Source organism: Chelon labrosus (assembly GCF_963514085.1).
Source record: "Chelon labrosus genome assembly, chromosome: 5".
Taxonomy (NCBI): Eukaryota; Metazoa; Chordata; class Actinopteri; order Mugiliformes; family Mugilidae; genus Chelon; species Chelon labrosus.
The window spans coordinates 6,626,433-6,687,380 of NC_140341.1; the positions used below are offsets into that span (position 1 = coordinate 6,626,433).

General features: G+C 42.5%; 6 protein-coding genes across 7 annotated transcripts in view; 4 read left to right on the plus strand and 2 right to left on the minus strand.

Annotated features, from left to right (window-relative positions):
- Positions 1-2,148, plus strand: part of pla1a (phospholipase A1 member A) — a gene marked incomplete at its 5' end in the record, with an annotated part of 15,302 nt that extends 13,154 nt beyond the window's left edge. Inside the window, 2 exons of the mRNA XM_084544257.1 lie at positions 526-678; positions 1,996-2,148. Of these exons, the coding sequence (XP_084400383.1) occupies positions 526-678; positions 1,996-2,083 (241 nt within the window). The 3' untranslated portion in view covers positions 2,084-2,148. The remainder of the gene's footprint in view (positions 1-525; positions 679-1,995) is intronic.
- A 3,180-nt stretch (positions 2,149-5,328) lies between these two features.
- popdc2 (popeye domain cAMP effector 2) lies at positions 5,329-14,847 on the minus strand (the record flags this gene model as incomplete). Of its 2 annotated transcripts, XM_084544221.1 has the most annotated exons (4): positions 5,329-5,812; positions 9,460-9,871; positions 10,863-10,971; positions 14,354-14,847. In XM_084544221.1, 4 exons carry the CDS (start codon positions 14,845-14,847, stop codon positions 5,730-5,732), a joined length of 1,098 nt encoding a protein of 365 aa, XP_084400347.1. In that variant the 3' UTR covers positions 5,329-5,729. The 2 variants fall into 2 exon arrangements, with proteins under 2 accessions (XP_084400347.1, XP_084400346.1); XM_084544220.1 differs by lacking the exon at positions 5,329-5,812 and having other exon boundaries at positions 9,318-9,871.
- Positions 14,848-20,093: 5,246 nt separating this feature from the next.
- On the minus strand, positions 20,094-23,909 carry cox17 (cytochrome c oxidase copper chaperone COX17). Its single transcript, XM_084545343.1, has 4 exons — positions 23,847-23,909; positions 21,824-21,943; positions 21,633-21,740; positions 20,094-20,319 (listed from the first exon to the last, which is right to left on the minus strand). Exons 2-3 carry the CDS (start codon positions 21,934-21,936, stop codon positions 21,656-21,658), a joined length of 198 nt encoding a protein of 65 aa, XP_084401469.1. The 5' UTR covers positions 21,937-21,943; positions 23,847-23,909; the 3' UTR covers positions 20,094-20,319; positions 21,633-21,655.
- A 9,066-nt stretch (positions 23,910-32,975) lies between these two features.
- Positions 32,976-36,283, plus strand: LOC311487809 (potassium/sodium hyperpolarization-activated cyclic nucleotide-gated channel 2). Its single transcript, XM_084544190.1, has 2 exons — positions 32,976-33,242; positions 34,945-36,283. The coding sequence occupies exons 1-2, from the start codon at positions 33,014-33,016 to the stop codon at positions 35,115-35,117; spliced, it is 402 nt and encodes a 133-aa protein (XP_084400316.1). The 5' UTR covers positions 32,976-33,013; the 3' UTR covers positions 35,118-36,283.
- Positions 36,284-47,338: 11,055 nt separating this feature from the next.
- On the plus strand, positions 47,339-53,220 carry ska3 (spindle and kinetochore associated complex subunit 3). The gene is made up of 11 exons (XM_084544222.1): positions 47,339-47,519; positions 47,613-47,674; positions 48,390-48,561; positions 48,638-49,082; positions 49,242-49,306; positions 50,094-50,293; positions 50,443-50,643; positions 50,810-50,998; positions 51,475-51,554; positions 51,721-51,854; positions 52,095-53,220. Exons 1-11 carry the CDS (start codon positions 47,396-47,398, stop codon positions 52,250-52,252), a joined length of 1,830 nt encoding a protein of 609 aa, XP_084400348.1. The 5' UTR covers positions 47,339-47,395; the 3' UTR covers positions 52,253-53,220.
- A 771-nt stretch (positions 53,221-53,991) lies between these two features.
- LOC311488773 (uncharacterized protein) lies at positions 53,992-58,753 on the plus strand (the record flags this gene model as incomplete). Its single annotated transcript, XM_084545624.1, has 2 exons — positions 53,992-54,169; positions 56,080-58,753. 2 exons carry the CDS (start codon positions 53,992-53,994, stop codon positions 57,405-57,407), a joined length of 1,506 nt encoding a protein of 501 aa, XP_084401750.1. The 3' UTR covers positions 57,408-58,753.
- Between the last annotated feature and the right edge of the window lie 2,195 nt (positions 58,754-60,948).

Below are 60,948 nucleotides of genomic sequence, written 5' to 3' on the forward strand. Positions count from 1 at the left end.
GTGAAGACTAACCCCTGCTCTGCATTGCTGCAACGTGACTGGTTGATTAGATAATTGCATACATAAGCAGGCGTGCAGGAGTTCCTAATAAAGAGAATGCACAAGTTAAAATAAAAAAAATTTAAAAAACAGAGCAAGGATGAAGAAGAGGAGGAAAGACTCACCAACAAAATGATTTTGCTAGATTCCCATGACATGATTGTAAAGATGGAGGGGAAATAATAATAACAAAACCACCAGTTCTGCACATACATAAATACTTGCAGCATCCAAGCAGAAGTTTAAGTGGAGCAAAAGTCAGCATTTTGTTTTTCATACTCCCTATGACAGACTCTAACGCAGCCTATATGTAATTTTCTTTTTTGCATGTATGCATTTTTCCCAGAAAAGGTAAGTGGGCAGTTTCTATATTAAGAGGAGATGTGTATGTTTATAGCCAGGTGCAGAAGGAAGCGTCGAGTGAGAAGAATGGCCTGTGCTCAGGTCTAGGTTCAGCAACATTATGTTGCTAATTTTTTTTTGCAGTCAGACGGCTAAGACGGTGTACAGGACGGTGCTGGCTCACCCCGTGGCTCTGTGCAAGGTCAACACCATCAGGCTGAAGAACACGGGATCTATCTTCAGACAGGGAGAGATCCACGTCAAGTCTGTTTGTGTCTCCGAGTTCCCCTCACTCAGGTACGTCCTGTTCGAGCTCCCTGTGGAGTTTACCCCCTCTGTATACTGGAAGCTACACTGCGTGGCCAAAAAGTCGCCACCTGGACTTAACTCAGCAAATAGGTAGGAGCCTCCTATTGGATAATTTCTGCATGGGTGATCATCTTTCAGCTGGCAACAAGTTATTTAACCCCAACTGATGCAATGAGTAGCTTCTCATTTCTTAAACAACCATGTCTAAAGACACGTCCTGTGGTCGTGGAAAAGATGTTAGTCTGTTTGAGAAGGGTCAAATCATTGGCATGCATCAAGCAGAGAAAACATCTAAGGAGATTGTAGAAACTACTAAAACTGGGTTAAGATCTGTCCAACACATTATCGTTTGGTAAAATCAAATCAACGAAATCCAACAGTAGAACTCAGAGCTATGTTTAATAGTGAAAGTAAGAACATTTCCACACGTACAATGTGAAGGGAACTCAAGGGATTGGGACTGAACAGCTGTGCAGCCTTAAGAAAACCACTAATCAGTGAGGCTAACTGGAAATAAAGGCTTCAATTTGCTAGGGAGCATAAAGATTGGACTCTGGAGCAATGGAAGAAGGTCATGTGGTCTGATGAGTCCAGATTTACCCTGTTCCAGAGTGATGGGGGCATCAGGGTAAGAAGAGAGGCAGATGAAGTGATGCACCCATCATGCCTAGTGTCTACTGTACAAGCCTGTGGGGGCAGTGCTATGATCTGGGGTTGCTGCAGTTGCTCAGGTCTAGGTTCAGCAACATTATGTTGCCCAAAGAATGAGGTCAGCTGACTACCTGAATATACTGAATGACCAGGTTATTCCATCAATGGATCATACTCCAAGATGACAATGCCAGGATTCATGGGGCTCAGATTGTGAAAGAGTGGTTCAGGGAGCATTAGACATCATTTTCACACATGGATTGGCCACCACAGAGTCCAGACCTTAACCCCATTGAGAATCTTTGGGATGTGCTGGAGAAGGCTTTGTGCAGTGGTCAGACTCTCCCATCATCAATACAAGATCTTGGTGAACAATGAATGCAACACTGGATGGAAATAAATCTGGTGACATTGCAGAAGCTTATAGAAACAATGCCACAGGGAATGTGTGCTGTAATCAAAGTTAAAGGCAGTCCAATGAAATATTAGTGTGCGTGACTTTGTTTTTGGCCAGGCAGTGTACGTATCATCATCACAAGATGTTCCACATGAACCCCTTTGGTCCTGTTCCATTTTTTATGCCCTCTGCCAATATTCATTATTCATTTTCCTCTTAAAAAGTTTAAATTCACTTCTCGTGTGTTTGTCGTTCAGGCATGAAGAGCCGTTGTGTGTGAACAACTTCAGTGTCAGACGAGGAACTCTGTGGTCACATGACTTAGTGCACGTTTGCGGCTTCTGAAGAGAAAGGCGCAGAGGAAAAAATGTCTCCCTCGCATTTCCCCTGTCTCGTTTAATATTAGGGAACAATAACAGTTAAATGTCAGCGGGTTGAGACAGAGAATGACGTTTTATTCTGAGGAGGAAGCTAACATCCGTCCAGTCTAAGTTAGTCGATTAGATAACCCGACGTTTTTCCAATGTTGTGAGTGAAACTGTAAAAAAATAAAAGTGATTTTTGTCAAAAGTGAATTCTGTGATTTGATTTTGCCTCTTAGCTCAGAGAAGTGGTTATAAAGATATATTTGGTTCCCTAACCAAATGGTGACGTCCTTGACCTCTGGACTGCAGCACAAGAGAGTGTCAACCAAGGGCACAACCCTAGACGCCCAAAATACTTTCCCACAATTAACACCTTCGATCCAGGAAGGAGAGGATCAGCGGACCGTGCCCTTGACTTCTGATTCCATACCATCCCAAATTTGCTGTGACCGATCTGTGCCCAGACCTGGTCCTCTGGTCCAACTCTTTACGTTGTGTCTTCATCGTAGAGCTGGCAGTCCCTCTGGAGGATTGCATCAAGCAAGGAACAGGAAGGTGAAAGTGTGTGTGTTGGGCTTTGTAGCCAGTTCCACTACAAAGCTGACGAAGGAATCAGAGGCCAGACCCAGCGGAAGGCGATTAAGGAGCTTTCCATTGCTGCTGAAAGAAGCTTCTCTGGCTTTGTCCAAAGTGGTAGGGCTGCAGATTGACCATTGGCCAAAGGCAGAAACACCCAATGAGTGCCGGAGTACACAAATGATGATGGAAAGACCTAGCTTTGGCATCGTCCTTCTCTCGTCCAAACCCTCATGGAAATAGGAGCGTAGGGGGGAGGTAAAGCAAACAGCTTCTCCCCTGGATAACAAAGTGAACCCTCAAAAAACTTTTCCAACCCACTCAAGGTAAAATAATTACCGTGCAGAATCAATAGGGTTTGTCGCACCTAGTCCTGTCAAGCCAACAGTGTGAGATAAAGCATGTGCTCTTGATGCACTGATTCATACGATCAATATCCACCATAAAGACGAATTAATCCCAACAAAATAAAAAACAAACAGTGTCAAAGCCAGTGCACATCTGGGAGTATTTTATTTATCTGGCTTGTGCATAAATTGTTTTAGTTCTCTCCGGCTTCATCCCACCATCCAAAGACATGCTGGTTAGGTTCATTGATTCTAAATTGGCCGTAGGTGTGAGTGTGAATGGTTGTCTGTCTCTCTGTGTTTGCCCTGAGATAGACTGGAGACCTGTCCAGGGTCTCCAGTCTACCCCACCTCTTGCCCAATGACAGTTGGGATAGGCTCCAGCCCCCCCATGACCCTTCACAGGAAAAGCGGTTACAGAAGATGCTAAACGTTGAATGGCGTCAAATTGAACCCAAAGATAACAGGAGGGTTAATCAAGTTCAGCGACATCAGAAACTACATCCTTCATAATGATCATGCAGTTGAATTAACACCTTTCTGGCGTTGTTTTCTACATCAGCTGAATATTATAACAGTCATGAAGGTGGGATTTAGTGCAGGACTGTAGCTGTTTTCACTGGTGTACCTAATGTTTTGGCAAGTGAGCGTATAGAAAGAGGATATTTTCCAGATGAAGATCGTGTTGAGAAAATCAGACTCACAAGCTTCACCTTTGGCTGCAGACATGTGAGATACATACATAGTTATAGTGCATAGAGAGAAATGGAAAAAAAAATCCACCATGCATTTATTTTATTTAATTTTATTTTATTTTTGTTTATTTAACTGTTCTGGAAAGATTTGTAAAGTCATTCCTAAAGAATGAAAAAAAAAACTTAAATAATTTCCCTATCTTAAAAGGATAAATAATTAAGTGATGCCAGTGTGTTCGTTTAAAGCAGTTCCACGTCCTTTTATTAATTCAGTCCCAAAAAAAAGTGCCGCATCCTTAAACAAACACTCTCTCTCTCTATAACAGTGAGTACGAAAACCGTAACACATGAAAATCAAGTCTGAAATCAAACGATGGCTGTTCAAAACATCGACTAGAAGCGAGATGAAGAAGAGCTAAGTTCATCCATGAGTTTCAGTGACATAGAATGAGTTTTAAAAATCATAAAGATAACATTTCAGACGCTGGATGTGCTGGTAAGTAACAAGGTGAAGGCTGTCTCGCCCCTCAGTCCTCTAGCGGCGGTCGATTGGCGGGGTAGTGTAGCAGGGATTTAAATTGGGATTTGACGTGTCACCCTTAATTAAATGGACAGAGCTTTCTTTCTCTTTATTGTTTTTCAGTCGTTAAATTATGAAATGTCCCAATTTAGCTTTAGGAGGAGTTCATATTCTTAATTCTCAGGGCCCATATTCCTAAAGATTAGTTGCTACTAGTGGCCAGATTTTAAGAAAATTCTTAATTTAGAACTTCCCCTCAAAGTTCAGAGTAGATCCTGGTAAAGATAAAAGATATTCCTAAAGAATCTTAGCTCTTAAGAGAGCTGCTAAGGTGAGATCTGTTCAGAGCAGGGAGGAGGACTTATAAGAGGTTTAGGAGTTTCTTAAGCAGAAAGGAGGCATTTATCTGTTTCTTCTTGTCTTGTAGTGTGACATTGGGGCCAAATCTACCAAATCTCAAAACACTTTTATTCTCATTGACCAGTTGATCCAGAAGCAAACACTGTTCCTCTGTCCAGTTGGGTTTTCCTACTTCTTATCTTCTCCATTGCTGTTCGGTTTGTGGAAGATTTGAACGCCAACCAACACTGCTTCTTATCGGCCGGTTAGCAATCACAGAAACTGATGAAAGCTGAGCCATTTTACCCTCGTTATCACCAAATGGATGAAAAATGACCAGCGTGGTAAATGAATGGAAGAAAATAAATAGAACTATCAGCATGTGAATACTGTGCTAGTGGGCCTGAGTTTAATCACACATTTTTTAGAATAATTTTAAATTATAGCTTAATATTTATTTATTTTTATGTAAAATATTATTTCTAATTACGCAGTCTTCATAGAGATTAGAGTCTATGATTAAGTCTATTGATTTGATGGTCTAGTCTAGGCCCATTATCACCAAAAGTGTATTTTTATCTAGGTCTGTGAAGGTTCTCAGTCATCCAGGTCATGATACATCCAGAAAAGGTTTAAAAAAAAAAAAAAAAAGGCAACTGGACTTGTAGAGTTTTTTGAGAAGACGTTTCACCACTCATCCGAGTAGCTTCTTATAAAATTAGCTGCACCGGTTTCTGGTTGTTTACACAACGAGCAAGTTTCAGTAGGAGTTCCTATTTAAACCTCGAACTTCCCACTTTAGAACTGAAGAAGCTACTCGGATGAGCGGTGAAACGTCTTCTCAGAAAAGTCCAGTTGCCTTTTTTTTTTTTGGATATATTTTTATCTAGCTTTTAGGATCAACCAGTAACGGCTTTTGAACTGACGACTCATACCTGAGTTCTCTGAGAATGTTCTGGAACCACTCCTAAGCTAAGACTCCTAGCTAGGAGCTTTTAGGCTAAGTTAGTAGCTCTCTGAATCTTTAGGAATATGGGCCCGGGGGTCTGAAGAGGAGTGAGGAGGAGACAGCGCCGTGGCAAAGTGACACGTGACACTTTCATGCTGCTGTGGTGTAGATAACGCGGCGTTTCCAGGAGAGACTTGTTCTCACAGTTTGGGGGTGTCGGTGGGAGCCAGCGGAGCCCTGCCCCTCTTGAATCGAGGCGGGAGGTCCTCGTCACTGTCGCCTCCTGCGGGGTATGACAGCAAAGCTTCAGTTAGGAGCGTGATCGTACACAGGCGTCCTGATAACATGACAGACAAGACGACGGGACCATCTTGTTGGTCTCTACAGTGAAGCAACAGAATTGCAAAGGTTCCTGTTTTATTTTGGAATCCGTGTCTTTCGGTCAGTTTTACTTCCTGTCCTCGTGTTTGATTGTTTTCACCTGTGTCTCTGTGTAAATCTTCCGGTGTCTTTTTCACCAGGTAAGTGTTGATCAAATCCACCTTTGTTTCCTCATTTCCTGATACAAATATGTGACAAATCCAAATATCTGTTGGCGCAGCTTCAGTACTATTGAGCAAATCTGAGCAAACCATCGTCGAATTTATAACAAGGCACATTAGAAACAAAAGATCTGAAGCAAAGATTTTTCAAGCACACAGCAAACCAGCCAAACTTGATACACTGGTGCAGGACGGCACCGGAAAAATCTTATCAAGCAGCAGGAACTTTCCAGAATTAATGTTTTTCATTGATGTTCCTGTAGGTGGCGCTGTTTTCTTCGTCCAGTCCTTGTGGCAGGCTAGCTACTGTGCTACAGTGCATTAACAAAAACTATTACTTTCTGTGTAGTGGAAGTTTTCTGCATAACAATTCAACTGTGCAATAATCTGCTCATATACTGAACCTGGGATGTTTCTGGTGCATGAGTGTCCACAGCTGCAGGGCTGCGACGTGCTCTGCCGAATGCGTGTTTAGCATTGCCCCTCCGCAGTGACTAATGCGTTTGCTAGCACGGGGTCAGAAGCTACATGCTCAACATCAGCTGGCGAATGCTGGTGCAAATGGCAGCTCTGCAAAGTGGCACTTCATCTTTGAAGCTTGGTTTATACATCTGCAACGGCTCCAGGAGAGTGGCTTATGTTGTTGTTAAGCTAGATTTATGGTTCTGTGTTAAATCTACGCTGTAGGTAGGTAGGTAGGTACGCCACAGGGCGGGGTATGGCTCCGTACCCCGGGCTGTAGCCTGATGTAAAACTCCCCAGAAATGCAACTTGACATCCATGGACGTTGGGAACTATACGGCTCATGGTGAATAGCTACGTTTACTGAAATCACTGCAACACAGAAATTAGAGTAGATGTCAAAGTGCTTCTCCAGCCACTACAACGAGACGTGGATGAGGAAATTCTTTTTGGACAAATCAGCTGGTGCAGCCTACGTCGCCACAACGTCTGTACATTTATGGAGAGGTGCGTGCCAAGGTTGCGTAGTGTGCACAGCTACACCACACCCCACAGTGCACCTACAGCACAGAGGGAGTCACAAAAAAATAAATCCAGCTTAAATCTGAACGGCCGAGGTTAAAACCAGACAGCTGTTTCATATATTTCTAATTTTTGAACTATGTCCCGCTGCAAATCCTTGTGCAGTTCTGACATTTTGTTGGTCACCCACTGACTTGCACCCAGGAAATGCAGAGAATATCACGTGCATGAGATCGAGAGCTTTTATCCTAATGTCCAAGACTGAGATGAAGTTGGGGCTCAGTCTTGGGCACAATTTTGTCGTTGGCCCGTCTGGAATGAAGCTGCGTTACTACCGCGGGACGGATTTGACCTGCTACTTCACTGCTGCCCTGCAACCCAAAGCCGACACTGACCCCGCTGTCCCGCTATGAAATGTGACTCTCCACCTGTGATTGGCCGAGTGTTTTTTTTTTTTTTTTGGGATGGGCAGGCAGCAACGAGGGACGAGGTGGGGGGCAGTGATGAGCAGATGAGTTCACAGAAAGCCAAACGGTGGTCACACTGGATTAGTAGCATGGCACCGAGTTTTTTGGACATTCCCTAAATTTACGAGCTCTAATCCTCCTCAGATAAGAACACAGCTGCCGGCCAGGCTGGCGTCACCGCTGCTCTGCTATCAGTTAAAGTATAGAAACGCCACAGTTCACCACACACCGTAAAAACGCAGCCAAACACAGCCTATAAATATAAACCAACACTCTGTTCACTTACAGATAAACTGCTTTTTTAACTGAGAACAGATTTAACTCTACTGCTACCGCGCCGAACTCGACCGTAAGCTCAAGAGCTGCGGAGCCAAAGAGAACACTAATGCAGAGCAGCTGGCAGCGAGGGAATTCTAATTTAAAGTATGGTTGGAAATCAGGATAATAATCCAGATGAAGATGAAGAGGCACGCAGCGGAAGGATTTCAGTCGCTCACTGTCAATATCAGCGCCGCAAACAGTTTGCCAGTCTGAAGTCGGACTCGTTCTCCAAATGAGACGTGTTTTTATTTTAAAAAAGCAAGCAGCTACAGCGTGAGATCCTTGTAAGATAAATAACAGATCACATCTACAAAAGTTTGCAAAACCCTTGGTTCAATTAACTAAGATACGTAAAATAAGTTTAATTCAAAATTATAAAAAGACAAAATCCACAGTTATTAAACATTAGTTTGGATGAATTTAAGAACAAAATCCACCTAGCACGTATTAATAAATGTAAAAGCTTGCCTATTTGGATTGTAGAGGTTTTAATATTCGTTTAGAACCATCACTGGTAAAGTTCGATGATATGATTCAAGTTTCAGAACAAGCAAATAATATTGAGATAGTTTTCTCCTATTTCCAATTGCAAGAAAGAACTTTGACCGTCACGAATTTGACTGTTTCAAGTGTAGTCATGTGTACTTTCATCTAGTGACGGAGGACGTTCTAGATAGCCGAGTGAAAAGCAAACGGCACGCATTAAAAATCATACTTAATAATAACACAAATTATTCTGAAAGGATGACAAGGAATACTAAAATTAAGGCACAACAGAAAATCTACTAAAGGCTGTACATACACCGATCAGCCACAACATTAAAACCACTGTCAGGAGAAGTAAATAACACTGAACCATCTTCTGACAATTCATTGTTCTGCTGGGAAACTTTTGGACCTGGCATTCATTCATGTGGACGTTATTTAGACATGTAGCACCCACCTAGACCAGACCAGGCACCCCCACCCCATAGCCTTGACACTCCTTGATGGCAGCAGCCATCCCCAGCAGGATGCAGCCACAAAAACACTTAAAGAAAAAACAAAAAAAACATGAAGAACATCACATGGTGTTGATCTGGCCTCCAAATGATCAAGTATCTGTGCAATGATCCCCTCAACCCATAGGACCCAAAGGCCCCCAACTAACCAACCAGACACCACAGGACCCTCAGAAGGCCCATGTCCATTCTCTGATGAGTCACAGATGTTTCGGAGGCACAAGGGAGACCTACACAATATTAGGAAGGTGGTCATAATGTTATGCCTGATCGGTGTAAGTGAATGCATCTTGTAATATTCTACTCACACATTTGCCATATTGTCATAAATCTGTAAGTGAATGTTGGAAAAGTATTAATGTTTTCAGCCCTTCATTGCAACACAAGGCCAAGGTTAGTAAGAACTGTGCACCGCAATCCTTCCATGCATACACACCGCCCCCATGCGACTCTCCACCCAGGTGAGGTACTTACATGTAGCTTAAGTGGTGACCCAGTGTGTTAGCTCCAGAACCCTGCCCCTCTACCTCAAATAATCCCTCTCACTGCCATAATCCATTAAGGAGCCCGCCACATCAGTAAAGTCCTCCAGGACCAGGCTGGTGGAGTCCTCACCAGAGGGCAGCTCCGGGTCTGATGCCCAAGGGTGGTAACGCTCATGCTGCGGGGCCTGGGGTTCGTCCATCTTCCTTGGTCCCTGTTGAGATTGAGCTGGATCAGACGACTGGTAGGCCGATACCGGTTCAGTTTGTTGCTCCTTGGGCATGCCTCCGTCACTGCCGCTGCCGCCCTCGCTGCTCTGCGAGGAGGGGGCCAGCACGTGGTAGAGGCTCGGCAGGCGGATATCCAGCAGCACGCCGCTCTTCACGTAGAGCTTGTTGTTGAGGTTGTAGAGCTTCTCGGCGATGTCGTATCCCAGCATGACGGAGAAGATGCGTGCGATGTAGCGATCCTTCGATATCAGCATGTAGAGGCGGCGGCGGCGCCATGAGACGTAGCTGGAGTCTTCCTCTGCTGTCAGGGTCACCTGTGGAAGGTGGATGGAAAACTTTAATCAGTGCATTAAAGGTGATCTTTGGAATCTTTGGCCACTAGGAGCAGTGTGGAGCAAAGTATTTATGAGCTTATTTGAGAGAATCAGGTCAACAAAGCCTCAGGATAGGCATCCATTTAAGGAAGAGGCTTCTCAGATGTAAGAATGGATGCTTTTCTTTGTCATAAATTATATTTAATGGGTTTTAGGGGTGTTCGGCGTTTTTGGAGTCTTAGGTTCTTGACAGTCAAGCCGAGAATTGGCCATTTGCTGGTGTTGGGCTGTCAGTGAGTGTCTGTGAGCCTAGTTTTTGTGGAGTTTCCTGCGCTTTTGCCAATAGTCGGAGCTCTGATGGCAGCTTTTCAGCTGAGAGCACTTAGAGAACCAGTCCACAAGAAAAGAAACCAAAGTGACGGACATAAGCAAATGACGAAAGAAAAGGCCATCACTGTTTGTTGCTCTTATTTCTCTAATGTACCTAGCTAGCTTCCTAGCTAGTCCGAGACATTGTCTTTGAGGTGTGTTCAAGTGCAGCTTTTTGAAACAGACACGATGTAATTTGTTGCGTCTTTTGTGTCCATGTCAGAAGATAAACAGCCAAAGCCATTGCTAACTGCATCCCTACTTCTGTTTGTCCACCACACCCCATCAGCACCTTTTTAAAACCTTCTTAGGAGCTGACCATCCAACAAGAACTTGACCTAACCTAAACCTCTTGTTTCCACTCTTACGGAACCAATCTAAAGCAACCGGATATGTGAAAGACAAGAGGACGACTACTTTCCCTGTTCAGCTTATAGGTCAGATGCTGAGTCCGATTGTATGTGACAAAAGACAACCTGATATTCATGTCTGGTTTCTCCTTCCAGCTCCTTCAATGACAGCACTTCAAGTTAGACTTTGAACCTGACATCCACTTTAGCTAAACTGCAATCTGAAACTACATCAGTGTCTCCTGGAGTGAGATGCGCGCTGAGCTCCGTACCTGGAACTTTCCCTCTTCGTTTGGTCTGAGAGACTCCCACTCGGGAGAGTCGAGGAACTGGTGGCGGTGGATGTAGTGCAGGAACTGACCCTCCAAACACACGCTAATCCTGAAAGAGAGGGAGATACACGGGGTTAAAAAGAGAGACGGGGGATTAAGACGCGATAATGTGAGCAGAGAGAGCTGGAGGTCACTTTGAAGGGCCAGTGTCTTTGCAAAGCAAGCTAGAGAAAGACTATAAAGTGCATTTAGAGTTTCCTCTCTCTTCTCCCAAAATTATTTCTACAGACTGAAAGCATAATTTTAAACTCTTAGGACATTCCTCCTTCAGACGGAAGCTTTATTTGAAAGTAGTGCAGAGTGAGATAATCCAGGGCACTAAACATGACGTCTTCATTGGGTTAGATCAAACATTTCTATCTTATTCTTCTTTCGGTGAAAGATAAATGTTGTCATATAAGTGCTGCAGACGTTCTGCTTCGTTTCAGTCACCTGACATGCACCAAAAACAAGGAAGTCTCTTAAAACATCTCTAGACTCTTTGCGTCAGATAACTAAAGTTTAAAGTTCCACCTTCAAAGGATAAAACAACGATGTTAAATCAAAAAAATCTAAAGTCAGTATAAACTGATACTGGATATCTACCTAAGATACGGGTCTGTTCAGTGCAGAGATGTTGTGACAGGTTAGAAGTACTAGTATCCTTTATTTAGACTCTTCAAATCAATGGGTGTTCATTGGCAGCTGTTTTTCTGCGTTGTTGTATTAATTACACTGTAAGGCAGCACCAGAGGGACTTCCACTGGAGAGCCCCGTGCTTAAAATGTCACGGCACTGCTCGTACGGGAGCTTTTGAGTGCATGAACTAAACGAACAAAAGCATGAGGACGTATCCTTCCTTTGCTTTGGGGGATTTGGTTCCTGGATGGGAAAAAAATCTACAAAGCCAGGTTCTTCAAGAGTTTAGACTGTTACATTAGCAAAGTAATTCCCATTGTTTTGGGTTGACATTTCCCAAAGTAAATATGCAAGTTTAGGTGTCCACATACTTTTGTGTTAGTCGTGTATTGCAGTCATGTAGCATTGTAGCACGCTAAAACTATTTCTGACAGTAAATCTGAGGAAATCTAACTGACTGAAGTTATATCAGTAAATGCTAAAGGATTATTTGTCTGTTCACTACAGAGTATGTTACTGTAACCCTAACCCTAACCCTAACCCTTTATTTTAAAGTCTAAAAATCAATGTGTGTCAGTTAGCAGCTATTGTATTAATTACCTTCTATGGTAGCAATGAATGTTTTTCCATCAGGGAACCACGTGCTAAAAATGTCACTACACAGCTTGGACTGTACTTATTTGTACACATAGTATATGAGTAAAAGTATGCGGAGACATACTTTTTCTAGGGTTCTGGTCTCTGGTTTGATTTTCCAACTTAATCTGGTAAAAAAAAGTTTTTAAAAAGTCTTTCCTGAAGAGTTTAGACCTTTACAGCAGCAGATTTATACTTTATACTCATTGTGCCACGTTTCAGTGTCCACATACTTTTGGTCATGTAACATCATTCCATCACGTCGTCACTTTAAAAGCGTGGGAATAAAAAATTATTAACTTTTTGCCATTCTAAATTTGTCCCTGTCAGCGCCGCGGCCCGACGTTTCATTTAAGGCAAGACAATCGGCATCGACTCCCGCCGTCGGCTGCGAGCACAAAGATATCATTCAACCAGCTGGCAGGCGAGTGCAGACGGACGGCACGCTGGTGAGTCACAGACAAAAATACTCTGTTTACAACATTTCTCACCGCGCCGGGTTCCAGGACTGTGAGATCTAGTGCAACCCCGATGCTTTGAGGATGTTTGGATGAAGAGAATACATTTCCTGTGATGGCGACATGCTGCCAACAGCCTCAGAGAGACAGAAATCGGTCTCTAAGAAGGAGGTTACTTTAAAATAGTGAATATAAGGGGTTTTTTTGTGCAGTCAGCAGACAAAATGGTATCTACAACACTTGTAGAGTAACACAAACTAGTGAAGTAGCTTTTAGACTTTGTGGATGAGGATTCTACATAGAAAACAGCTACCCATTAGCTCTGCCTTTAACACTTTGCATGTGTGTAATAATTAAGTGTGTATTGACGACACTTTAAAAGGTGGCCCACTGCAAAATAAGTATGTCTACTTTCAATATTTTAGTGCAAACAATGTTGTGGAAGTCGCTGCTAGGAGTGAATAGACGCCTACAACTCACAGGCCGAAGCTAAGTTGCTAACTTTTGTTGGTAACACTTCTGTACGTTTACATTTCTACTTGTCTTTAAAGCAAGTGTAATCAGTTTAATTATACTGACCAGAAATCCAATGATTACGTTAGTGAAGAGTGTTGCTTGTTGAAACAAACCCTCGAGGGATTAGTGGCCGACAAGAGTCGCTCTCAGCATAACCCTTTATCAGGCAAGGAACCTTATTTGGTAGCTTCCAAACATATTTTAAATTGCGTCTTCGTGCCTCTCGGTGAACTTTAGAAGCATGTGGTTTTCACCTAGCCCATCAGCAAAGATGAAGGCAATGTTATCGGGGTAAATCCTGGTCAAATGTGGTCTGCAAGGTCCACCTCTGCATGAACGCTGAGCATAACTGTTGTAAAAAAAAGTCTTCTTATGCCCTACAATAACACTCTTGGGTTGAAAATTTCTTGAAGTATTTCAATGAGTGCCTTATAAAGGGTTAATCTGTACAAACTGCGGTGCCAAACACTTTCTGGTTTCTGTTTGTAGTCTGAGTTGCATCAATACAAATCGCCTTTTGAGTGGGCTTTGGTTGCGTGCAGGTAAATGGTCCACAAGGAGGACAAAACTCTCTCGGCTTAAACGTCAAGCAAATGCCATAAGTAAAGTTCTCCAATTCTATTCTCGTGTCTGAAGTTGCTAACAAGACTCTGAGCAATGATCTGGACGACACTGGAAGCTCTGCAACATTAGCAGTTTCCCCCAGAAGCCAAGTCATGAAAAGACAGCCAACGTGTTCCCAGATTGCCCTCAACTCAACCGAAACGTTTAGCATCTTTAAGCTAACTGCTCTGGTTTTTAACGCCACACATTTAGTGGTTTGTTTAATTCTCGTGACTCTCTTTGGCGTCCTTTCCCGCTGCAACGGCTGCACCAAGCGGCCGACTGTGACAGGCTGAAGAACAAATCAGCAGCTAAAGATCTAAATGCATGTGATCCAGGAGTGGAGGAGACCAAAAACGGAGCTTAAAGAGGAGTGAATATTAAAGATATACTTGTGTAGCAACAATAGACATGATTGTGTTGGATCTGTAACACGAGATGTTGTGTTTATAGCTTGTTTCAGCTGTCTTCACGACAGGTATTCCATGTTTAAGATGTTTTCCTACTTCTACTTTAGCGTGTTGGTCCTAGACACAGTTGGTGAGGGGTGGTTTTGCATTTTGTTGTGTAGGTTTCTAGATGTGCACACACACTTCCCACCTTCCGGACAGCAGAAAGGAGAGCTGGTCGATGGGCGTCTTGCCCTCCACGGCGTACGTCTGTCCCGCCTTCAGCTCCACCACCTTGTTCTCGAAAGCCCTCGCGATCTCTTTGAACACCTGGACGGGCACGCCCAGCGGCAGGTAGACCGCCTGGTAGAGGGAGGTCAGCTCCTCGCTGGGTATGCCCTCCTGGTGCAGCCGGAAAAGCAGGTGGCAGACCTGACACAAGCAGGCCAGCAGCAGAAGCAGGTTCCAGGTGAAGACGTCCAGACCGCACATCGTCATCCAGCCCCACAGGGTGAGGCAGAGGAAGGCGGGAGACAGGAAGCCGAAGATGAAGAGGCACCCGTAGGCCCCGCTGCCTCCCATGTAGCCCAGGAACAGGATGGTGTGGCCCAAATGGTAGATTGCTCCTTCTGTATTGTTGGTCCAGCCATCGCAGAGAGGGGGAAAGAACAAACTGTCCAACAGAGTCGTGTTTTCTGCGCTCATGTTTGAAACTCCTGAGCTCGAGCGAGGCTTCTTATCCACTCAAAACTAGGGTGCTATTTTTGTCCTGTGGAGAGCTACAACTAGACTGTCTGAACTGCAGCCTGGTCAAAAATAAACTTATGATACTGGGTAAAAATGTCAGAGGTAAATGTTTGTTCCCTTGGCGAGCAGCGGAAAATTCTTCAATGTGAAAAAGTTCTCACGGCTCTATTTGTTATAGAAACACAGCTGGAATGGGTGTCTTCTTCTTCTTCTCCTCTCATCATGCGTCCCTTCCTTTCTCCTTCTGGCTTCTCGCCCCGTCTTTCCCCTCCGAGTCTTCCTGTCGTCCTTCCTACTGCTCTTTCTTTTCTGGCTATCTCTCTCAGCCGCCGGCCCGCACTGTAGAGCCAACAGCTGGAAGAAAAGGGATAAGGGAGGGAGTGGAGCGGGGAGGGGGGGCGTTGATAGAGCCCTAGAAGGATAACCATGTTTGGAATTGAAACCCAAGGAGGAGAGAGTGGCAGATAGAAAGCAGGCCTGCTACTTAACATAACAGAAAGAGAGAGAGGACGAGAGGGGGACAGGAAACAGGAGGGAGGAGAGGGACAATAACAAATATCTCAGGGAGCGAGAGAGAGAGAGAGAGAGAGAGACCCACAGAGTGTCACACATTTTTTAAAAAGGAAAAACTTCCTCCAGAGCTTTCACTAAAAAAACTTGTCAGTGAGTCAGGTTTTACTCCCGGGAGCCGTCGTTCCTCCAGTGCATATTTAGAGACACTGAAATAAGTAGGATGGCAGCAGCGTAGGTCGGATTTCAGGTATAAACACCCACCAAAGCCGCCACCCCCCACACGTCCAGCTCTCACAGCTCACAGGGACACGTGCATGTGAAATCTGTTTGAAATGTATATCCTCTGCTTTATTTATATAGTGCCGTTCAACAAACAGATAGATAGAATATAATGGATTCAGATGAAATGGAAAATATGAGATGGAAAATAAACAAGAAGATTTAAAAACAGATTGTAAGAGATGTGAGATGAATTGAAGATTCTGTTATGTCTTATGGTAGCAGTACAACGAATGGACAACGATTATAAAAAATGGACCTGGCATTCATTCATGTGGATGTACCACCCACCTAGACCAGACCAGGCACCCCCTCCACACCATAGCTATGACACTCAAGATGGCAGAAACCATCCCCAGCAGGGTGCAGCCTGACGCTTTAGGAACATCTCCAAAAAACATGAAGAACAGCTCAAGGTGTTGACCTAGCCTCCAAATTCATTAGATCCCAAACTGATCAAGTGTCTGTGGGATGATCCACAGAGGCCCCTCCCCTCAAAGGCCCTCCCACTAACAACATCCTGTTGCCAGACACCACAGGACACCCTCAGAAGGCCCACGTCCATTCTCTGATGAGTCACAACTGTTTCAGAGGCACAAGGGAGACCTGGGTCCTGAAATTTATGTGAAAGTTCTTTTGACACCACCTGAACATATACCAACCACCACTCTTCCTTCTTTGAACCACTTTTAATAGATACTGACAAAACCAAAACGCTTCAATTTGTCTGTTTTAGCTGCTCCAAAAAAAAAAAGTCGCCACCTGGATTTAACTAAGCAAATAGGTAGGAGCCTCCTATTGGATAATTACTGCATGGGTGATTATCTTTCAGCTGGCAACAAGTTATTTAACCCCAACTGATGCAATGAGTAGCTTCTCATTTCTTAAACAACCATGTCTAAAGACACATCCTGTGGTCGTGGAAAAGATGAGAAGAGAAAACATCTAAGGAGATTGTAGAAACTACTAAAACTGGGTTAAGAACTGTCCAACGCATTATTAAAAACTGGAAGGATAGTGGGGAACCATCGTCTTTGAGGAAAAAATGTGGTCGGAAAAAAATCCTGATTGGTCGTGATTGGTGATCACTTAAACGTTTGGTGAAATCAAATGGAAGAAAAACAACAGTAGAACTCAGGGCTATGTTTAATAGTTAAAGTAAGAACATTTCCACATGTACAATGTGAAGGGAAGTCAAGGGATTGGGACTGAACAGCTGTGTAGCCTTAAGAAAACCACTAATCAGTGAGGCTAACTGGAAAAAAAGGCTTCAATTTGCATAAAGATTGGACTCTGGAGCAATGGAAGAAGGTCATGTGGTCTGATGAGTCCAGATTTACCCTGTTCCAGAGTGATGGGGGCATCAGGGTAAGAAGAGAGGCAGATGAAGTGATGCACCCATCATGACTAGTGTCTACTGTACAAGCCTGTGGGGGCAGTGCTATGATCTGGGGTTGCTGCAGTTGCTCAGGTCTAGGTTCAGCAACATTATGTTGTCCAAAGAATGAGGTTAGCTGACTACCTGAATATACTGAATGACCAGGTTTTTTTTTTTTTAGTTTAGTTTAGTTTATTCACCATACCACTGTTGAGACATTACAATAATCCAACAGGAATAAAAAAGACAGATGGGTAGAGTGAATGGGTCCCCCAAAGAAGCTAGAAAAGCTTATGGGTGGGGGCCCATGGTTCATGAAAAAGGTAGTGGTAGTTACAAGCAATGGTATCACACAATTACCACCTGAAACCAGATGGTAATGAATAAATGCACGTAGAGCACACTAAAACACATAACATAGATACTTAACATTACATACACATACAATCATACACATACATCCCAAGTCCATGAGGAGGCAGTTTTATATTAGATATAGGTTTGTAGGAGATTATTTTTAAGTTGTCTTTTAAAGTTGGAGATAGAGGGCAACACCTTGAGGCCTTCATGAATCCTGTTCCAAATCTGCGGCCCCCTACAGACAACACTCATACTGGTGCGCACATGTCGGCGACATTTACCTGATATAAGTGTATTAGATCTCGTATGGTATGTGTGCAGGGGGCTGGAGATGGGAATAAGTCTACTCAGTCTAGGGTTGAGCCTGTTGACAATTTGAAACATAAGGCAGGCATTATGATACTCATTTAGCTCAGCCAATCTTAGTAGCTCAAAGCGATGAAATAGAGGATGGGTGGGAGAATTTGTCTGTGACCATGACAGGGCCCGTATGACTTTCTTTTGCAAGGATGCAAGTTTTTTAAGATAGCTGGTGAAGGTGTTGCACCATATCACATTACAATAGTTAAGGTGAGGTTCAAAGAGAGTTTTGTACAATGTGAGAAGGGCAGACAGAGGAAGGAAATGTCTAATCTTATAAAATAAGCCAACATACTTAGACAGTTTGTTTACAAGATGGTCAATGTGACATTTAAAGTTGAGAGAGTCGTCAATGTGGACCCCCAGGAACTTAGTGGCATACACTCTTTTTATTTCCTGTCCATCAATTTTAATCAGAACGTGATCAGTTTTTTTAAATTTGTTTGATTTGAATAAAATTACATTTGTTTTGCTGACATTTAATGAGAGTTTATTACATTTGAACCAGGAGTCCACTTTGGTTAACTCTGAGTTTACAATACCTTGTAAGATAAGTGGGTTCCTGTGTGATGTGAACAAATTTGTGTCATCAGCAAAAATAATTTTATGAAATATTTTGGAGGAATTTACAAAGTCATTGATATATAGAATAAATAAGAGTGGGCCCAAAATTGAGCCCTGGGGGACCCCAAAAAGTATGGGCTTACAAGTAGATTTATGATCATTGACATGGACGTACTGTTCCCTTTCATATAAATAACTTCGGAACCATTCAAGTGTCAGACCTCTGATACCATAATGATGTAATTTATACAACAGAATATCAAAGTCGATGGTATCAAAGGCTTTTGACACGTCCAAGAAAATACCAACACCATATTTTCCCTCTTCAATGCAGTCATTAATTTGTTCTATTAGGTCAAGTATTGCCATGCATGTTGTACTCTTTTTCCTAAAACCGTATTGAGAGGGAACAAGGATATCTAGTGTATCAAAATAGCCGCTGAGTCTATTGTAAACTACTTTCTCCATTACTTTAGAAAAAGTTGGTAGGATTGATATGGGCCGGTAATTGCTCATATCATTTCTGTCGCCAGATTTAAAAATTGGAATTATCTTGGCAATTTTTGTCATTTTAGGTACAATACCAGTAAGTAAAGAAAGGTTGATACAATAGACCAGTGGCTCTATAATGATGTTAGCAATGGCTTTCATGATGTTACTACATATTCCATCTACACCAGCGGTGTATGAGCTCCTCAACTCCGAGATGATCTTGAGGAGCTCAGTACCATCTGTTGGTTTCATAAAGAATGAATGAATGTAACTACCAGAAAGAAATTGCTTGAAGGTGACACCCTGGGGTTGACTTATCTTCTTAGACAGATTTACACCTATTGAGGCGAAATGATTATTAAAGCTCTGTGCAAGATCAGTTTTGGCATTGCCAAGATCAGGTAGAGCAGTGGGTTTATGTCTCCTGTTGAGGACTTCATTTAACACATTCCATGACCTCCTGCAGTCAGTCAGGTTATTCCATCAATGGATCATATTCCAAGATGACAATGCCAGGATTCATGGGGCTCAGATTGTCAAAGAGTGGTTCAGGGAGCATGAGACATCATTGTCACACATGGATTGGCCACCAGAGTCCAGACCTTAACCCCATTGAGAATCTTTGGGATGTGCTGGAGAAGGCTTTGTACAGTGGTCAGACTCTCCCATCATCAATACAAGATCTTGGTGAAGAATTAATGCAACACTGGATGGAAATAAATCTGGTGACATTGGAGAAGATTTTCCAAACAATGCCACAGAGAACATGTGCTGTAATCAAAGCTAAAGGCAGTCTAATGAAATACAAGAGTGGGTGACCTTTTTTTTTTTGGCCAGGCAGTGTAGCTTGGGTACAAATTTGACCTCTTTGGCATTTGCTTAACTTTGTATAGACTTCATCCAGGATCTGCAGCTTTTGTAACCATCTAGTGATTTCAGATGTTCATTCCTCTGAAACATGGTCATTGTTTTTGCTTCCAAGAAAAGCTGCATAAATTTTTCACTGGTGCTGCGTGACTGCAGCATGGAATTTCTAGCAAGTTTTCCCAAAGTGTGAAAATGGATGTCCGCAGCCAGGCACACTTCAGCGACGCCGACACACCGTGGAGAAAGAATGCAGATATGTCAAGTATTGACTTTGAAGGGCTATTTTTAAGCACAAGAGCATACCAGGAACGGCAACTGCAGCAAGGAAGCGTTTTCACTGCCAGAGTAGCCCTTCAGATACACAACATTTAAATGAATGCTGACAACAGAGTCTTATTGCATAGGACTTTTATTCAATTTCCAAACGGCATTTCTCAAATTCTCCAGACTTTTAAAAAATATTTTTTTTTACACAAAGAGAGAGAGAGAGAGAGACAGTCAACCCATTAGAGCTTAAGTGCTTCATTATCAAATTTCCCTTCCAGTGGAGTTATAAATAAGAGGGGAGAAGGAAAAAAAAGGAGTAACCGGCGCCATCTTCCACTCACAGCAACACACTGCAGGAGAGAGAAAAATACACACAATGAGCATCCAGTACTGTTACAGACCGCATGTTATAAAAACTCAAAAATCAAATTTAATTTTCTACATTTGTGCATTCATATTTCCTCCAGCATAGTGACAATATTTCTCCTCTACAAGAGCAAATGGACGTCAACGCGACGCCAGCCAGGACGGCGGAACTGCTGAAACATGAACTGAGCACACATGGCTTCAGGCATGTTTCATGTGTAACCATAAAGCACAAGGGACACTTACTCCCCTTCCACCTTCTTGTTACACGATGTTCTTCTCTACCACTGCAGTTATCATACAACAGATAAATCGGCGAAGCTACAACTGGCCCGGCAACTAAACTGAAGCTTTTAACCTGACAAAACAAAGCCTCCATTACTGCAAACATCTGGGACTAAATTAGACAAAGGTTTATGGTTCACAGAAAGGGCAAGAGGACCCAGATTTATCCACCAGACTGACTCGATTCAACATGGATTTAGGCTGTCGGAGCACATTTGTCCACGGCTTGTCAATTCACTGGTTGCATTTAGATGGACACTAGGATTCTGCAAATAATCGCCAATGTAAACACCTTCAATCCATTTAATTTTCAATAAAAGAGGGGTCCCGAAACAGGTCGAGAAGGAAATTAGTGCCCACGTTTCTCTAGAATAAATGAACTCTCTTTGCATGTTTGCCCCATGTGGAGTAAACGTCAGGGGACGAGTTACCAGGAGGGACAGAAACATGGAGGTAGCAAAGCAACCAGTTGAACAAACAAGTGTTTTTAAAAGATTAAACTGGAACACATGCAGCCTAATTAATGAATTCAGTGTTTTCTTTTTTGTATTTTCCTGCAAATCTGAGGCTGTTGGAATCCAATCAAAATCATATCAAGATATAATTTATCCATGCAAATGTGGTCACTTGAGTTAACAGGATCGCAACTAAAGCAAATTATACAGGTTTGTTCAACAATTTACTCGTTCGTCTGGGATTTGTGTGGCCATTTTTGTAGGGATACGGTGATTTTTGCCCCAAAATGGAAGGTCAGAGTTAAAGTCAACAAGCACAGCCTCCAGGAAGTTTGTTAATGCATCATAGCAAGGAATAATTGCTCTTCATTAGCATTTTTTAACGAGTTCTGCATTACTTTTAGTAATTAGGATGTGTGTAGTCGTGTCCTAGTCTGGTAGATTAGAGCTGAAGGGTACAAATGACACTGCACAACTAGATAAGTGGCAAATAAGCTGGTAGGACACTAAAAGAATATTCTTAAGTACATGTGAGATTGAATTCTTTTCATACTTACCACATACACGCACACAAAAGGAGTTAAATCTTGAATCCAAGCGCCCTCATGCAGTCTTTGTGCGCCTCGATTAGCTGCGAGCAGTTTTCCTCTCCTTTCTCAATGATGCTGGTGGAAACAAACATGGAGACAAGAGTAAATATTTCCACTTGAAGCAAGGAAACAATTTCAGCCTCTGGCCAGGTACTCACCAAGCATCCCTGACTTTCTTCGTTTCTGGACAAGCGCAGCACGGCTTCAGCGGCTTCTTCTGCTCCGCGCTCTCGGCAGCAGGCTCAATGCTGGCAGCAGACACGGTTGACATCTTCGAGCTAGACAAAGGAAATCAGACGAGTTAATTTGGCTCACGCTCCAGAGATGAGTTCTCATTTTCATGTTGATTTTGCATCGCATCCAATGCTATAAATGTTAGATGCTCTTCTTGTCACCCGATTAACCCGTCTGAGACGGAAAAGACTTGTCTGTGTGCAGCAGGGAGAGCGCAAGTAAATAAATTAATGATTAAGTTTCAGGGTTCTGCATCTTTGATACTAAAAAGACCTGTAAAACAGCAGCCTGTTGTGGTTTTTAAAACTTTGCAAGTGGAAAGTCAAGGGACTTTAGTTACATAGTTCCCTTTATAGTTTCAGAACATGTCAGGAAAATGTGGATATTCCATCATTACATCAAGTCTTTAGCATGCTAAACTTTTAGCCTCTGGCTTCTACACTCAGTTGTCAGTTAATTAGGTTCTTTAGTGAAAATGCAACAGTTCTGACTTCATAAAATTTATGGTATTCCTGTTGGATCACCACCTTTCATGGTGATACAACAGCGTCTGTTTTAGTTTCTCACTTCTGTCTACATTCTGGTGTTCCCTGTAGAAATCTGCCCCCTAAAGGATGAGAGGCGTAGAGGCACCCGAGCGTCTGCTACACAAGTATTCTCCAGTATATTGCATATTTCAACAAATCTTGATTGTCGTAGGAAAAAATCAGCACTTTAGAGGCTACTGAATCACCTCCTCTGACACCGTTTCAACATGAACTGAACTATAACTGTCATGAAGAGGGATTTAGTGCAGAATTGTTATGATGGGAAGTAATAGTTTTCAGCAATGAACCGACAACGGTAGAGACCAACAGTTGCCTAGCAGCTGTGTTCACATAACTTGAGCCGATCTTGCCACTGAACTGACAAGCATTCTGCGTACACAGCCACAATCTCACAAGTTACGAGCAGCTCGATTAGAACAGAGCAGTCGTTAATGCAGGTATAAACACCTCTGCTTTTCCTGCTATTACAAAAGACATATTGTCTGAAATGAGAGAGGCCCTTGGAAAGAATTTAGGACAAACGAGGAACTAAAAAGATAACAAAAAAAAAAAAAAACTGGTATGACAAGATGATAAAGCAGATATCATGCATATCGTGTTCTTCTTTCTGCGGGGTGGATTAGCTAAAGACACATTTCCCTGTGTAAATGTTCAGGCACCGTTTCTTACTCTTATAAGAAAAGTTTTTCTGTTTTATAACATTCAGCAACTGTTGTTACTTAACTGGTGGGGTCAAAGTAACCTTGACAAGGCAAAACAACAACAACAAACACAAGTGACATTTATATCTGGAAAATCATGATGTAATTATCTGAGTGAAAAAGGACATAAAAAGGCCATAACTTCCCATTCCTATTTATATTTTTTACAGTCACTTTATGTTAAAAAATCTCATGTCAAGTAGAAGAGAAACTAAATTCCACCCATAAATTAGTTTCTGAAACTGGTACATAACTGGATGTTAAATAATACAGCAGCTCCTTTCTGATCACCCAGTGAACAGGGCTTGTGTAACGTTAGCCAAGATATAAAACCATAATTTTACGTTACACACACACAGTGCAGCACTCAATAGGTCATTAACAGATGTTAATCTTATCATTTAAAAGCATATGTGAAAGAGGTGCCGTAAAACTTCACCATGTGCTTCGCCGTGTTTTGGTTTGCTAGCTTAAGCTAACTCTTTGGAGACATTGCATAACGGCGACGTTAGCTAACACACGCTTAGCTAACAGCGGCTAACAGATATAGCAGTATATAAATATAATTACACAAACGCACGTTAGTTTGTGTGTCACGCCAGATGGTAAATCTTAGATTATCCAACAGAAAACGTATTATTTAAAACACACACTGAGTCATAACATGGCTAAAGCTAGGTTGTGTAACGCTGACTTACTTGTATGGAGACCGGCTGATAGAGAATAGTTCACCTTCAAAATGAAAGCACCACCACGCGGAAAACAAGATCACGCCTTCGCTTTTTATACGCACTCACGTGATTAAAAAACGTCAGCAGAGGATTCTGGGAAATGTAGTAGTCAGTTGCAAAAGCGGGTACCGATCTAGACTGCAACACATTAGCATGAGAAAAACAGAGCCCGGAGAAGGTATGATAAACTTGTTAAAGACATATTATGATATTTTTTAGGACTGTAGTTTATAGACTTTACAAAAATAAACTTTTCTGTTGTAAAAAAGTTTATTTTTAAGTGAAAATAGTAGCAAGTTTTTGTAAAACGTAGCTAACTCAGGCTCAATTTAGCTAAACCAAAACTAGCTAAAGGCTACCGTTACAAACTCAGTATTCTCATTATTATTAGTAATAGTATTATTATTATTATAGCACAGGAGAAGTATAATAAATTAATAAATAAATTCTGCAACAAAAATAATAATAATATAAAATAAACAAATACTAATAAATTAAAAATAAATATTAGTACTGTATTATTTTTATATAACATGAGATATATGCAGTATAAAGCATATTTATATTCAAAACATTTTCAGTGACTTTTTTTTTTCTCCCCAGGTAAAATTTCAAAATTTATTTATTTTTTTTTGATACCATTTACTAAAAAAAAACAAAACAAAAAAAATTTGTTCCTACTTAAGTCAACATCATTATCATATTAAACATGTTTAATCATTTTAATCATGTAAAGAGATGATAATATCATTGCTAATTAGTTTGTGATTTATCTATTTAGATGTAAACTTACACACGTACTCAGCTGCAAATTTTCCCTGACGTAAAAAATTTTTTATTGAATGAAAATTTTTGACGATGCTGCTTAGACAAATAATACATTTGCTGCTACAGCGTAATATATATGAATATACGGTAAATCAATTTAATATTCAGTATATTGAACAGTCACTCTGTTAGAGGTTAAGAAATTTGTAAGGAAGATGTATTTTACCTCCATTTTTACTCTTTTTTTTGTTGAGTTTTTGTTGGCAATTACCACTTTTTGCTGTCGTTTAAGATTCAACATGTCTGGTTGTTCAATACTATGATATTTATCAAGCATTTTTCATGCACTGTGGTGTTATAATCTACAAATAAGAAGGGGGCCAGTTCAGATTTTTAGAAAAACCCTAAAGAAACTCAGTTTCAATTTGTCTCTTGAGAAACTAGCTTTAGAAACTACTCAAATAATTAATTTATTATGATTTTGATATTTAAAATGTGTGTGAGCTTACAATTATGGATTGTTTTCACCCACACACAGCCACTTTAGTAGATATTCTGTTCTTTAATACATAGCTGCCGCTGCTGCTGGTGGTGGTAGGCTCAGTATAAACAACAGTGGCTTGGGAGTTTTGGAAAATGAAAAATGTTCTTATTCTGTCCTGCAGTACTGAAGGGAATGTGTGTGTTTTCACATGTCCACTGGGTCGACGGTGCGTCACCACCGACAAAAAAGCAGTGCGTAAGCAGTAGCACTGAGTCACTTATTCTAGTTTGAGGGCCAGCTGTGTGCTAGATAAATGAGCAAGTAAGCATGTTGTTCGTTTGCACTGTACTGGGTGATAGATGTCCGCTTGAAACACACCCTGCTGCATTCTTTGCGTTTCTTTCTACAGAGTTAGAGAGGCAATTAAAGAATGAACGTGAAATAGACAGGTGGCATTATAGTATACCTTAGTTCATGTTTTCTCAATTCTGTCTACTTTCTGGTGTTCCTTGTAGAAACCTGCCCCCTGAAGGATGAGAGGTGTAGAGGCACCTGAGCATCTGCCACGCAAGTATTCTACAGTATATTTTATGTTCGTTTTTATCTAAGTTAGTCTGGGTGGAGGTGAATCTTAAATATCTAGGAAAACAGGTCCAGAGATGATCCAGAGACCCAGTGTTGAATCTGACCTATAAACACTTTACTCTGCTGAAGCTTCCCTTACTTCTAGCTTGCTTTCGTTCAGACACTTAAACTGTCCTATGTTCACGTTTCTCTGACATGCAGATGTGCAAATACAGACAGATGTCAACACAGGTGTTTTGTGCTCCTGGGAAGGCGGTTGGGGTGGATGGTGTGGCACATAAAGCACTTGGAGCGACACCGCTGTTTGCATCCTGTCTCCAGTTAACTGTAAGTATAAGCATTTACATATATATAAATAAATATATAGAAAAAATATAAATAATATATATTATTCATGATATAGTACAACAACAGTTATCACCAACAACCTTTTCTTAATATTACTCAGATAAATTTCCCAATTTTCGCCTTGTATCACTGCCCACCACTCCAAATATGCTCTCTTCTTTGTGTGTACAAATGGATGGAAGAAAATGACAACATATATATATATACACCAATCAGCCACAACATTATGACCACTGGAGAAGGAGAAGTAAATAACATTGAACAATCTTGTGACAATTCAGTGTTCTGCTTGGAAACTTTTGGACCTGGTATTCATTCATGTGGATGTTACTTAGACATGTAGCACCCACCTAGACCAGACCAGACCAGGCACCCCCACCCCATAGCAATGACACTCCTTGATGGCAGCAGACATCCCCAGCAGGATGCAGCCACAAAAACGCTTTAGGAACAACTAAAAAAAAACATGAAGAACAGCTCAAGGTGTTGACCTGGCCTCCAAATTCACTAGATCCCAAACTGATCAAGTATCTGTGGGATGATCCACAGAGGCCCCTCCCCTCAAAGGACCCCCCACTAACAACATTGTGTTTCCAGACACCACAGGACACCCTCAGAAGGCCCATGTCCATTCTCTGATGAGTCACAACTGTTTTGGAGGCACAAGGGAGACCGACACAATATTAGGAAGGTGGTCATAATGTTATGCCTGATCGGTGTATGTACCATTATATATACAGTCAGAAGTAAGTATGAACGTAGTAAGTACAGTAAGACAGTATGTTGTGCAAGTTGTGCAAAAGGGTAAAATGATGAGTATGAAGTGTTAAAAGACTGAACTAACCGTAGTAATTAATTTCCTGAACCACTTTATTGTGTTTGAGGTCAGAATGAGATGAAGGCTATTTCAGGACACACGCTGGGGGAGAGGCAACATGCACCTGGACAGGTTGGCAGTCTATTACAGGGCGTAGAAACACTGCTTCCAGCAGCATTTACTTGCAAACCTGGAACTAAAAGAAATAAGCGATGAATTAATGCACAGATAAGCCGTCCTCCCTCGATACGACCACATCTAATGTCTCCTGCAGGCTCTCCACTGCCAAAAAAAAACAAAAAAAAGGAATCTCATAAAATGTCCTTCACATTATCAAACACATCTCATGCACTAAGCTGCCACTAATTCACCTTACTCCCTGACACGACCCCCACAGTTAATCCTACTGCACTCTCACATGCTCTAATATCATTTTGTTTTTCCTCTTTCAACCTTAAAACGAGACACTCCAGCCTCCCTAACAGCAAAACATACATCTATATATGTATTGTTTATTTTCCAAAGATTTCACGAAGCATTTCTTGCCTCTGTTTTATTTCCTGTAGCTGATGTGAAATGTGCAAACAAACAAACATATGAGCTGGGTCAAAGCTGCGAGCATATGTACAGCATCAGGTAACACAGTACAGGGTTTAATTACATCCCCGTTTGTTCGAGATGGCCCGGACTCAACTTGTCCCTGCGCATGCCGCCAGATGTCGAGTTCACGTAACGATTATTTTGAACCGCCGCGCGCACACACACACACACGCGCGCGCACACATATCAATGTCTTTAGTATTAATGTGAGCTGGACCTTGCCCTCTTGACATGGCTTGATTCATGCGGGGATGAGACACAGATACTGAATAGTTGATGAGCTGCGAGAAAGAGAAAAGAAGTGCAGGGGTGGGGTGGGGGCAGAAATAGAGAGAGGCGGACTTACAGGGAAGGGAGGGATCGAGCGGAAAGGCGGGTAGTCGCTCGCCTCGCTCCACAAAGCTTCACTAAAGCCCGGAGGTTGGGAGACCTGATGGAAAATTACCTTGTGATCAAAAGGGGGTGGTCAGGACTGGTGGAGCCGGACTCATCCTGAGTAGAAGAAGAAGAAAAAGAAGAAGAAGAAGAAGAAGTAGCAGGAGCAGCAGCAGCGTTCGCAGAGGGAGGATGTGCATTTGGCTGATCAGAAGGGACCGAGATTGGCCATGGAGAAACTAAAAGGTCCCACGGTGGGATGCACCATCGCCACCTGTGGATGGAGAGCCCTGCTTCTCCCGCAGCTGAACAGGCAGTCCCTGTACGTGTACGGCAGCGAGGTGGCCGTGGAGAAGGAATGCATCCGGCAGCTGCAGAGCGGAGTCTTTGTCATTCACCCTTTCAGCCCCATGAGGTATTTAATACGACTGATAGATTCAGGCCAGCCCTGCACATCACTTCCACCGCTTCCACGAACCGCTTCTGCAACTTTTTCTCGGGGATTATCGCGATTGTTACTAAGTCAGTAAAGTGTTTTGATTTGTCTGCAAGTAGAAAAATAATCAGTTAGGTAATGTGTCCCCAGAATAGTTCACAGATTTGCTGTTTATCAGAAAACTGAATCTTTTTAGGCTGTGGAAATTAGTTATTTGAGACCCTGAATATAGTCTTACTACTTGATCGTCTGTACTTTAACTACTTTAAATCCAAATCAAGCTCCTCGGGACTTGAGTCAGCCGCTAATTGCTATTTAGCATAATCAAACCACATTTAAAACAGTCTGAGTATAAACGATAACAAGAATACAAGGCTGCTGAGCAACAGAGTCGAATTGGAAATGATTTGGGGTCATTTAAGATGTTAGCGGAGGATTAAAAGGATTAAAACGCACGGATCAAATGACTTCTTTAAGGAACGTGTGTTTGTTATTATTAGTCTGTAAGGTGATCAGATGGGTTGAAAACAGAGAGGGAATGAAACAATTAGGATCAGAGAGCAGAGTTATTTGAGCCTGGCAATTGAACCCTGACTGAGGAGATGTGCAGTTAACAATATCAGAGTATTTAGTGTGCATAAATCAGCTTGCCTTACCGGGCTGGCAAATAATCTGAGACGTTCCACTACAAGCACACGTGGAAAAACGAGATCTGAGGCTGTGCTCAAAAGTCAAATATGTTTTTTTTGTTTTTGTGATCATTTTCTCCTCCAGGAGTTACTACATCATGTGCATGATGGCGATCACGTTCCTGAACCTGATCGGGATTCCCATGGAGATCGCGTTCCTGGACGGGAACAGCGGGCTGGCGTGGGAAGGCTTCAACGTGTTTTCAGACACGCTGTTCCTGATAGACGTGGCTCTGAATTTCCGCATGGGCATCATAACAGAGGACGCAGAGGTGAGAGCGACTCCGCTCTTTACTTTCTATTTTCAGACACAATCTGGACGACCATAATCCCAAACAAGCGCGCACAATCCATCTCTGCCCCATCTGTAATCTCAGTACACGGAAGGCTAGATTAACAGCCTCCCCCCCCCCCCCCTCGGCCTCTGGGCGCAGACAAAATTGGCACCTAGCGTTTGATTCTGTAACAGGGATTATGATGTTTAGGGCAGATAGGTAGTATAACATTTCCAATTAAGTATAATGCAAACTATATCCTGTTTGTTTTATCGGCTCATGCTCTATCTTGCCAATCACAAATGGCCCATCTGCAGTGTTTACTCTCAGCCACATCTGGTTTTCTCTCATTCACTCTCAGTCAGTTTCTGCCTGTTTTTAAATATTCATGCATCGGCAACGTTTCAGTCTCACTGTCAGCCGAGCGTTTCTCCGCGTCTCCCCCCCCTTCCCTCCCTCTGCTAATCCCCTCCGACATCACTGTCTGCTTTAATTTTGGACTAACTTCCAAACTATTGGTTGAGTTCAAGTGTTAAATTATACATCTGATCGTGGCACATGCTGCGCAGGCCTATTCATCCATCTGCTCAATCTGCTGCTCTCTCTCTCTCTCTTTTTTGCAGGAAGCTATTCTGGATATCAAGCGGATCCGAGTCAGTTACCTGAGGACATGGTTCATACCGGACGTTATAGCAGCTTTCCCAATCGGCTACATACTGCTGTTTGCGGTAATAATGAACAGGAGCTGTTGAAGCAATAAAACACAACAGTGTGCTGCTCTGTACAAAACGATGATGCAACGAAATTCACATTATTTGCTTTTCGGTGTATAATTAAAACCTCATATATCACTTAAAGCTGTAATTCAACTTTACAGGCATTCATTTATTAAGAAAAAGTAATTAAATGAACAAAAACAATAGATTTTAATGAAGATAAATATAAGATATTAATGGTAAACCAGGAAAATAATGGGAAAAATCCAAATATATGTGTGTTTAATTTACAATCCCAGGGCTTACATTACCAAAATGAAGACAACCCCTCCAAGACCAACAGGATGATGAGGATACTGATGTTCGTGCGGATCCTCAGCTTGATCCGGCTCGCCCGAGTGTCCAGGCTGGTCAGGTTCTTCAACGAAGTGGAGAAGGCAAGTTCACCGCAAAAGCTCACCTCTGAAATTCCACCGGGGCCTTCATCCTCGCCCGCTGATACCTTTACCGATGCCCGGCTCTGGTGACAAATCTGACTTTGATCAATGTCATTGGTAAAATAAGAGCTTGGGCCCTGTAGCTCGATAAACATCTGTGTTGTATATATATATTTATTTTTTCTTCTCATGCTGCAGTAGATCTTATTATGGAACATGATCTATGGCGGCTCCGACCTCGATAGAGCATGATGTATGGTTTCTGGAACTGGTGTGTGACTCTGAAGCTTTAATCGATTACTTGAGGCTAAAATAAATGATTTTACGCGAAGCGGTGCTTCCTGGAAAACCTGGATTTGTACAGGGACCAGTCCAAGTACGAATGGCACCGGATTAAGTTGGCGCTGCTGTCGTGTACTGTGTGTATTTATAGACTTTGTTCTTGTCTATGTTTCTTGGATATCCAGATTCAGAGTTGGGAAACGCTTGAGTGATGTTGCACATGACCATCTGTCCTTAATGCAGCTTTTTGAACAAATATAGCTTCATTCATTGAGTTTGCAGTGTTGTATTAATGTCCATCACTGCAGCTTTGAAGGCGTTTGATGTTTTATTTCTGTTTTATTGTATTTTGTGGCAAATATCTCCGTTGATAAAGAATACACTTCATGTCTTCATGTAAATTAAGATCTGGAAACAAGGAGACAATAATAATCAGACAAACTTTAAAGGGGAAAATCATTACCCCTACATATCTCCATCACAGTTTACAGATTAATGTCCTTCTCCAGCTGTTCTATAGCTGTGTTGATGATAAGGATCACCAATTCAGGTGCACTCACTTTCAGTTTTAGATAATCTGACTAAACGGTTGGCTTGCTTCCACCCTGTCAGGTCATCTGACTGCTCATGTTTCTTGGTTTCTTCTTGATCTGTCCTTGTTGTAGTGATGTGGTCATTCGATGCCCCGGTGGGGGTTTAACAAGACCCAGGTTGGTTTAAATGTCAATTAAAAGTCATAAAGTCGGCACAGTAAATGTTGAGCACTGACAAAAACACACAAAAAAACAGGAATTGTTTTCACGACTGGGATCAGACCAGGTTTAACCCCCAGTGCGCTGCTCTGTTATTGGACTCGTCTAAATCAAACCAGCCAGCGATATGATCTAAAGTCTGTACAGTCTGATTAACAGTTGTCACGTCGTCTCTTTCTCACAGGTGTCAAACGCAAACCTGGAGGTTGTCCGGCTGTTCTTCCGCGTCCTGTCTCTCTTCATGATGATTTTCTTGCTGTGTCACTGGAACGGCTGCATCCAGTACTTTGTCCCCATGCTGGAGGAGTTCCCCACTGACTGCTGGGTCCGCAAAGAAAACCTCATGGTAAAGAAAACATTTTAGGAAACCTTTTTCTAAACGTAAAGTGCATGAGGTGCCCCGAAAAAGGCTTTATAACTTAAATTTCACTTCAGTCGTCAGCTGATGCTCCCAAACAATTTCAAAGGGGAAAAAATATTAAAATTCTACAAAATGCATCAGTTTTCCAGTACAAAAACTGAACTTAAGAAGTCTGTGAAGTAAAAACACGTCACTTTTTCTTCCAGAACTCCACAGTCATCGTCAAGTACTCCTGGGGAGTTTTCCGGGCCCTCTCCCAGATGATTGCTCTCTCTTACGGCTCCATGGACGCTCCAACAAGTGAGAATAATCTTTCATAAAAAGTGTCTCATTTGAACACCCAGTATATTTCACACTTAACACACCGTGACGTTCTTTCTTTCTTTCTTTCTCCAGATTATGTTGAAATGTGGATCGTCATGGTCAGCATGGTGTCCGGCTGTCTGATGTACACCGTCCTCGTGGCCAACGCTACGACCATGATCGCCAACGTCGACCCGGCGGCCAAGGAGTACAAGAGCAAGGTGGGATGTCACGGATGACACTTATACGTCCTTCAACGGCAAATACAATCAATTTAGCACACAGAGTAAATAGAAAAACAAGTGTTGAGTTGAAATTTACTGCAAATCCTCGTATTTAGCTCGTTGCTCAGGTGCAGTATTCTGACATTTATTGAGATGCACATTAATTCACCTTGTATTGGATCCTCTTCTCTCTTTCCCACATTCCTTGTCCACGTTTCTTGAGTAAATGCCAAGTAGTCCTCAAAGCAGCTGTGAAAATATGTATTTATGCAACACAATCAAATATGCACCTGCAGGAAGATACTAGTACGGTAATGCTCTGTGTCATGAATTATGTGTGGGGAGGTGAACCGTGCCTTAAAAATGTCTCCCCAGATGAGCCGTCTGGAGCACTACATGGCCTTCATGAAGCTCCCTCCAGAGCTGTGCCTTCGCATCAACAGCTATTATCAGGCTCGCTACGGAGGGAAGTGGTTTGACGAGAAGGACGTCATAGACACGGTGTCTTCAGCACTCAAAGAGGTACAACTGGGAAAAAAAATTTTTAATCCCTGGACTGTTTATATCAGATTTGTTTTGATGCGTGCGATTATTTTGTTGAACGGTCCATAATCCAAAGAGAGAGAGGGAGTGAATGTGTTTTATAGTTATTAGCATTTATTCCTTTTTGCAGCAAATCCTCATGGTGATGTGCAGCCGCCTCCTGAGGAAGGTACCGATGTTTCAGAACAGAGACGAAAACTTCATCAACGCCATCCTGCCCAAACTGGAGTACGAGGTTTTTCAGGAAGGAGACGCCATAATCCGACAGAACGTCCCGGGCAACCGCATGTTCTTCATCGACCACGGACAGGTCCTCCTGGAGACAGATTCCTACGACAGGGAACTGTGTGATGGAGACTTTTTTGGAGGTGGGTTGGGATTTACTGTGATTGTGGGAAATATACAATGTCCCCAGCAGAGTTTGTTCACTGGGACGCTTCTCGTTTTCATCTCTAATCTGTGTCAGTCTTTAATAATTCAACGCCTGTACTAGATTCAGATGGGAAAGTATTGTTACAGTGCCAGTTCACCCAAATTACTGAAAATATGCACTCACTTGCCAGTTTATTAGGCACACTAGTGAAAATATTTGAATATAACCGTCCTACAAAATCTTATTTACGAGGGTCGTGGGGTGGGGGGGCCTATCCCAGGTGTCATCGGGTGAGAGGCGGGGTACACTCTGGACAGGTCTCCAGTCTATCGCAGGGCTGAGTTGATGATTTAATTAATTTAATTCATTTTAGAGGCTGTGGTTTGTTTGCTGTGCTAAGTTAAGTGTACTAAGCACTGATGCCTCACAGCGAGGTCCCGGGTTCGAATCCACCAGCCGACTGGGGCCTTTCTGTGTGTAGTTTGCATGTTCTCCCTGTGTCTGCGTGGGTTCTCTCCAGGTTCTCCAGCTTCCTCCCACCATCCAGAGACATGCTGGTTAGGTTAATTGATTCTAAATTGGCCATAGGTGTGAGTGTGAATGGTTGTCTGTCTCTCTGTGTTAGCCCTGAGATAGACTGGAGACCTGACCAGGGTGTACCCCACCTCTAGGCTCCAGCAGACCCCACGACCCCTCACAGGAACAAGCGGTTGCAGAAGATGAATGAAAAATGTTCTTCCTCCACTTCCTCCAGTTGAATTACCACCTTTCCGATGATGTTTCAACATAAATATAAATTATAAACCTGAGATTCAGTGCAGGTCTCTTGTGTGAGTGTACCTAATGAAGTGGCAAGCAGGTTTCTTACCTGCTTATAGTTTTGGTTTTGTGTCCAGATGTTGAAATATCCACCATTTTTGTCTGCTTTCAAAACTATTTTAATCTTCTTCCAGAAATAGTTTCTCTTACGGTCCTCTCAGTTTTCACAGGGATTATTTTTGGCAGTAGTTGGTTCCAATCAAAGCCGTCCAGAAAAACCCGGCGGCGTCGAGGCCACAGGTTTGCATATTGCGTGGCCTGGAGTGCATTAGATGTCACGCTCTCTCTTGCCAAGGTCAATTTAGAAACCTGTCAATTTTCTGTTTCCCTAAAAGCATCGGAACCACTTTCTATCAGACAACCCTGTCTGTGCAAAAACAAGGGACAGCTCGCTCAGCAGATGAAGTACTCTGATAGTGTTTTCAAGGAAATGACATTGCTGTTTGTGTATATAAGGACGGTTTTTACCAGCTAGAAGTGCCATGAAGAATGAATTTAGATAATATCACTGGCCTTACTGCCATTCTGTTGGCTTAAGATGCGTATTTTAGGTATTTTTAGCGTTGTCAAAACCTTTTAAATCACAAAAACGCTCCAAGGATACAGCTACAAGTTCCTGTTTACATGTGAGCAAGAAGGATTTATAAAAGAACACAGTTTCCAGTTTGATTTATTTAATTTTTCTTTAAGTGGGAACAGGTCCTAATCTTTTTGGCAGCAGACCTCGGCAGCGTTTAGAGCTAAGCAGGCTTCCGCCGAATAAAAAAATAAAGTCTGGTTGTTTAATTTAGGATTAATTGTCAGATCTCATCCCCGTCATTAGGGTTTACTCGCTCATTAACCGCGGCCTTGTGGTTCCCTTCTGTGTGTGTGTGCAGAGACGTGTGTCCTGACCAAAGGCAAACATCTGGCCACGGTGAAGGCGCTGACCGACTGCCAGTGCTTCTCTCTTTCCTACAAGGACTTCCAGGAGGCGCTGCGGGGCTTCCCAGATGTCAAGAAGGACTTTGAGAAAATGGTCCAGCTCAACTCTGACAGTGAACTCGTGTAAGACCAAAAAAATAAAAAAAAAAACAGTATTTGGACTTTAGTACTGTATTAAACGCACAGAAGCTATGCATTTCCAGGGCATTTTTGGGGATGAACTCTTAAGACTTCTTCATAAGCTGGACCCTTATTCACAGACGAGATGGACAGCTTTAGAGTTTTTATTTCACTCTAGGAATTATTCTGTCTTCTGCTCGGTCCGGTTATCAGCCATAAACAAAGTCAAACATTTAACCTCAGCCTCCTCGAAGCTGCATTTAAGCCTCGACGTTCAAAAAAAAAAAAAAAAAGAAGTCGATGCGTATCTCAGGCAGGAATTCATTCGAGGGACGAGTGCTCGGCAAGAAACACAAGCAGCCATCATACGTTTTTAAATAACGGTCGATTTGAACTTATTTTAACTCAATTCGATTGTTCGAGCGTCCGTCATAGTTTAGACCAACCTCCGGTTCAGTTTGATCCACAGTACATGAAGGATTATTTATTTTAGATTTAGATAGAAAAAGATGGTTAAACATGACTTCATGTGTTTCTTCCTTCTTTGGACTTAGTGATAGCATGTCGATTACATCCAGTGCTGCGGTATGCTAGCTGCTAACTCTAAGGTAGATGCTAGCCTTTTGAAATACAAAAGCACAGCTGAGGATTATGGGAATGCTGAGATTTGCGGGTATTTGGTCTTAAACCAAAGTACTAGATTTTATTTTTTTTAACTTGATAATGGGTCTGTACGTCATTTCATCCAATTCATCTGTTATTTCTTGAGATATTTGAGTCTGAAATCCGACAGTTGGAAAATCCTGGATTTACTCAAGTCCCCCTACAATTACGAGCCAAAACAGTGTCGTCAAAATACCTCAGACTGCTAAGACAGAAGGTGCCCCGTGGAATCTGGCACTTAGCAGCAGATCCTTTTATTCCTATTGAAGTTTGAGCTGCACTCATTGTTGGTTCCCCCCTCACCACTGCAGACCGGGAACTCCCTGCAAGGTGTACCATCACCAGTCGTCAAAGTCCAAAGCATTGGCTATGAGAACCAACTGTGTACTTATGTTTAATGTACCTCAGACCTTGAGATAATCAAATCATTTTTCTTTCAATTTCATCGGCTCATTGTATATAAGACCCAACCTGCAATAAACTGGAACTTTGCTTTAAAAGAAGGTAAAAGAATTCACGTATGTCTTTTTTTTTCTCTATTTATTTGGAAGTAATGCAACACAAGAAAGATTTTTAAAGATCTGTGTGAGATCAGCAGGTCGTTTCGTCTCTCTTTCCTTTTTTTATCCAAACACACACACGGTGCCCGAGGCCAGCCGGTGTGTGTACTCGTAGAGGTAGTAGGAGGCTGGAGGGAAGTTGCACTTCATCTCCATCCTGCCCGGCACCACATGGATGGCCACGCCAGATCCCAGCCCCTCCTGCAGCTTGTTCAGCATGCGGGATGCGAGGTAACGCCTCGCCCTGCCCGGGTCCTCCTCAATGGAGGCGTACACTTCAGGTGGCGGATTGGGGATCTTCCATTCCAGGTCCACGATGAGCTGGTGGATGCGGCTTTTGTCCAGTGACGTTGGCGTGTCACGGTAGCATACGACCACGTGGGGGATTGGAGCTTCAGACGCCACAGAAAGGAAATTGTTGGTCTGCTGTTCTGTCGGTGGACCTTCTTTTTCTTTCTGCGTCTCCTCATCCTTCTCATCCTTCTCATCCTGCTCATCCTTCTCATCCTCCATGACTCCCACCGCAGGGTGAAGCATCACCGCCCAGCGCAACCAATCGTAGTTCTTCTCCAGGGTCTTCAGGATGCTCGATGCCGCCTCCTCCGGAGGTGCACGGTTCTGCACGGCATCATTGAGCTCTTTGCGGATGTCCTCTTCTGCTTGCTCCAGGAAGTATCCCAAGCAGCGGCCTCCGGTGTTCTTCATTTTCCTGTAGAGGGCGCCCATGCGGTCGGACCAGGTCTTCATTAGCAGAGCCTGATCTCTGCCCGTCAAAGAAGCCTGAGTGAAGAGGCACAGTAGACCAGTGCCCAGGACAAAGTTCACCTGTTGAAAGAATGAGGGGAGTAAGAGGAAACATGAGGTTTACAACTGTGGTAAAAACAAAAAAAAGTAGTTGTACCTTAAAATCATCATAATAATAGAAGCATCATGAGTGAAACAGCTACTAAAAGGAAGACTCTGTGGCACAAAGGTTACGCGTCTGACTCCAGATCAGTCATGTCGGGGTCAAGCATGCGACAATTAAAACCTTGTGGCACAAACACCAGAAAAGCCGAGCTAATAACGCTTTACAATACAAAGCCACTCAGGAACTTACAAGGGTAGTCAAGGGTAGTGCGTTACCAAAAACCCAGCTGTTTTTCTGCAGTAGTGATTAATGTTTGCAAGTTGTGTTGTTATTTAGTGAAACAACCTGCAAAATAAACACATGTATGTGATTCTTGAAGACTGAATTAATACAGTCCACTACAGGGACTGAGAACAACTCCAGTTCCTAGAACCTTTTAACTCCTACTTCAGATTAGTTGCGTCCTTGAACAAGACAAACCCTTGAGCCCAGTCTACACATAAATTGCTCATTGCCCATCACTTTAAAGATGACTTTTATTACTACTGACTGTTATTAGTCTACGTTTCTGGATCTGGGAGCCTTGGTAAACTTAGTAACAGAAACCAAAGTGTGTTGTTTCCTTTGCGATATACATTTGGAGAAGTCTATGTTTGCGCCATATGTCAATCAATCAGCCGCTCCCATTGGTCATTGCCTCAAAGTTGAGATTAGTTCATCTTGGTTCCCACACAGTTCGCATTTCCAAAAGTTGGACAACCTGTCGTCGCTATTTTGTTAACATTCATGGTCTCTTGTCACCACACTTCTGCTCGTCTGGCCCTTTAAGCGACATAAGTATGCACCGACTGATCCTTAAAAGTTGTCACCGCTTGTCAACAGGCAGGACATGGCAACTAGTTGCAGCCCCAGACCAGTGGCAGTAATGTGCTAAGTTTTCAGTAACAGTAGGAGACCTCCTCTTTTTTGTCTGTGTCAGATAATGAATGAATCAATGAATTCTTGGCTGCATGGACATTTTTGCCTAGGACCCCAAAAAACTCAAGAATCGCCAATACAGTGAGTGACGTTGCTATGCCAACCACTCGATGGCTGTTCCTAGCAGTGGTGTGAATGCAAACAGCTCAAAAAAAAAGCTCTTGGAGGTTCTCAGTTGAGCAGTTATCCTCCAGAACTGACTAATGTTGGCTGTGAGGAATGAACTGGGGTCTAGAAGAGTTTGTTAAATCTTGGAGCTTTGAGAAAAGTTCCTGCATCTGCAAAGAGTCTCGATACCAGCAAACTGTCCGTGACTATGAGTGAACCTCTGACTTATTTTGACATATTCAAAATTCAGCTCGTCCGATAATGCTATCCCAAACATGTCGAGGAAAAGAGATCGGACTGGTGCTGGATAGTGAGCCTCGTTTGCTGATTTCAAAGCAGGTGTAGCTCTTATTAAAATGACACCTAGCACTGATTCATTGACTTGTATTTAGGAGTAAGGGATTTTATTTTGTTGTTGTCGTGTGTGCTGACCTTAGAAGTCCTAAAAGTACTGACGCCCATCGTGACTGGACGGCCTTATCTCATCCTCTTAATCTGAGGAGAGCACTTGGTCTCTTGAGAGCTGTCCCAGCAGATGGACAGAGACTTTCTAAAACTCCTTCGGTGACATTCGAATGGTGACATTTTTCTATGTTCTTGTTCCAGTAGGAGAGAGAGTAATGGTGTTATATATTATCTTATCGCATTTGTGTTTACACATGATAAGTTCTTCAAGGTTGAGGAAACAAAGGCGTGGCTCCTTTGCTCAACAAGGTCAGGCTCTCTACTTAGAGATCAAGACTAGAGAGAGTAAAACCTTCTGCTGTGCACAGATTAATCTAACGTTTGTCATATGTAATGGTTTATTCCACTAAAATTTACTTAGAATTCGCCGTGAGGGCAAATTTAGTCATTCTTTGCGCCTCAGTGAAACCATAAGGCTTTTATATAAGTGTATTTATGCAAATGAGTCCTCAAATGAAGCACTGCATGAACAAGTCGCTTGTTCGTTCAGCTCTGGGTTCATGCAGAACCCCCCCCCCCCCTTCAATAATTGGACTCAAGGCTGATTTGAGTTTCTAGGACGGAAACTCAAAAGAAAACCAACTGATCCAAACGGAGGCTGTGCTAATCCTCAACGCTGGCCCTAAAACGATCTGTTTGGTGTAATGAGGGGTAACTGCTGACCCTACGCAGGTCATGCCCCCAATTATAGATAATTATATAATTGCTTTTACGTAATAAACAGGCCTGGGATCGCTGCAGTGTCTTTCCCTCTAAGAGTGGACCAGCATTACGTAGCAAGCTGGCCGGCTGTGTGTCTTGCCGAAGGGAAACTACAGAAGGACAGATGGACACACAGTGACCATCAAGTCATTTTGTGTCTATTTATGGTTACTTAAAGGGGAATTACCGTTTTTTTTTATACAACCTGGACCTTATTTCTGGCATAAAATACGATCATTTACTCACCCATATAATTTTGGTGTCATTTGAAGTCGTTCGGACAATATTTAGATCAGCATATATCCATATAGTGGGAGTGACTGGGGCACCGAAACACAGCCTCTAAATAACGCATTATCTGCCTTGAAACTTGTTTCTTTTTACCAATATTTTGTTATGATACGCTAGTTCTATTTCCCGTTGAGTCCATAACAAAATATTGGTGAAATGTTTCGCGGCAGATAATGCGTTTTTAAGAGGCTGCGTATCGGTGCCCCATTCACTCCCACTATATGGATATACGCTGATCTAAATATTATCCGAACAATTCCATATAACATATATAGTTATTGTGCATCACTTTGAAGTTATTTTGTATCTATTTGTCGTCATGTCGTGTCATTGTGGTCGATTTCTGTTACTTTGTGGCTGTTTTCTGTCGTTCTGTGGTCACTGAATGATTATTTTGTGTGTCTTATTGGTCACTTTTTGCGTCTGTGCGGGTAATATATGTCTTTCTGAAGATATCTTGTGTCTCTTTGGGGTTATTTTGTGCAACTTTGTGGTCATTCTGTTGTTATTTTGTGCGTTTGTGTGGTTAGTTTGTTTCTTTTTGAAGATGTGTCGTGTGTTCCGTGGCCAATTTCTCATTTAGTGCATCTTTGTAGTCACCATCTGTCTGTTTGTGGTCATTTTGTGTCACTGTGGTCATTTTTTGTCTCTTTTTGTGTCATCATTTTGTGTCTTTGTGGTTATTTTGTGTCTCTTAGTGGTCATTACCATTCTCTTTGTGGTCATTTTGTGGTTTCTTGGAATTTATTTTGTGTCTTTGTTTTCATTGCTTGCATCTTTGCATTATATTTTGTGTCTCTGGTCAATTTGTGTCACTGTGGTTATTTTGTGTGTCTTTGGCGTCATTCTGTGTTTTTTTTGTGTGTGTGTCTTAGTGGTCGGTTTGTGTGTCTGTGTGGTCAGTGTATGGCTGTTTTGTGTGTCTTTTTGCCAATTTGTGTGTCTTTGTGGTCATTGTGTGCATCATTGCAGTTATATTGTGTCACTTCGTGGTCATGTTGTGTCTATTTTTGGTCACTTTGTTGTTAATGTGTGGTCATTTTGTGCAACTTTGTCTTTTATTTTGTGTCTCTTCATGGTCATGGTATCTGTGTGGAACAGTGTATGGCTGTTTTGTGTGTCTTTTTGCTCATTGTGTGTCTTTGTGGCCATTTTGTGCATCTTTGTGTTTTATTTTGTGTCTCTTCATGGTTATTTTGTGTATCCTTGCATTTTATTTTGTGTCGCTCTGTGGTCATTGTATGTTTTTTGGTCATTTTGTGTCCCTGTCGGCATTGTGTTCATCATTGCAGTTATATTGTGTTGCTGCATGGTCATGTTGTGTCTATTTTTAGTCACTTTGTGGTTAATTTGTAGTCATTTTGTGGTGACTTTGTGGTTATTTTTGGTCGGGTTGTGTGTCTGTGTGGTCAGTGTATGGCTGTATTGTGTTTCTTTTTGTCATTTTGTGTCTCTGTGGTCATTGTGTGCATCATTGTCGTTACATTGTGTCACTTCATGCTCATTTTTGTGGTCAATTTGCATCTCAACTCTTACTTTCTTCAAAAAGATGTGCATTTGTGGCAGCGGTTGTTCCACAGAGAACACCGTATCCAGTAGCTTTGAATCTCTGGTTTAATTTTAGGTTTAAACAGCTGCTGTTGCTCCTCGTAGTGGGGAAAAGAAAAAAAAACGCCTGATCCTGAACCAACAGAGTCGGCAAATCCCTCTTTTGCCGACTCAGCTCCAGCAGAAAGACAACAGAAGGTCGCAGCTCTGCCGAATTAAATATTCAGTTTATTTTCATACCAAGAAGATGGATGCAGCTTGCTCCATACCTCACGGGACCTGGATGTTTTTTAGTCCCATTCATCTTTTTGGTCTGGAAAGGGAATGTTTAATGCTGCATGCAGCTTTGCTCCTGGATGCATTCGTCCTATAAACTTTTAATTACTCTTAAGAGACGGTGTTCTTAATTCTTGGATCGGATGTAAATGAATTTTAAAAGCTGTCCTTTTTATTCCTCTGAGCTTGGTTTACTTGTATATCTGTCTGTGTGAGGACCGGACAGAGTTTTAGACCCTGGGAGGGAGGACGTTTCAGACTTCCTCCTCATTATCAGACAGGAATAATTCAAAGGGCTGTTTGAGGTTTACACCAGCTTTAGAGTTAAGGTTAGAATAAGGTTATATTAATGAGGGTCCTCACATAAATAGAGGTCCAAAAGGCATGTGTGTGTGTGAGTGTGTGTGTGTGTGTGTGTGTGTGTGTGTGTGTGTGTGAGTGTGTGTGCATTCGTTAACAAGAGGTTGTTAGATTGTTGTGTCACCTCAGGCTCGCGTGCCTCGGTATAATGACTTGTAAAATAAGAGAAGATGAAACTTTAATGACCCCCCGCGGGGAGATGAGTTAATCACAATGACCCTCCTCCTCCTCCCCCCCTCCTTCACCAACCTTGACGCAGAACTCCCTCAGCTCCCAGCGTTTGGGTTTGCGGCTCAGTATGAGCTCCTCCAGCAGAGTGGGCTGGTCGGTCAGCGCCGACACGCCCATCAGACGGTTGTAGAGCGCCGTTAGCTGCCTCTCCAGCCGGTAGTCCTGCACGTACTGCAGGAACACCTCCGTCTCCTTCTTGGTGAAGTCTGACTGGGCCCTCACCTGGAAAACGGGTAGAGAGGTGGCACAGGGAGGGTAAAGACTGGTTGGTCTCAATAATAAACTTCATATTACTTGTTTAGTATAATAAAAAGGCCAGATAAATGGCCCTTAACTACCAAATAACTAAAACATCTCCATCTCTGTCTCTTTGTTGTCATTTTTGATCATTTATGGTCATTTTTCATCATTTTATGGTTGTTTTTGTGTCTATTCAGGGTTATTTTGCTCTCCTTTTCCCTCACTTGACAATTATTTTTGTCTCTTTAGCTTCATTCTCTAATCGCTTTCTCATTTTGCATCTTTTTGCGGTTTTCCGCCCCCTATCTGAGGTCATTTGGTGTCTCCTGCGGGTTGCTTTGTGTCTCTTTACAGTCATTTTGCCTCTGTTTGTGATTGCTTGCATCTCTCTGCGGTCATTGTGGTTATTTTGCATCTGTTTGTAGTAACTTTACACCTTGTTGTGGCCATTTTGACTCTTTTTACGTAAAATGTTTGGTATGTTTGTGATCATTCTGAGGGCAATTTCTGCGTCTTTAGGGTCATTGTCTGTCTCTCTGTCTCATTTCTCCATCATTTTGTGATAATTTGCGCCCGTTTTTTGTTTCTTTTGGTCATTTCGCATCTATTTGTTGCCATTTTGAATCTTTTTACGTGAATGTTTGGTGTATTTGTGATCATTCCGTGGTCAGTTTCTGTCTCTTTAGGGTCATTCTCGTGTCTCTCTGCGGTCACTTTGCATTTCGTGGTCATTTGTGCCTCTTTGTGCTCAGTTTGCACCTCTTTGTCATTATTTGCATCTCATTGAGGTTATTTTGTGTCTTTGTGATCATCTTGATTTCGTTTTCTCTCACCTTTATAGTTATTTTCTATCTCTTTAGGGTCCTTCTCTGTCTCTCTGTCTAATTTTTCCATCATTTTGTGAGAATTTGCACCCATTTTCTGCCTCTTTTTGGTCATTTTGCATCTTTTTGTGATTGCTTGCATCTCTCTGTAGTCATTGTGGTAATTTTGCACCTTGTTGTGGCCATTTTGAATCTTTTTACGTGAATGTTTGGTATATTTGTGATCATTCAGTGGTCATTCTCTGTCTCTCTGTGGTCACTTTGCGTTTGTCACTATATTTAAAGCCATTCGGTGTATCTTTGTGATCATTTCGTGGTCGTTTGAGCCTCTTCGTGGTCAGTTTGCATCTCTTTGTCATTATTCTCATCTCACTGAGGTCATTTTATGTCTTTTTGATCATCTTGATTTCATTTTCTCTCACCTTTATAGTTATTTTCTGTCTCTTCAGGGTCATTCTCCGTCTCTCTGTCTCATTTTTCCATCATTTTGTGATAACCTGCACCCATTTTCTGTCTCTTTTTGGTCATTTTGCATCTATTTGTGATTGTCTGCATCTCTCTCTGTGGTCCTCATGGTCATTTTGAATCTTTTTGCATATATTTGTTTGTATATTTGTGATCATTTTGTGGTAATTGTCTCTAATTTTCTCTTTGTAGTTATAGTCTGTCTCTTTATCATTATTTTCTGTCCCTCTGTTTTGTTTTATGATTATTTGTGGTCGTTTTATGGCCATTGCCCGTCTCTCCGTGGTCCTTGTGGTTATCTTGCATCTCTTTACAGTCATTTTTTTGTCCCCTTATGGTTATTTTCTGCGTCTTTACAATCATTTTTAAGTCTCCATGTTATTTTTGCATCTGTTTGTGATTGTTAGTGTCTCTTTGTGATCCCTGTAGTTATCTTGAATCTCTCTTTTGGTCTGTGTTTATCTTTTCATTTGTTTTTTTCCTAAAATCTCGAGGGTTCTCTTGTAGCTGATTGGTTTGACTCTCTGCCCTCTTTCCTGTTTCGAGTTACCGTATGCGTTCCCATCCTGTATGAAATAACAAACCGGACATCCGGTTGTTTTTAAGAGGTGATTCTAATTTATTTTTGACGTGAGAACACCTGAAAATGTCCTCTTGTCCTTTCGGATGGTTTGCATTGACATTTAGACACTTTCTCTTTCTCTGATGAAGATGCAACAGAAGCAGCTTCCACAGACTATTTTAGTTTGTCCTTGAGTTCACGGACCCAAAGCAGATGAGAGCTCATCTCAATTAATAGAGATAAAATAATCCAGGTTTCTTTTTTTTTTTTTTTTGTCTTTATTCCAAATTCAGACAAATGAAACGACATTAAAAGGCCGCTGACCACAAAATAGATGGCATAAGCCTGTTAATGCTAAGTCTGGCAGAAACAAACAGATGCTTCGATCATACATCTGCTCACGCATCGACGTTTACGTAACACACTCAGCATGATGAGCTCAGTCACAGACACGCAACGCTTCAGTAAAACAAACGGCGCTTTTAACTGTTCCCTTGTCTCCCCCAGCACCGCTAACAAATCCCTCGCCCTCACACGGCTTGATAAGGGGACGCTTGTCAAAGACAGTTTCACCTCGGACAACTGAAGGTGAAACGAGCAAACAAACTTTTGCCCTTGATTTCATGTTTCCTACCGGTCGCAAGAGGGGTCACAAGTTAGAAATGACATCTCATTTTACGTAAGATAGGTAGATAAAGACTTTAGAAATCTCAAACTGGGAAATTTCAATATTGCAGCAGAAATTTACAGATACTCAGCTTACATTACAAACTAAATGAAACGGTGAAAGTGAAATTCATGAACCAAAAATCATCATCATATGCAATAGAATGTGTTGGTTATCATTCATTAATAAACAGGATTAGATGTTACAATCCCTTGTGCCAAAATCCCAGGCAAAACACTTTTAGAGACCCTGTCCAGCTGAGAAACCCTAACAAACAAATCTACCGTGGTTCGCCCCGTTGATGCGGGCTGAAACACAAAACAAACAAGTTTCTTGTTTCAGCCCACGTTCATAAGAAACGTACGCTTTCATTCAGACAGCGAGGAACTTGATTTTACCTTTGAGAGTCCAGATTACGATGGAAAGTCGTGGAAGGGATTAGTTTTGTTGGGTAGTTGTCATCAGGAGAGAACTACAGCTAGAAGAATATTAACACTTCACTACAAATGCAATTTCTTCCAATTTAATAATACTCTTAATCATTCATTCGTCCTCTATAACCGCTTGTCCTGTGAAGGGTCTCAGAGGGGGCTGGAGCCTGTCCCAGCCGTCATCGGGCAAGGTCTCCACTCTACAGCCAATTTAGAATCACCAATGAACCTAACCAGCATGTCTTTGGACGGTGAGAGGAAGCTGGAGAACCTGGAGAGAACCCACGCAGACACAGGGAGAACATGCAAACTCCGCACAGAAAGGAACCAGTCGGCCCATGGATTAGAACCCAGAACCTTCTTGCTGTGAGGCATCAGTTCTTACCACCACTCCACTGTGCCGTCCCTTGATTAATTTATAATTTGTTATATTTTATTTGACCTGAAAAACTCTCAGGAAGGTGTTTATTTGGTCCTAAAACGTGAGCCATGATCTTCCAGTTGCTTATTTTATCTACATAAAAGTTTAATTTCTTTCATTAGAGAAGGTGAAAATCGAAAAAGCTTGACATTTAGTCTTTGTTAATCATTTTAATTCATTAATTGCTTGTTTCAGCACACTTTTCAGTGCACACGCCGCCAAATATTCGCACATTATTTGTAATATTCTCCCTTTGATCAGCCAAATGGATGTTAGATGTTTCCTCACCGCAGTGCCCAGCTGGTAGTAGACCACAGCCAGGTCGTCCTCCAGCCGGTGGACCTCCTGGTCGTCCAGCAGGCCGTGGCCCGACGCTCCCAGCTCCTGATCCATGCTGTCCAGGCTCTTCTTGGCCAAGTCAGTCTCCTCTGCCGTGGCGCTGCCTCCCAGGTAGGAGCAGATGCCCTGAACCAGGACCCTGAGCACCACACAGAGACCCTCTTACACCTCCCTCATTCACAAGTCTGTCACAATCTGCCACGCGGTCGACGTGTTCAAAACTCACCTCACAGTTTGCATGTAGCCAACTGGCTCCAAAACTTTTCCAAACATCGCCATGTCTACTGAACCGCTTCGTGACGACAACTGAAACCCACTGCGCTCACTTTTTGCACCTCACCTCAGGTTTGCACTGACCTTCACAGTTTCTCCACTGTTTATACACTCTCCTTAACAGCCAGCATATCTGATAAGAGCTCCACGCAAAGACAAAGAGGACAAATTATGCAAATGAACTAATACTGAATGTTATATATTTTCATGCATGGCATTTAAGACGTGCAGACACAGTTATTGGAAACAAACAGGAGAATATCAGTTTATACAAGTCTTCTATTCCTTTACAGCTCCATCTTCTGGCAGCAGTGCCTCATGACTTGACCTCTTGTTTGGATTAATTTGCTAAAAAATGACCACCTGCATTTAAAATGGAGACACAGAAACTATTACTGAGGCCCTTTGAATGTGTTAGGATGGACCTGGACATCACGAGGAGAGGTTCGTTTGAGTTACACTTAAATATTCCATTGCAATTGTTCAAAATAATATATATTCACCGGCAGTGAGTCTCTTTTCTTTCCCATCCAGTTCTATTTATTGGTAGAGAATTTCAATTATTGAATTCTGCAGAATTATTCATTGGTGTTTTTAAATGGTGCACACGAGATCATTAAAATTACAAAATGAAATCATGACGGCAATGGCAAATTTATTTGTTTTGCATCTTTCAATAACAATTAAAAACATATAAAGGCGTTAAGACAAGATATAGAAGAAATATGACATAATATGTAAAATAGTAGGATATTAAACTCGTCTTTATGACTTCTTGTCTTGTTTTCCAAAGTGAAAATGACAAATCCCAACTGTCAACGCAGGGGGCGCAAGTGAAACAATTTTAAAAATAAAACCGTAGAAGAAGAAGAGGCGGAAGAAGATTTCCGCTTCCGCTTTGAGCCGGAAGAAGGCGCCAAAATCGAAAAGTGTGTTTTGTTTTTTTCCTGACAGGAGAGAGAACGTTAAACAAACAGCTTCTCTGACAGTTTAAGTTTAGGAATTGACTTAATTGAAACTCTCACCTGAAAATGGACCCGAGTCACCCAACAACACTGTTCTTCTCCAAACTGAAAAAGCTAGCGGTGACTCTGGAGTCAGAAACTGCCAAACTCCAGCACACCTTCGAAAACCGCAACAACGAAGCTGACAGCGGTGAGTGACACACACGGACAAACACACCTGTAGTCCACTGTCTAAAGTAAATAATCTAGTTGGGTTGTATTCATGAGTTTCTTCTTATTTCAGAAACGACAGCGAGAGCAATGAGAGGATATCACGAACTGAACGCGGACCTCGGGAACCTGAAGGTACACCAGACTCCATTCATTTATCTGACGTTTTAAGGTGGCAGCATTGTGAGACGTTACAGCTTTATTTATCACATTCCGAACTGCAATTTAACATGAAAGCAGTAAATATTACAGAAGTCGGTATGTTAAAGTTACTCGAGTCATTAGGTTTCTAACAGAAAATCCGTTACTTTAGCAAAAGTACCAAATTAAAAGTGCTGAAATGCAAGTAGAAGTTCTGCATACAAAACCCTGCTTCATTACAACTCTTCAAATATGAGATTTAGAGTCCTTTATCAACATTAAAATGTTCACACATGGCATTTTTAATTAAATATCACTAGTTTTATCTTCTTTTTTAAAAAATAAGGTTGTGCCCAGAGGTGTAGTGAGTTCAACTGTAGATGTCAAACTGCTCAAAATATGTCTGAGGGATTATGAGATGATAAAAAAACAAGATTATTTAAGGGGAAATGCTGCTTACAGCCCACAGACATGATACATGACAAAGGGCCCCCCAACTACAAATCATTTAAAAATAAAGTGTGACGCTTTTGACTTGTAATACCTGAATAAGTCTTTTATTAAGCATCATGAAGAATTTCTGCTTTTTAATCCCTTATTTCTTGATGCATCATCTTATTAGCACATTGTGAAGAATATTATCACGTACAGTGTAAATCCATAGGCTTGAAAGCAGAATACTGATCGACTATGGTCCGTTCCCATGTAGGGGCAGTTCCAGGATCAGCTGGCTCAGCAGAAAGCACGGGTGAATGAGGTGAGCGACTTCATTAAAGCCTGTAGAGTGATGGAGATGAAGGTCTCTAAGGACATCCAGACAGTGAAGAGACACTGGGAAAAATATGGCTACCAAGCTCCTAGCAACACCCAGCGGCCAACCAGTAAGTAGCAGTTATTATTATGAAGATGTTTATGGCTGCAAAAGTGTTTACTGAGGTTATTTACTGACTTATTCAGAGCCAAACGGTCAGGAGATGAACGCTGAAGGTGGAACTAACTCGAGTGCAGAAGAGGAGGAAGAAGAAGAAGAAGAGGGGTGCCAGGAGGAGGGCGGGGATGGGCACTTCTCATCGCCTCCGAAAACAGAACAGAACGGCGACGTGCTGCACACCCCACAGCCCTCTGACTTCGGTCTGTCGGAGATGCAGCTGAAGAGAGCGCTGGCTGCTGGGGTGGACTGGTGCCCCGAGGCCCCCGCTATGCCCGAGATGAGCCTCCCTCACCCTGCACTCAAAACACCGGTCCCACCCATGGCCATGACTCCCAAATGGACCCTGCGAATGGATGACGATGAGCTCCAGACGCCTCAGATGCATGACTTTGGCATTGTGGAGGACACCATGTGTCTGAACAACGACTTCACCATGGCTTTGTTCCAGAAGAATGTTGAGAAGCCCCAAAGGTAGAGCAAATGAACACGGCATGATGTATACAATATGTACTTTTGTCTATAATGACCTCTACTGGCGAAACAAAGGCATTGCAGCATAACTTGAAAAGTCTTTTAAGAGTCTATGGTGGCATGTTTTTGTTGCTTTATGAGTGTCCTCTTCTTCTACAGACAGCCTTCACCAACTGACATTCCTACACCAGTGAATTCTATTATGGAGAATTTGCAGACAAAAGGTAAGGCAGATTTGTGTTTCTGTGTCAGATCTATGATGTAGCTGCGGTGTGGTTCTGTAGTCTGGACTGTAGCCTGACATGCCTCGAAATGTCAGGATACAAATGCATTTCCTTGACCATATACTTCTTCATTACCACTCACAAAATTCTAAATTTATATTTAGAACTTGACACATTTTCATCCACACCAAAAATATTATGGTCCATAGCATCGTCTATCTTTTTTCCCAGCTTTTGTCAGTGTTCTTATTCCACAACTACTTTAAACTTTAAACCATGACAGTGAAATATAATCTTATCTGCAGTGTAGGTAAAAAAGTGAAACTCTAAAAGTCCCTTGAAGCATCATTCCATAAGAAGATGTTGGGAAGCTTCCCCCTTGCCAAAAAGCTAAGCCTGCTCTAATTGGTCAGCTTCAATGGCCTGAGCAAGCCCCGCCTACTTCCGCCCCGTAGTGCAGGATGAGTCATCAAGATTTTTAAAATGAGAAAATGACAGCTTAAAAAAAATGCTTACAAAAACAACTTTTTTTTGTGAATGCTGGGCCAAAAAAATGGCATTTAGGTGATATATAGTTGAAGTCATATGATATAAATAGTTTGCGTTTGATTTCACAGGAGCAAATATATTGGGAACTTTGGTTTTGATATAATAGAATATTTTCTTAAAGATACCAAATTTGTAAAAACACATCTAGAAAAACTCCACCACCCTTCGGTCGAGAAAGCGCTGAAATACATTTTTTTTCTAATTCTCTTTAATCACATGGTTCTTTTTTTTCCTGCAGTTAACATCTTAGAGTCCCCGGAGATGCCTGTGTTGTCTACCCTGGATTTCAAGATAAAAAAGGCCAACGGTCAGTGCTCCCCACCTGCACAAGCCGCCGGTGTCCCAGAATCCCCCTGTCGCCCCGGCAACCTGCCTACGTCCCCCGAGGTCCCAGTGTTTCAAACGCCGTACATGAACCGACTGGTCAGCAGCAAAAAGGTACAAAGACGGAGCGTGTGGAGCATTGAGCTGATTTATTTTTAATTACCTGTTTACCTTGACGTCTTAAAATCAGCCTCTAGCAACATGATGATGAGTTTTTGTTTTTCCATCCAGATATAAACTTTCAGACTCATGTGCTTTTTCAGCGGCAGCTTGAACCCGTCACCATCCAAACATCTGATGAAAGCCACGACTTCGAACTTCCGACTCCACCACGTAACGGAACAACCGGCTCCAAATGTAGCTGGGAGTACAACGTGCCAGAGATATCTATCCTGGGCGTGGAGGACAAGAAGATGCCAGAGATGCCCAACTTGGAGTCTGTTCTGGGAAATTCTTTACAAAGTGTAAGACAAGGCGGAATTGCGGTTATATTCCAAATGTTATCAGACGGTATCTTCTGAACGATTTAGCAAAAACACGTCTGCCATGAAAAGGTGCTAAGAAAGGTAAACAAAACGATTACCTGATAAAAGATGAACTTTGTGTTTGTTTTCCTGTGTTTACCTCCAGAAAAATGCCAAAATCCTGAAGATGAGTAAGCACGAAAAGTTAGCCGGGGACCCTATTGTCAACAGTTTGGAGCTGGATGGACCCACCCAGGAGTTCAGCTTGGGGACGCCTCGCATCAGGACAAGCTATGAAGAGCCCAGGACCCCGGAGATGCCAGACCTCAGCTCCGTTACACAGGACATCTGTAAAGTAAGTGTTGTTTATTCCCATTAGCACGTCATAAATGCAGGTTTGTGTTAGTTGATAATTACAGAAACTGGTCTCAGACAGAGCATTGGAAAAGAAATGATGTGTGTAATTACAGAAAGAAACATCTTTTCCATTTCTCCTTCACCTCCTGCCACTACTCGTTCATCTCCTTCTTCATTTCTTTGCCCTGTCCCTCCTTGTTCTTCATTTTCTCCTCTTCTCATTTCTGTTTTAGGCTCAAAACTTTACTTTTCCTCTGATTATTAGATTACTGGTTAATTCCCTCCAAAGCAGTTGATGGAAAACGGATAATTCACTTTTTTTTTTTTCTTCTGCAACATTTAAAAAGTTCGCTTCACATTTTCACTTAACTTTGTGTTGACATTTCTTTGACATAAAATCCTGAACATCAGAACTGAATTTATTAGATGTGAAATTTGAATCAGCCTTGCTCCTTGTCTTCTTGTCTTCTGTAGCTTCTGTCCCAGGCTCAGATGAAGAGGACAGACGCAGCAGTTGTTCAGCCAAATGTCGGGGCAGAAAAAGACAGGCACAGGTAAATTTAAATGCCTTGAGCGTCAATGGATTTTTCATTAGATAGGGACGCTAATGCTTTAAAATCTTGAATTTGGGTGGATTTGGTATTATTTGTCCGTCCTCTCTGTTTGGATTTATGTTTCTTTTCCTCCTAATAGAACTGTAACGTGTCTTCTTCCATCCAGTCCTCCGCCACAGATTCTATCTACAGTGTCGGAGAAGGAGTTCCAGAGTTTACCGAGCTACTTGAAGCAGATGACTCTCAGCAACCTCAACAAGGCCGTCCACAACATCAACAACTTCATAGAAGAGCAGCCAGGTTGGTGCTACAGCATGTTTAACATCCCAGCTGAATATCTTGTCCAAAGTAGAGATGTAGTTTCGGATATTTTGTTTTCCATATGCTGCTGTAACATGGCAAATAATTCATCAAACACTAATCCAGGATACCACTAACAACCAACAAGTCAAATATAAACTACACAGAGTCCCTACCTTACATTAATGTCTGAGTTAGAAGCCGTCTGATTTAGCTACTGTTCTGTGGTGCCCTCTGCAGGACAAACAGCGGAGTTTCAGATGGAACAGCTGAGGAACATCATCGGTGTTGGAGCCAAGGCCCCTGTGTACGTCCTCTGTCTGACAGAGCTCAAGAGGCTGAAGCAGGTGGGGGGAGTCAGAAACACCTCCGTGTACAAACTGATCACGCACAACTAAAGCTTGTGAGACTGGCGGCCCAACACTAATCAGCAAAGCACAGTGTCTTTTAAAGACTCAAAAAAGAAATCTGTTTAATCATCTTGTCTGCTCACAACCAGAGAAAGCAGCTTGCTATCTTTTTCTTTGTTTTGTATTTAGATTGTAAATAGTTCTGGTGCATCTTGTGACTCTTAAGATGCATTTCTGATAAATGTTTTATGTGTATGGTAACTGTTTATAATTGATTCACAAGATATTTCAAAACACAATATGAAAATTGGCTACCAAGACAGATAATTGTGTAGAACAGTACATAAAATACAAAATGCCAAGTCTGTTAAGTCTAGTCAATGTTTAGTGGGTACTCTGGTATCCAACAAAAACAAGTTTGAAGCTGTTCGATTGTTGTTTGATTAGTTGTTTCCAAAGAGGGGAAACAAATGCACTCACTCCCCCTGACTCATCCTACAATAATTGTTTTCATGAATCTGTTTTGAAGTCTTTTAGATTGATTACCAGTGTTTATTTTTATAGCGTGTAAACTTGTTCACCTCATCTCTAACTGGCCACTGTTATTCCTCGTGTATTGTTTGTCCTCTGTGCTTGAATTAGAAGATATCAACAACCTCGATCTGTAAATCAACCAATACACTTTCACTGTCTCACAAAAGCCCCAGATTTTCTCCATATTGTTTGGCAATAACAGCCTCGACCGGTCCTTGTATTTAAGATGTAAATTGTGTGAATAAATTATATTGCTCTCATTTCTTTTATGCAGTTTCTATCTAATGTCTTCCTTTTTGTTCTGTGGGATAAATAAAGGACGATCTTATATCTTATGCTGCAACCAACAGCTATTCTTGTTGTCCATATTTATGATAATCGGCTTAGTTGATTGATCAGTGTATGAAATGTCAGAAAAATATTGAAAAGCAGATGTTTATTTTGAGTTTACTCACAGAAAACTGACAAAGGTACCAAATATTCATATTTGGGAAGCAGGGATCGATTAGTGGGGGACCTTTTATACCAAAAATAACAAAAGTAAATGTCAGTTATTGTTCTAGCAATCAACTGTTATTAATCAGTTATTAATTAAGCTACAGAGCACTTTTAGGTTTAGTAGTGGGGTGTAAACAAAAAGGTTAATTCAGCATATTTTGGTTGGTATAGTTTGGCTCCATTAGGGTGGAAATAATTGATTCAGTATGTGTAAAGACACACTCTTTGACAAGCAGAATCACAGATAAAACCAAGATATTGTGATATATATTATTCTAATTTCACTCCACTGTTGGGTGACATTTTCAGTAACCATGGGGATGCGGCTAGCTAGCTAGCTAAACATCTGTTATGCTAGCTAGTTGACAGCTACGCTAGCGTTTTCTTCTGTTGAGTTTTTATGTTTTTTGTTTGTTTGTTTGTTTTTTTGCAGACTCTTAGTTCTTCGTGATAAACTTGTTGATTTCATTTTTAAATTGTCCGCGTTATTCGCGTTAATTTAGCCCGTTAGCTTTGCTGCCGGAGCACAGCGCGAGCAGAGATCGCATTTCAATGGCGTCACCCAGCGCTCGTCCAATCGGATCAGGGTGATGCAAACGACCGTTGATGACGTAGCAACTTTTTTCTTTTTTTTTCTTTTATTCTTGTCCCCCCCCCCCCCCTCTAGTCGACCACCATTTTGGGAGTCAAAACACTCCCCCACCCCCCTCCAACAAATAGCAGCGCACACCTCCACGCTTCTCCGTGGCCTTACTATGGTTCACACATGTGTGGTGGCAGGCTGTAGGAACAGAAGGACACCGGGCACCACCTTATCTTTCTACCGCTTCCCGCGGGACCCCGAGAGGAAGCAGCGCTGGATCGCCGCTGTGAACCGTGAGGGCTGGGTGCCGAACGACGGCAGTCGGCTGTGTAGCACTCACTTCATCTCAGGTAGGACTGCAGCAGCCTGAAACTAAAAGCTGGCACACTAGGGGGGTTTGTTTCAGTCCTGGGCTGATTAATATTGATGGAATAATTTATATTTACACCGCCGTTTCTAGTTTACGTCCCAGTAGAGAATTATTTCTAGTCTTTTTTTTTAGTTTGATTAGATACCGTGTCACTTCTGGTGTAATTCCACTCTTATTTCTTGAATATGAATGCATTATTATCGTTTTAACAGTCAATTAGTAAGAATTAAGTCATATTCATGCATTAAAATGACTCTTTTTGAGGTTTAGAAAACATTAATAGTGATATATTTAAAAGAAAGAAAACGAAACTGCATGTGCGAGCCATTAAATGTTAAATATTTAAGTAATAATCACACTTAAATCACAAATAAGCCCACATTTCATTTAATTCAGTCAGTTCACGTTTTTGCTTTATTAGGATAAGATGATTAATTAGTGGAGAGGAAGGTATCAACAGCGCATGCTAATTTTCACATCTCTTTCTTTGACACTTTTGCCACTTTTTAATTATATTCCAGTGTGAAATTATTGTTAAAATGAAGAGAAAATAGATGTATTTCAAGGATGCATTGGTTTATCATTTAAGTCAGCGCATAATAGTGGAGAAGAAGTGCTCTAATTCATAATTTATTCTTTTTTAACAGTAAAGTTGCTTAAAATACAAATTAGGTAAGGTCCTGCTTCCTGTCATGTCAAGAAATGTACACTGTGTAAATGTTCTTAAAGGGGAATTACTGTTTTTTACAACCTGGACCTTATTTCTGGCATAAAATACGATAGTTTACTCACCCATATAACTTTTGTGTGATTTGGGGTTGTTCAGAAGATATTTAGATCTGCGTATATCCATATAGTGGGAGTGACTGGGGCACCGAAACGCAGCCTCTAAATAACGCATTATCTGCCGCGAAACTCGTTCATTCCACCAATATTTTGTTATGATACACTAGTGCTATTCCCCGTTGAGTCCGGAGTTACCTGTTATCATCATCTGGGGTCTGTAGATTGACCTACTAACCCTCTGACCTGGATGATGTCATCTCTGAGCGCCGAGCACACCCGCGACGGTCGGCTTGTTTACCTGTAATTCGCTACTGCTAGTTTTTTTGCAACATGGCTGAATATTTTTCCGATTCTGAGGTTGTGGACGACGACTTTGTTTATGATGGACGTCCTTACCGTTTTGAGCCAGAGTATACGGATGAGGAGCTCGTTGAAAGGAGGATGTGGAGGCAGAGAGAGGAACAGCCAAAGAACGACAAACCACTGCACGTCTGCGAATAGACAACAGGTAACTCCGGACTTGATGGGGAATAGCACTAGTGTACGATAATAAAATATTGGTGAAATGAACAAGTTGCGCGGCGGATAATACGTTATTTAGAGGCTGTGTTTCGGTGCCCCATTCACTCCCACTATATGGATATACGCGGCGCTCCAGTGGATCTAAATATCGTCCGAACGACTCCAAATGACACCAAAGTTATATGGGTGAGTAAACGATTGTATTTTATGCCAGAAATAAGGTCCAGGTTGTAAAAAAATGGTAATTCCCCTTTTAAATGGACTTCTAATTTGTCTCCAGAAACCGCACTAGACAGATCCCAATACTGAACCTAACCCAAATATTTATCTCTTGTGTGCACTGTCCTATAAACTATCTGCTGTTGCAACACTGCAGATTTCCCACAGTGGGATAAATAGACGATTATCTCATCATATTTTATCTTATCTTAAAAACCTGTTGCTCTTTTTCCTGAGAGCAAACCGACCCCTCCCTTTAGTTTGTCCTGAATGCTCATCCACTGAAGCACACAGTTATTACACTTAGTTTATTTTAGTATATTCTTCTGATTTTTTTTTTTTTCTTTCTCTCTTCACGCGCAGGTAAACAGGTGAAAAATCCCCGTTCACCAGATTATGTTCCTTCTGTGTTCACGACAGCTCCCCTGTCCCCGGAGATGAAGGAGCCCGGTGCTTTAGAGGTCCCGGACAAGCAGGAAGCGCGCGTGGAGGCGGCCAATGCCTTGCTGTTCCTCCAGGGTCAGGGCAGGTCCGCGGCGGACGCTCAGAGCCAGGAGGAGCCCCCGGAGGAGAGGGAGCCGGAGGCCGTCGTGCAGGAAAGTGCGTCCTCCTCCCTCAGCACGGATGAGGACGAGGACGACGAGGAGTCCGTGTGCGACAGCAAGAAGGGAAGGTTCGCTCAGACGTCTGACGCGCCGGTTAACTTCGACGACATCCTGAAGGCGCTGAGGAAGGAGAACCAGGCCCTCAGGGAGTCTGTAGAGAAGATGTCCCTCTCTGAGAACTCCTTGAGGAACGATGCAGAGAAGGTAAAGTTTTACACTGGTTTGCCCAACTACTTCGTCTTGGAGACGGTCATGTGGCTGCTGGCGCCTCACATGGACGGAATGAAAAACATGAGGCTCTCCAAGTTCCAGCAGCTGCTGCTGACTCTGATGCGCCTCCGCCTGGACCTCCGCAATCAGGACCTGGCCTACCGCTTCGGCGTGAAAGTCGCCACGGTGACCAGGACGGTGCACCGGATGGTCAACATCATGTCCTCCACTCTGGTGCCGACGGCCGTCTTCTGGCCGTCCAGAGCCGAGCTCAGGAAGAACCTGCCGGCGGCCTTGCGCGCCTCCCACCCCGACTGCGCCGTCATCATAGACTGTTTCACGGTGCCCTTTGAGGAGCCGGTCTCCAGGGGCAACCAGCAGCAGCAGCAGAGGATGCCGCCGAGCTCTCAGGGTGCGGGGACGAGTTATAATGTGTTGAAGTATCTGATTGGCGTCGCCCCACAAGGAGTCGTCACCTTCGTCTCCAGGGGGGTGCTGGGGAACGTCAGCGACAAGAGCCTGGCCGAGGGCTGCGGGTTGCTGTGCAAGCTCCTCCCCGGCGACGTCGTGCTGGCGAGCCGCGACCTGGACATCGGCGAGTCGGTGGCCGCCCGCGGAGCCCTGTTCAAGATCGCCGGGAGGCCGGAGGGCCCGCCGCAGGCCGGCGCATCCTCCTCCGAGGCGGCGAGCGTGCAGAGGCATGTGGAGAGGGTCATCTCCATGGTGAAGCAGAGGTACGCCATGCTCACGGGCCCCGTCGAGAGCGCCTTCACCACGGCCTCTGAGCGCACGTCCAACCTCTCGACCTTTGATAAGATTGTGCAAGTCGCCTGTGCCTTAAACAACCTGTGCATCTCTGCTGCTCCACTAGAGTGATTCACATGGTGCTCCTTAATGCCCGTCAGGCACTCAAGTTCCCTTTACTGCTTCGGACTCTATTCCACGTTTCTCCCACTATATCCTCGTGTCAACACTACGTTATTACTACCCCCTGTTATCTGAGTGGCTTTGTACTTGGCGGTTAGGAGCACACTTTGCTGAGATGTGGTGTCATTAAGTTATGCAACCGGCAGAGGATTTTATTTTTTTATTTAAGCGTCGGGTGAAAAACGGTGTGATCTCTCTTTTAAATGTCTCTTCATCAGCCGTTTATAAGTGCTGAGGAATATAAACCGCAGTCCGAGTGGCGTGGGCAGTGGTTCCTATCGATCCAGTCATGCAAGCAAGTTTTTTCTTTTTCCCGACACTACAGCAGCTGACTTAACTGATTGCGGGTTCGTCGGTTGAACCAGCTCTTTGTTGCTTACCCTGGAAAAAAAAAGAAATGTGTGCACGGTGCAAAGATGTATGAAACTGATTAAAATAAGAAGAGTAGCATGTTTTGACTGAGCTCACCGTGCAGGGGCAGAAACGCTCCGTGGACTCTGAGGGGTTAGAGGGATTACTGCGTCTAAACTTGCCTTTCTTGGCACATGTCTTTGCCAGCCAGGTAGATTTCAAAAGATAGAGAAGAGTTGCCGCTCTGACGAACCTATTTTTGTTTGGTTTTAATTTATCTGCTGCGCCCTCGTAGGAGCACACCTCATTTCCAGCAGTTTTCGTCGACTGCACATTTTGCGGTTTGCTGGCGTTGAGGATTTATTTTTCTCTTCCTTACGCCGTCTCAACAGCCCTCCCTGCAGACACTTCAACTGGAAACGGTTCTAGTCTGGGCTGTATGATTTAACAATGATGTCAATATTAACCATATATATATATATATATATATATTATAAAAAACCTTTGTGCAATTTTCTTTTTTAAAAAAGTATTTCAATGTTTTTCCCAGAAATATTAAATACAGAAAATTTCTTAAAGGTTGTGGTGATGAGGAAGGGAATAAGTGTGTTTTTGTTCCCTATAGCTGCAGATTTATTTTCCACATGTTGATCTAACACATGACATAACAAGCAGCTAATTCATTATACACCAATCAGCCACAACATTAAAACCACTTACAGGAGAAGTGAATAACATTGACCATCTTGTGACAGTTCAAAGTTCTGCTGGGAAGCTTTTGGACCTGGCATTCATTCATGTGGATGTTACTTAGACATGTAGCACCCACGTAGACCAGACCAGGCACCCCCACCCCATAGCAATGACACTCCTTGATGGCAGCAGCCACCTCCAGCAGGATGCAGCCACAAAAACGCTTCAGGAACAACTCAAAAAACATAAAGAACAGCACAAGGTGTTGACCTGGCCTCCAAATTCACTAGATCCCAAACTGATCAAGTATCTGTGGGATAATCCACACAAGCCCCTCCCCTCAAAGGCCCCCCCACTAACAACATCCTGTAGCCAGACACCACAGGACACCCTCAGAAGGACCATGTCCATTCTCTGATGAGTCATTTTGGAGGCACAAGGGAGACCTGCAAAGTATTACGAAGGTGGTCATAATGTTATGCCCGATCGGCGTACGTGGCTGCTGCCATTCCACAAACAAACCCGACACACGCAGGCATTTGTGTCATCCTCTCTTTTCCAGTCACGGTGATTCATAAAAGATCATTAGGAGTGATTGAAAGAAGCGTTGTTGACGAGTTCGTCCATTTAAAGCGCGGTGGAGTCATTCTCGTCGGTTTTGCTCCGTGTCTAATTGACCGTGGACGTGACGACATACCACAGAGACGCTTTCATAGACGTCTTTCATTGTCCTGCGTTGCTGGTGCCTTAAGTCTTAAAAACTACACATATTTGTTTGTGACTCATACACTAACTAACTATACTTTAAACCTTCTTAACCCGGTTTGGTGCAGGAGTCCGTTATTATTCTGTGTGTGCTTTAATTAATGTTCCCATTCAGTCTTATGTGTGTCGTTGTTATGCTTCCATTTAATGTGCATAAATTCCAAACACAGATCAGCCGTAACATTATGACCTCGGACGGATGGTTTGAAGTGCATAACACTGATTATCTGGTTATTTTTGCCGAGGGTGGGAAATATTAATCAGCAATGTTTGTCCCCAATGTTAGAAGCAGGGAAAAATGGTCAAGTAGAGGGATTTAAACCACTTTTAAAAGGCCAAAAATTGTGAGGACTGGGTCTGAGCATCCACAAAACTGCAGCTCTGTAGGGTGTTTCCAGTTTGCAGTGGTCAGTATCTATGAAAAGTAGGAGGAGGAGGAAGGAGAAGTGGTGAACCAGTGCCTCACTGATGGACACAGGGAGCAGATCTGACCCCTTGTCTGGTGCTGAAAGGTCATGTGAACATCAGCAACGAGGCCACGGAGCAATGGAAGAAAGTTGCCTGGCGAATGAATCACATTTTGTTTCTTATCTGGGGAACACCTCCTTGTTTGGTCTGCAAAAATGTTCAGGTGGCGCTCCGTCTCGAAGTGACATCCACGTACATGCCAGGCCCTAGCTTCGACTGAAGATAACTACGTCGTTAATGTTACCCACTTCACCCCCATGTGGTTTTAATGTTGTGGCTGATTGCTGTTTAACTCCAGATTTAAAACGTTGTGGCTCAGGCCCAAGCAGTTCTGTTCTGTTCTCAGGCTCCTGGGTGTTCTCATCAGTTTTCACGCGTGCTACCTTTTGTGCTTCCTTGAACACGTTTATTTTTTGATTTGCAAGTAGCCACACTGGATGTCGGTCCTTCAAACAAATCAAAGTTAATCAGCAATACTATGCTTGACGTATTCCCTCAGTAGGGCATGTTGTTATTTCGATGAACACACACACACACTTCCTCTCTGAAATCAGACTGTTTTTAAAAAGAGCCGCTGCTTGACTGAGTCAGAAATGTTCCTGTTTTATTTGTTGCTGCAGCACTTGTCGTGTATGAGGTGAGACCAAATACCAGTGTTATGAATAGCTTAGATTGTATGACGTGCTTGCGGAAAGAAGACGGTTTTCATTAGCTTACTTTAATGTAAAGGAGTTAACGATGCTTCCACTGAGATTTCTCTGTTCGTCACACTACATGTTTGCCTTTTATTGTTATGGGTGCATGTGCTTCCATGATGTGTATGTAACCTCTAAAAGGGTTTAATTATTATTATTATTGTTGTTTTTGTTTAGTTTTAATATTCTGTGACTGAAAAATTAAAGTTTGGAGAAAATGCATGAGCCCTGTCGCTGCTTCTTTAACACTCGGTGCAGGATATCTAAGTGTGTTGTACAAATATTTGTTATCTGTGTAGGCCTTTTCATTTGCTGTCACACTGACTGATGGTTTTTGGCTCCTTGGTAAAGATTCCTTCCAGTGCCAAAGAGGAGTGACTGACTAATGTAATGCACTCATATTTTATAATTGATCAAAGGGAAAAATGCTTCTCAGGAAGCTCCGCCTTGAATATGCACTGTCAGAGAGGAGGAAAAACAAAGAGCTCTCACTCTGTTGTGTTTTCTTTCTTTCTTTT

Coding starts and splice junctions, on each gene's coding strand:
- LOC311487809 (XM_084544190.1), top strand. CDS start 33,014: ATGGTGATGTGCAGCCGCCTCCTGAGGAAGGTACCGATGTTTCAGAAC. Junction 33,243..34,944: donor TGATGGAGACTTTTTTGGAG/GTGGGTTGGGAT, acceptor GTGTGTGTGCAG/AGACGTGTGTCCTGACCAAA.
- ska3 (XM_084544222.1), top strand. CDS start 47,396: ATGGACCCGAGTCACCCAACAACACTGTTCTTCTCCAAACTGAAAAAG. Junction 49,307..50,093: donor GGAGAATTTGCAGACAAAAG/GTAAGGCAGATT, acceptor TTTTTCCTGCAG/TTAACATCTTAGAGTCCCCG. Junction 51,855..52,094: donor CTTCATAGAAGAGCAGCCAG/GTTGGTGCTACA, acceptor TGCCCTCTGCAG/GACAAACAGCGGAGTTTCAG.
- cox17 (XM_084545343.1), bottom strand. CDS start 21,936: ATGTCAACCGTGTCTGCTGCCAGCATTGAGCCTGCTGCCGAGAGCGCG. Junction 21,741..21,823: donor AAGAAAGTCAGGGATGCTTG/GTGAGTACCTGG, acceptor TGTTTCCACCAG/CATCATTGAGAAAGGAGAGG.